At 42.3% G+C, this 62,319-nt stretch overlaps 2 protein-coding genes across 3 annotated transcripts; one reads left to right on the top strand and one right to left on the bottom strand.

Moving 5' to 3' along the window:
• The first annotated feature begins 5,849 nt into the window (after positions 1–5,849).
• phactr3b (phosphatase and actin regulator 3b) lies at positions 5,850–52,805 on the top strand. Of its 2 annotated transcripts, none has more exons than XM_070959527.1 (13): positions 5,850–6,063; positions 25,653–25,811; positions 25,963–26,037; positions 26,163–26,303; positions 27,303–27,533; positions 27,612–27,819; positions 28,493–28,683; positions 29,384–29,537; positions 48,704–48,759; positions 50,595–50,656; positions 50,851–50,991; positions 51,714–51,790; positions 52,256–52,805. In XM_070959527.1, the coding sequence occupies exons 1-13, from the start codon at positions 5,955–5,957 to the stop codon at positions 52,269–52,271; spliced, it is 1,620 nt and encodes a 539-aa protein (XP_070815628.1). In that variant the 5' UTR covers positions 5,850–5,954; the 3' UTR covers positions 52,272–52,805. The 2 variants fall into 2 exon arrangements, with proteins under 2 accessions (XP_070815628.1, XP_070815629.1); XM_070959528.1 differs by lacking the exon at positions 5,850–6,063 and adding an exon at positions 21,880–22,162.
• Positions 52,806–56,991: 4,186 nt separating this feature from the next.
• On the bottom strand, positions 56,992–57,915 carry ppp1r3db (protein phosphatase 1, regulatory subunit 3Db). Its single transcript, XM_070959756.1, has one exon. The coding sequence runs from the start codon at positions 57,910–57,912 to the stop codon at positions 56,992–56,994; it is 921 nt and encodes a 306-aa protein (XP_070815857.1). The 5' UTR covers positions 57,913–57,915.
• Between the last annotated feature and the right edge of the window lie 4,404 nt (positions 57,916–62,319).

Raw genomic sequence — 62,319 nt, 5'->3', positions numbered from 1 at the left:
GTTACACAATTTCTCATTTGTAGCCTTTTCCACATTTTTCCTCACCTTTAACACAGAATTGACAGATTAAATCTCCAAGGGACATCAATACATACAGAGCTCCAGTCTGTACGCTGTTAGAATGCCAATGCGTCCAGCATGCAGTTGTATCACAGCTTATACATTTTGTGGATTTTGGGCCGTACCTCCCTAGAATAAGTAAGAATGGGATTTTGTGTCACCTGACATTGAGATAATCTCTCACTTAAGAACTAAGATGAGTCACTCCATAGAAACTGTGTGACTGTGACAAAAATGTAGTATCACACCGAAGAAATACAGTATTTTGCAAGCTCATAGATGGATTTTTGTCTTTATTTTGTATCCCCTCCATCTGGTGTTTCGGTGTTCTGTGATTTGACTTTTAGTATTTTATAGATAGATAGATAAAGTTTATTAATCCCCCATCCTGACCCTGGATGGTGGAGCAAGGCCCTCAGTCCTCTGATGCATTTTTTCCATTTTACTAGCAACTCATCATTTTTGGCAGTGTCATGACAGAGGGCCACTGATTTTTTCAGAGTATCTGCATGCCTTACCAGGACCACCAGGTCCAGTGTATTCAGACCGGCTACAGCGTTAAAATACTTTTTGTAGGTTAGGATTCACAGAAGATGCAATTTTCTCCCACTCAAAATCATTCAAGGTGAATGTCACAGAGACTGCTCAGCTGGGGGAAGGAGCACTTTGTACTACGCAGTCAAAATTTTATACTGTGAAAGGACAGTTAGTACTTTGAAATCCTGTATTCCTGCAAACAATACTATACTTTTACTTAATGAAATTAAATAAGATTTACCTCTGATGGAACATTATTCTGTTGTGACTTTGACACTTCAGGTCCTTGCACTAAACTACAGTATATCTAGGTTAAACACATTGACGTTCCTTTCTTCACGCTGGTGGGTGTAAGAGCAGATGAACAGGAAAGTCTTGTTGTCCTTTGTAAACCACATTCATTGTACAAATAGCAGTGAAGAGTATTTGACCTTTACATTTTAGACAGGCAAATTTAGACAAATACCTAAACTAGTATTTTAGGTGGCGATTTGATGTGAGAAAGAAGCAGTTTCTCAAAACAAAAGCTCCTTTTCATAGTGTTTATCCACCATGCTGAAGTGAAGTTACACCACATTGGATAGGTTGAGACTAGATGGGTCGTGACAGTGTTCAGGTGACAGCTGGTATCTTCCAGAAATGGCTGATTTGCTGTTGATGATGCCACCTTCCCTGTTGCATCTCTATGTTAATTCACACACAAAGTTGCATCTTGTTGCACCTTTCCACTGACTTTCTCTGCAATTATGCCACCTCTACAATTCACTTTGGGGTGTGTCTTAAAACACAGTAGGTGTTAAGCAAAGATGGTTACATGTAACACCACAGATGTGATCATTACATTTATATTTGTTTAACAAAACTACAGAGTATTTGTTTTTGATTGCTTTATTCTACTGTATTAATTTTTCCTGCTGTTTTTATGACTCTACAATCCACAGGGGCAGTTTCTTTATAGCTGCAGAATAACTGCAGGTTTTGATTGGGAAATCATTGAGAAATGTCAACCATGATAAGACCTAATCAAATTATCCTTTCCCATCATGGACAAGGATAAATGGAGACTGATTTTTTTCAGAATCTGTCCCTGAGGCATTAAAGTAAGGTTTCCGAATCTCCTAGTCACATGCCGGTTTGTAAACTCAAGATGACTTGATTATATTCCACCCTCCGAGTTACAGTTCCTGTGCCTACCCCTTGGAAACCAACACCAGCCTGAAAGCTGTAATCAGACCACAAATGATATGAATCATTCATTATGACTAAACACTTAATAGAAGTACATTACTGTCACTCTTGACATCTATGAAGTGACCTCAAGGGGTCAGGTACCAAAGCCACAGTCTGTATGCATCTTTTCTATCCAGCTGTGCACACAGCTGCCCAGAGGGCTGAGTCAGCCTGCATGTAGGAGTGTTTGTGGCTGAGAGTGATCCAAGCTCTGCAGTTGTTCTGGTAGACTGCTATACCAAACCCCTTACTTACTCCAGACAATCAATTAGTAATCAATGCTTTGTAGTCAAACACTGGATATAGGTCTCATCATTCCACCCTCTCTTACTTCAGCTTTGCAGAGGAGGGCACATCGCTCTTTAGAGATGATTTCTTCTGGAAGCATACTGACGGTAAAGGACTTCAGAGAGCACAAAACTAATTCTGACACTACTCAGTGTGCAAGTCAACATATGAGAGCGAGCAGGTACAGATTCTGCATTCATCTCATTCTACGTTGATTTTCTCCAGTTGTTTTGGCAGCTGCTTAACACGAGGTCGCAAGGTCGCAAAAGGTTGCATGCCAACCATTTTTGACAAGAAAGCTGCAGCAGGACACACTCACATCTGAACATCGGGTACATGTCTCTTTCATAGGAAAAAGGTGAAAAAAAGTCAGATTTTGTATAGATTGTTCTTTTTAATTACTGATTGGCAACCAAGACTATTTCGGACAACATGAGATCTACATGTTTTATGCCTATACATCTTACCATTTAGCTTACAGTTTTAATTATTGTGGGCAAAATTCTGGAAATCCATCTAATCTGCTTATAGTCACCTTGTTTATCCATATCAGTATGTCGAATTTGTGCCACACTTATTCTGAAAATGCTGTCATTCTAAATGTAGCCACATTAATTTAAATCACTCATGGAGTCAGATCAGATCAAAGTAAACCCAACCACCCCAGATCATATTCTGAGGGCAGCATTTTATTCAGTGACAATGAACCTCATTCATAAATGTTTTTTTAATAATGCTCTCAGAAATTTATTGAAATTATTCTTAAAAGCAGAATAAGAGGGGAAAAACCTACATCTATGCCTTCAGGGGATTCAGACTGCCAAAAGTGAGCACAAGCAGCTTTGATCATTACCATGAGAATCCCTGTTACTGGCTCAAATGTAGTTACACAATCACTCTTGCATGCTCAAATCATCTGTTAGGCTCCTGAGTCTGTCCTTACTCGTGCACAAATCTAATTCTGTCCTTACAAATCCATGCCTGTGCACTCTCACTTCCATGATGTCTCAGCACTACGAACTGTATTGAAATTACAGTATAACAATGTTTCATTTTCCATCCATCTCGATCTTTGGGGCAGAGGTGACATGTTCATGAAGTGAGCTGGTTAACAACGGTGAGTGATTTAAATTAAATGGGATCAGCCTTTCCTGCCACTACATTTATCAGACATGTGTCACGGACAAACAAGGGATTGAACCCAAATGCAAACCAAGAGGCAGAGCTGGTGCAGTTCAATAAATGTATTAAGATGATCAATAACAAAAAAAACAGGCTTACAGGCAGGTCGAGAATCAAAACCACAGACAAAGTCCAACAAAATCCAAACCAAGGAAACAGAAGTCCAAAAGTCACAGAATCACTGGAAAAAGATTCAAGGTGGAAACACTTGACACAAGACGAACAAAGACGAAAACTAAGAGAAACATACAGACTTCGGCTATGTTTACACTTAGGGAAAATGCATATGTTTTCATGCGGTTTGGCCTCTCGTTTACAAGCAAACAGAGTTTTTTTCACAGAAAACGATCACTTTTAAAAACTCCAGCCAAAGTGGAGATTTCTGAAATTGCCAGCTATGTGTTGGCGTTTAAACAGGGTTAAAGGCCGTTTTGGTGGTGGTGCACATTATGATACAGTGGCTATGCGCTCTGTTATCCCTCTAAGGTGGACCATCTGTGACAGAGCAAAAGAAAGAAAATCAGATCATATACAGTGCTGACAGGTCCGTCACAGAAGACTGGAAGCTGATGAGTCGAGTGATTTCCACTTCAGAGTTTGATGCCACAATTAACTGCCACGAACAAATCATCAAGGAAGTTTTAGAGGTGACAGCTGTTGACGGGTCTATTAGCTGAAGGCACAACAGAAGTTGTTTGTAAGTGATGAGGGTCTCAGTATCAAAGCTGCTCTATTTACTGTGTGCAGTGCACGCCATCAATACGGCAGACTTCATGTGGGAGGTGACTGACCAAATAGTTAAGTGCAAAAACCTGGTCGGATGCAACATACTTGTAGAAGTCTGTTAGCACATTCAGCCTTCCACATGCTGCTTTACAAGAAAGCGAAACTAGATGGAACAGCAAGGCAGCAATGCTGAGCTCGTATGCCAAGCATCATAGGAAGATCCTGGATAAAGGTCAGTGCATGGAGGGCATCCAGGTGGAGGTCCTTAACACAGCTGCAGAGTTCCTGTTCCCCCTGCATCAGAAGGTATGGAGGGTGTCTGCTACCCAACAATCAACACAGTCCTGTTGTTGCACCATAGGCTAAAAAGACATTGTGAGCCCCGGTACGGAGATCCAGGCTACGTGCAACACATCTGCAGCCATGCAGGACTGTTCTTCAATGAGACGTTTATGATCACCTTTCCCATAAAATTGCCACTGTCCTCTCTCCATATTTCAAGACACTGACAATGCGTCCCCCAAATGAAAGGTTGGCAGTCCGAGCCAAAGCTCAAAGAGTGAAAGAAGACCCCATCTCTCACTTTTTCTATGGTGGCTTGCACATACTTTTCCTGTTTCACTGCATGATTTAGTTTCCTTAGGTCTGCACAGCATCTGACCTCTTTTCTGTTAAGCTTGAGGAGCGGGACCACAGCGGCACACCACTCTGTGGGCTGTGTCATCTTGTTCATGAGGCCTTCCTCTTCCAGCTCCTTCCTTACTCAAGGCATAGATGGCAGTGGTACGCATGTAGCAGCAAAGCAAAATACTGCTGTTTCCTTTAATCACATACACAGGAAATGCACGTTCTCTGTAGACAGTCCTTTTTAGTCTCTTCCACACCAACATCTCATACCCTGATGTAAAACGAAATGAATTACAAATTGCAAAATGTGTCCTGATGCCTTCAAAGTGCCATGTCTATAGGAAGTCTCAGTTATCACACCACACTTAGCATGCAGGTAAATGAAAAAAACATGTTTTATAGTAATACATTTTAGAAATGTTTTTTAAAAAGTCTTTTTTTTCCTTTTCGTTTTTGTAGTTATATTCCGATATGTTATGCTTGGCAGAGGACTTCTTGAAAGAAATATGTACTAAAAGATCTCACAAAGTAAATCATGCCATTTGATTGACACCTTTCCCACAAGGGCGATGTGTCCATGCCTCTAAAAAGCACAAGATGCATTTAGCTTAATCAGTGTTATCTCACACAAGAATGGGAGAAATGGTCAGAATGGACACGAGATAGTGACTATAGTTTAACAGAAAACAGTTCAAAATATGGCCTTGTGGTTTTATTATGCAGTGGGAAAATGTCATTAACAAAGTCTTCATTTTCTGCCTATCCCAAGTGGTCATGAATCCTGCGCTGCCTTCATGTGCTGTAGGACTTCTCGCCTTTAAAATTTGGCCTAATATATGAGCCACTAGAAAGCGAAATTGCACATCTAGCTTACACGGAAAAAACACGAGCTGTGCAGTTCAGTAAAAAGCAGATTGCTTTAGCCCGAACATTGTTGTCTTTACGTCGAAGTAAATCACTATTGCGTCCAGTTTTCTGTAGACAGAGTACCTTTAATAAATGTATCTTTGTAATTATTCTAAATTATTTTTATCTTTATTTGTTTCGCAGACTTGAAGAATCCATGCAATATCTTTTTAAACTAAAAGAAACCGTCAAGTCGAATTCGGATGTGTAAAAGTAGTGATTTACGAGCACCACCTGAAGGAGGCATGATGCTGCGCGCGTAATGGATTTCCCCAGCACTGCTCCTTATCGGGGACCAGGAGCTGCAGCTGCAGCAGACCAACCACATTAAATCTGCTCCACCGGTGACCTTGGCTGACGGTGGTTACGCCTTTCAGTCTTGCGCTTCTCTGTGCACCATGGCATCATCGGACGGGCTGGATGAGGATTGCGTGCTACAGCGGGGGAGATCTCAGAGTGACCCGAGCAGCATCACCGAGGTCCGCTTGGGTGAAGCGCACAGAGCAGGTAAGAGGGGAAGGGGGCCTTAACCCATGTTGGACATCTGTCATCTGCTCATTGGTTTGTGCATTTGGCAGGTGGCTGACAGCAAACACATCACGGTGTCGGGGCTCGCCCGCAGCCGATCATGTCCGCGGTGATCCCATTGAATTTGTATGCAACAAGCGTAGGTTGTGTTGTAAACGTGCGTCATTTACTATCCCCTACATGTAGTCACTGCTGTGCTGTAGGCCTTATATGTGAAATTGCTCTAATAATGTCATTCTCAATGACATCATGAATCAGGAACATTTGTGTCATGCAACATACGAGACCAACTGGTGTCATAGTTTGGTTTATTTCAGCTCTATATGCATTTTGGGTTAATAATATCGTTCATTGATTTTCTGATTTTGGTCATTTGCATATCCATATGCTTACTGGGAGATTGCCACCCACTCATTGCCCAGAAACCTAGGCAATGAGTGGGTGGCAGTGATTGACATCCCTAAACAAACATTATTGTTGTTGATTACTTGCAGGTGATGCCATTAGTGCAGTGAGACTCAGCACGTCAAACCTGAATGCCGTCTCTGTATTTATGGTCCTTTTTTTTGTATTTGTGAAATATGTTTATTTTGTTATTTTATTATTATTTATTTTGCAGCATTGGAAGACAGAATGTACAACTTGCCATTACACATGGACTGCAGCAGGCTATGCTGAGTCGAAGCTGATGAGAGTGCTGGTTGTGTATTTGGCTGTTTCCATGGTGATCCAAATGGCAGAAGGCAGCGCTTGGCTCTCCAACTGTGAGCCGACATGGTGTTTGTCTGCTCCACTTACTGGTCGTTTTTTTGCCCAACACACTCGGTGATGTACAGCAGCCAGCCACATAAAGTGAAATGCCACTTAGACTGTGAATCGTGTTTATCCGTGAGGTGGGATTCACATTTCCACTGGGAATGGCTGGGCAGGCATTCACTGTTGCTCAACAGCTACCAAGCAGCAGTTGTGAGATACAGCGTTTTGAAAGGTGTTGATTTGTGGATTGATATGAAAACATGATAAATCACTCATTGTAAGTCGCAGGCCCTCGACGACGCTGTTCGCCAGCCGTCATCGCCCACGCACTGTAGATTCAACTGGTTTCATGACAGAGTGGCAGCAGAGAAAGTGACGAGTTGAACAGAGAAGTTGATACTCTACAGCTGTTGTATCTGTACAGATGAGGGGCTCAGTTACTGGATCATAGTCAGATGTGCATGGGGGCTGCAGTGGAATATATGATACAAGATCCCTGGCTTGGCCCTGCAATCGGCTGGCGACCGGCTCAGGGTGTACCCCGCCTCTCGCCCATTGTAGCTGGGATAGGCTTCAGCCCCCCGCAACCCCGAAAGGGATAGGCGGTATAGATAATGGATGGATGGATGGATCCCTGGCTTCATATTATAGCACACACACTGCACTATACTTTCATTTTCACTTGTATGTGATGTTCCATTCTGTTTGAGCATCAGATCATTTCACAGGTCCTGTTCTCTTTAGATATGAGAGCCACAGCAATACTACAGACAGGATCTTCAAGTTGTCTTGCCGACAGCTGATATCGTTGCATTCATGCCCTCTGTTTCGAATCCAGTGCTTGTCACGTTGTCGTGGTTGTTATGGTTACGTAACAGCGTTGGTGTGAGTGCAACTCCGAGACAACACTGGCAGGATTGTCCTGTGATGTGCCGTTCTTTACCGTTTTAAACTCCACGTCAGATTCACCCAGATCCTCCTAAAGCGCGGTGGCAGATTTCATCCAAAGCTGACGTTTGCCGTGCAGCATCAGGCAGGCAGGCCTCGGGCAATGCAGCAGCAAAAACCCGCCTGCCCTCCCCCACCCCTCCATCCCCTCCGCTTGGCGCTAACCCTTTCGTAGCTCTGGCACCCCTACTGCGGCTTTGATCCTGGCACTTGAAGAACCATCTCCATTAAAGAGGAGAAACGAGGGATTGACAGATTTCTGATGGTGGCATTATCATGGCACCCAGCTGGACAATGTCACAGTTAATCAGCTGCACAATGCACTCAATTTACAGAGGACGTCTTCGTCCATCGTCATGTTTTGATAAGGATGTTGGAACAAGTAGAAGTATTTTCGGTGCAGCACGTGGCCAGAACCAAAACAGTAAAATTGTCATTTGTGCTGAGGACTGAGCACTTGCTGACTGCTTTCAAATCAGATTCTCGTGCTGCTCATTTTGATGCCATATAAAGCACACAGTGCACAGAGGACTCTGATTTAACCTGAATACATGTTTCACAGAACTTACCACCTGACAGCCTGGTCGACAGTGGTTTGCTCTACCAGCTAGGGACGGCAGAGTGAGAGCAAAACACTGCTGTGGATTAAAATCTCTTTCATTTGGTGCTGGTGGGAAGCAGCCACCTTGTACAGCACATGCAGGTTACATTACTGGCTCTGTTAGAGATGATGCTGAACAGTAAGTGCAGCCAAAATGTTGTAGCCCAAAGGTGGAACTCATGCTGCACTCAAATGTTGGCATATGCAGTTGCCGGCAAACCGGATATTTTTTACTTTCATCAGGAGAAGGATGGCTCAGGTGCACTGTGACACTTAACGTGCTTGCAAACAGAACTTGGCAGAATGACTCCAAGTCTTCCAACCGTTACAGTCTGCTGGCAGTGAAGACAAAGTGTGATTTTTAAAAATGAAGCCAAATGAGTATATCCACGTTAGTTCTTTAATCAAGCAGTAACTACAGCATGTAATATAATAACCATACAACAAACACCCAATTAATGGGAAACACTGTTTCAGTGTCTTTCAGCTCATTGTTTTGATTTTATAGCCTCTCTCTTTAGCATTGTTTCCAACTGCAGCAAGCAGCTGTTTTTAATGAAAAAGCTCTGATAAACCTGCCACGCTACATGCTCCAACAAACAGCAGACAAACAAAAAGCACAGCTATAGCTGGTGGAGACCAAAATGAGGATTAAAGGATTGTGAATGTTGGGCTCATATTTTCAATGCAGAGAGAAACATGAATCCAAGTGGTCCGTATCTGCAGCAAATAGGCAACTGTTTGCTAGCAAAGTAAACCGTAACATCAGGGTTGTCAGGGTTGTGTTTACAGCTTGTTGCATTCCACCCAAGTGGCAAAATATAATACATTAATACAGGCATAAAGGCCAACTATGGTTTATTGCAAGAGCTTATGATAATATTGTACTCACAAGTTAATTTCTAACATCAGGGAGTGCATCGACATTGCAAGAAGAAGTCCAATGGGGCAAGAGTGGCAGTAAGCCAATTAGACAGGCTTATCTGGCAGTGATAACAAAGGTGAATGATAACGCTATCACCCAAACTTCTTAGTTCAGCCTATACTTACTGTACTCAAGTGCAAGTTCCTTATTGTCATATTCACAACAGTTACAGTGAAGTAGTTGTTGACAATTAACCTTTGAGATCTCAGGCTCCCTCCAACAATGCTCATACAAATACGTATGAAAAAGTCGTGTACATAAAATCTAATTAGAAAAATTAGACAACTAATAACGCTGCAGCTAAAATAAAGGAATACACATGAAATAAATTAGAAAATAAAATGGAATATAATACTGTGGCACATTGTGTATGTGTCAGTGTCCTGAAACACGTGCCAGTCTGTAGTGCTAAAGCTGTTAAATAGGGCTGACCCTGATTGGTCGGACCAGCACTGTCATCAGTCTGTCTTACTTGAATGTCTGCCCATAGGCATAGGAAGTAGAAGTGATACATGATCTGATTTGCTGGAGGGGAGTGTTAACATGGTCAAGAGTGTTACCACCTTACCACCTGATGCGTTGGTGGTATGTCAGGACTTTCCTCAGATCAGCGCTGTTAAAATCCCAGGCCACAACAGCAAACTCTGGCAATGAGGTCTACGTCCTGTTGATAACTCCATACAGCTTCTCCAGGGCTTCAGAACAACTGACGCGGGAGATGATGAGGTCATGGATCAAGACATGGATGTTCCTTGTTGTTTGTTGATTGTGATCACAGTGTTGTCCAAGAACAGTCTTTTTTACCAAAAAACAACAAAATCAATAATGAAAATGAAACAAGGAACATTTACAGCGGTTGTGTGGACACAGTTTTCTTGTGCAATGGGAGATTATTAGCAGCATTTCAGGTGCACTCGCTTTTACAGCACATCCAAAACAAGTGGTTTCGATAAACTGACTTACCTGTTATAACTTGGTGTAATTGTCTGACTGCCAACGTGTTTTGCACCGTCTGACTTGGTTGTCGAGTCGTTTGTTGTTATTAACCTGAATTTTCCTTCTGCATTGCCTTTATGAGAGCATGTTTGTCTAAGGTGCTTGAATTGCGAAGCTGACTGACATCCTGATGGTACTGAAGCGTTGTGGCCTCAGTTGAGGCTGCAGCTTGAACGCAACATCAAACTGTGGGTATCTTTTTTGATGCATCAATAGAAGTGATGGAGGTGTCTTGTCAGTCCCTGGTGTTGCCTCGAGCCCCTCATCTTCCTATTTGAGCAGGTGCCCCCCCCCCCCAGTCAGAGGGGGCCTGATGAGGATATTAGTATTCCTTTTATTTGAATCAGGGTGCGTCATCTTTTATTAATCAGGAAGCCTATACATAAGCCTGTTTGTCTCATTCCATATTCAGAGCTGTGATTGAACGGCGAGAATAGCTAAGCTGGCACCTGGCAGCTCACTCCTACATGCATGTTCATCTTAGCGTGGAACATGTGCTAAATCTCCTAACAGCCACGAGTCATTTCACAGCAACTGCAGTTAGAGATGAGATGGGAGGAAAGGTGGGCATAGCTGGCAATAGAATAATTGTATAGAGTCTCTATGGAAATGTCAGCTTTAATTGTTGTGTCATGGCACATAGTAAATCCATGCCGTGGACTGGGAGCAAAACACAACACAGTGCAGCTGAGGCTGATCAGCTGTCAGTAGCTTTACATGTATTTGATCATGAAGCACAAATTAAAAATTTGATCTGACGGTCAAGAGGAGAACCTCTATAGAAATCCATTTTATAAGAAAGCCACACAGAAATGTAAGATATAACTTTATCCTCAGCCCCTTATGAAGACTGTGTGAAAAAAACATAGGATTCAACTTAATGCTGACATTACATGTTGGCTATTATGCGGTTAGCTTGTTATATATGGTGATATTGTTTGTCACTGGAGTTATGGTACCATTAACGTATTATCCTGAGTGGAAAAGAGTTAAAGATTCTGGAAAATATGTTTATAATTTTGTAATTTAACTGTATGTTCTGAAGGCAGTTTGAGTGTAAGAACACAGTATTTCACTAAAATTAACACCTGATATTAAAAACACGAGAGAAGTTGTGTTTTACCTGGTTGTTCAATTGCAGAGGAACTACTAGAATCAGTTTCACATGGTTTTATAGGACTAACAGAAATGTTAGATGTGAGGTCTGCAGTTGAACCCTCTTGAAAACACCAAGCAAGCGAGAATTGAGAATTGTTGAGAGGCATTTTTAACGTCTGTGTGGTGGGAGAGGTCCAAAAATGCTGTTAAGTGGGGTCAAGAGCAGTTGAAAGTGAATCAGTAGGTGAAAGTGCCACAAGAGGGCTCTATGTGGCAGATGGATAAATGTTGCATAAATGAGGTAAGCTGTCACTGTCACAAGGAGTCCAGCACTGCAGTCACAAGGAATAGGGACAAACGGTTTGTCCAAGGTCATGCTGCATATAGAGCAGGAATAGACAGACACTTACCTTGGATTACCCAGCACTATACTGCAATGATCAGATGAGTTGGAATTGTGCTTGAAATGAACATTCACTTTATGCCAAATCAACTCTCAGCCTGTGAGACAGGGATGAACACTGTGCAGGCAGCATGAGAAGGAATCTTTTGAAATTCAATCATAGGACATTAAAACAGAACAGTCCACTTAGAAAACCGAACTTTGCTTCACTTCATGCCCCTCTGTGGGTATTTTTAGAGCTGGTGCAACTCCTCAGTGTTTTTTGGATCTCATGTCTATTTCAAAAGTGGAACATCTGAAAGCAGCGACCAAGGATTTAGCATGTACAGCATGGTGATGATTAATGTGGAGCATTGCAGAAGTGATGTGATGCTAATCTAGGACTACAAATGAAAATGTGACTTTGCTGAGATGGTAATAGGTTGTTCCATGGCTGAGTTTACCCTTGAGTCTTTGGTGCAACAATGATTCTTTTTTATTAGTCGGCCAAGACACAGTGGGACAGTGGCTAATTCAAAAGCACCTCTTTTTTTGTGCCAACTCATCTCTCATGCCATTATGCACTATGCAGAGCCGTCCCTGGGTCCCACTGACTACAGGGCCCCGCGGAGCAGCGCAGAGGCAGTACAAAACATGACATCACCCTCCACCAACATAATGAAAGGACAGAAGCGCAACTCTGTAGGTGACTTTCAGACTGTAGATACAGAGCTGCCGCAAGAATTTTAGAAATATTGAGGTCCTGACTCCAAATTATCTCAGCAGAGCCCCACTGAATGACAGATATTTTAAGAACCGTCAAACTCTGCAGGGCACTGATTGTCTCTTCGAAACGTGTTTTCTGATCTGGGGGGGTACTACAGCAAGCGTGAAAGAAGGTTTATAAAGCCTTTTGTGGCGCTGTGACAATTGCTCAGTGCTGATCAGTGGTGTAATTCCATTACTTTGTCAGTAACTTGAAATGTAACTAATTACTTTTCCAAATTAAACAGTGACTGGAATGTTTCTAATATCACCTGAAGAAAGTTGGGTTCATCAAATGGATTAATTACTGTAGTAAAACTCGGTTAATGAACAGTACATGCGGCATCATTTCAGTGTTCTTCTATTAAATCCTACGGTCTAATCAAGATGATACAAATGTAGCTTGTTGCCCTCTGGTGGTCAGGAGTGTAAGTAACTCCTACCGCTGCAGTGATCAAATTTAACAGTTGTCCCACACTGTGCAACAGCGAAACTAAAATGATATCGCTAAGTGTATTAATAAGAAGAGAATTGACGCAGGCATTTAAAAGTAAATCTAAAGGCACCAAATACTTAATTATGCAGAAATTGGTAATGTAATTCAATTACTTTTGAGAGAAGTAACTAGCAATTGTAAGTAATTAATTTTCATCAACTTGCAAAATGCTGCTGCTGACCTCAACCTTAAACTTACATTAATTGATTTTTGCACACCTGGTTGTGATTTGTAGTTTGAAATTGAAATCATGAGATTTGGATTACTTGGATGGTGGCAGAGCGTCCTGAAAATGCTCGCAGTGATTTGACCATCTGCATGAATCGGGAGTGAGCTGTCTGATATCACAGGATGTAATTAACATCAAAGCAGTAACATGTAATAATGTGCTAATTCTGTTCCAAGGCGGGTTTGCCCTTTCGGAGAATAGAGAAAAAAATGAATATAGATAGTCTTTGTCTGCCTGCACTGACTTGATTGAATGGCATCACAAACAAACAAAAACAGTGAACTGTACTAACCCCTCCCCCACTACACACAAACACATGCATGCAGTACACACACCCCTCCCCCAACAACTAAACATGGGATCTCTAAACAACAAGGATGTCACACTTAGAGTAGGACTTAAAAAATGCAGCTCTGGTGTGTTCAAGTTCCCAATAATCCTGGCAAAATTAAAAAGAGAGTGGTGTTGAAGCCGTGGCCAAAGAGATGAACGGCCTGTGGTCTGCACTGCATGTTATCCACAGCCAACTTACTGTTTTCTCTCCCAGCAGAGCTTTGCTTTCATGCTCCATTGCTCTATGTCTGTGATTTGTATTGGGCCACGCAGCCTTTATGGGTTTGAATGGATGCATGTGTACCCTTTTGCGTCCTTATGGGGTTTAATATGCTGAATTTGTAGTCACATGTTTGTAGTTACAGTGTGTGCTCCTGTGGATGCGCACATACCATAATATGATTTGTTTTAAGAAAGGAAGACTGTGTGCAGCGGAGGCAGAGATCAACCCACTGACTGGGTTAGGCATGTTGGGGGGGGGGGCTACGTGACTTAAGCTGTCAGCCATTTACACATAATGTATCTTTTATGAATGTTTCATGTGCTGACCTAATTCCTTTCAGAGCCAAGTAAAAGCAATATGTTGCACATGAGAACACAACAGAGCATCCAGCTGATCCCTTTGACATCCTCATCCCACAACAAGGGGATAGGAAGGGCCAAGAGCCGTGATATGACCACTTGGAAGCGCTGAGAAGGCGAGAATAAAAGCTCTAGACCACCCTGGTCATTTGTGTTTACAAAAAGCTTTATTAAAAAGGAAATACTTTGCTCTCTGCGGCAGCTGAAATTAAAGGAAACACTTAAGCCCAGAGTAGGAGTGGAGACACTGATCAGATTTGAATCCATCAGCAGTGTAAACAAAGCAAGAGGAGGAGGGTTGGTGGCAGCAGCTGCAAAAATCTGTCTGCTGAAACTGGTTGCTGGATTTGAAGCCCTAAAAAGTAAAAATGAATGTTGCTACGCTGGACTGATGTTCTGATGTGACTCAGGCTAACCTCATGAAGTGCATGCCCTTAAAAAGTATGGCCGATCGAAGGGAGCCACAAGATTCTGGTGTGCACTTTGGAGGAAAATTGATTCCTATCCCTTCCCATCAATGAATCCTTTTTAAATCATTTAAATAAATTGCTGGTTTGAGCCTTTCAGATGTGAGGATTTGCTGCTGTTCTCTGGTTTATACGATTGCACACTGATTGTCTTTGGGTATTTGATTGCTGGTTAGACAAAACAAGAAATCCGAGGATGTCACCTTGGGCTATGGGAAATAGTGATTTTTCACAGTTTTCTGACATAAACAGAATGATGAAATGATCAATGAAAAAGCATCCAGGGAGCAACAAGTCCAACCCGAGGAACCTGGCCTCCTCCCAACCTTGAACTGTCCCCTTCAGTGGAATCCCAGAGACTGTTCTGTTTGCAGCTCACACAGTCAGTGGAGGCTGTGTCTTCCCCACTGCTACAGTCTGTGTCACTGTGACGCTGCATGGGCTCGCAGGCTGCACAGGCTGTGGCTGTACCTGATGAATGATTCAGCAGATTTAAAGGGAACAGCGCTGGAGCGGAGCAGCAGCTGGGTTTTATGAATGTAAGATTTATGCTTTTAAACTACCACAGTACAATGTCTGTGTAGGAGTTAAATTTGAAACATGTCATGAACACACAGTCACTCTCCCTCTTGCTGCCTGTTGAGTAGCTCTTAGCCTTACGTGACATCCTTGGGCTGGTTGAAGCAAAGTTGGTCGTAACCTGACGTTCTAAATCTGATCTCTGGTTGCTAATAGTTACACTGGCTGCACCATCCAGGCTGAAAGATTCTTCTTGCTACCATATGGGCATAATGTCTAATGTCAGGAGCACATGTAAAATGTCAAAATCTAGGCTGTGCGTTGCACTCATACATGTATGTGCAGCTAATCAGCTGTTAAAAAGGTTTGTCATTTATGCAGTCACAGAGCCGCGCACTGCAACTGTGGTTTTCTAAGGGAGTCTGTTATTACGTTGAATTGCTTGGCAGTCAGTGTTTTCTTGAGCTGGCCTTTTCTTTGTCATTGATCCTCCATAACATTGCATAAAAAATTAGAAATGATTAGCAACACATTAACAAGACAGCAGGAGATTGTTAACGATGCATGCTGGCAACGCAAGCTGCTGGGCAAGAGCCACATTTGCGTGGTCATTAACATGTGTCTGCACTGCAGAGACAGAGCGTAGTTAAGACTTACCTTATGTTCAGCTGGTGCAGCCCACGTGAAGTCCATTCTAAAGACTAGTCTTAACAAAGATTGACCTATCAGTTAGGACCAAGCTTAGTAGAGACCAGTTGGTGCAGCCAATCCCTGTGATCCCAGCTTTAATACTCTTTTCAATGTCACCAGTTACACATTTTGCTGTTGTGTCCTGAGGCACAAATTTATTGATAGAACACAGCAGACATTCAGCGCATTCATGCTGTACATATTTTGATGATGCAACATCTGCTGTCTAGCACATGGGTTCTTAAACAGAACAATGGTTGGTAGCATGAACAGTGGTCATCACCATGATGGATGAACAGCTACAGAGAGTGCCACCCTACAGTTCATCACGGAGCAGACACGGTACCATTGATGACAGAACATAATTGCTGCAATACTTGCAAGGTGCCACTAGTTGCCATGCAGCAGTAACATCATACCAACATTGAATATGAATCCGACATCACAGACAGTAAAGCAACATGGATGACAATATGCTGTGGCAGCAAAGGCAAACAGACACAGAGGACAAGCAAGCGAATGCAGATTTAAACACACAGTAACTTGGAGACAACATGATGAAACAAAGGCAAGATCTTGCAATCAGACACAGAACAGCAATCGTGTGTGTGTGTGTGTGTGTGTGTGTGTGTGTGTGTGTGTGTGTGTGTGTGTGTGTGTGTTACAAGGGAACATAAAGAGATATACTGCAATTTTAGCCACCACTGCAGAGCTACTGAGTTCCAGTATGCCTTATATTAATGAACCATTGCTTGTCAATTCAGAACTTTATGTCAGGATATCAGCAATTCTCCTGTGATTCAGCTACTTCGAGGCTAATCTGAGCCACACAGCCGGGCTCTGCGCCATCACTGAGAATGCGAATGACTGCTTTGTGATTGAGTTTCGCAATCAATTGTAAAATGCTTTGGAACAAATTTTTCCACAAATGGACTCTCTGTAACTGCAGGTTTGAGCTGCTGATGCGGAGCATTTTCTGTCCTCTCCCTTGTGACTGCACAACACTTAAATGAATAAAGCTTCAGCTGCCTCACTTAATCAAATGAACTGTCTAATTTCAAGAGTTGCAGAACTCAGTTTTACTCATTTCAAATCATCCATACAGAACTACACAAAGCTGCCAAGAGATAGGTAGCTGGTGTGCTCTTTGAGGATGTCTCGCTGAACTGATTTTGTTGTGTTAAAATGGGATTTGATTAAGCTGCCAGCGATGGTCTCTTTGCAGCCATGTTGCCAGCGGTTTGTTGACACCTCTTGTTTTTTTTTTTGTGTGTGGGAGATGTTGTAGCTGTCTGAAAGACGGCGCATCTTTGATTCAGAGATGCAAGGGGCTGCTCATAATTATGGTCTAAATGATATGAGGTGAACAAGTCAATAGCAGGGAAAGCAGAGGAGTAACTAATAACATTACTGACTGAGTTCCAGAGTCATTTAGATTAGTGTCCCGCTGATCCATGGCAGTGAGCCAGCACGCAGGTTCTGACTCAACCTACGTGGGACGCAGCCATCATTAATGTTATGGACTACAGCTGTGTTTCTCATGCTAGAAGAAGTGTTTGCAAAGAAAACGGTGCCTTTGGTTGATGTGAATACCAAAGACTTCGCCTGTGTGGCTCTAGCCACTGAGGCTCTGCCTGCTTACATTAACCATTAACGTGAACCATGCATGACTGCAGCCACATTTCTTCATCTTGGAGTTGGCAAGCTTCAGGTCATGTGTGATTTTTTAATGAACTAATCATAGCTTGTGCGCACACCCTTTTGGCACGCCCTCCATCGTCTGCCTTTTAAATACTGAATGAGATTCATGTCCACTCAGTGGCCTATACCATTGTTTATATTCTTTGCTTACTGCTTGTGTCCCTGAGGAGATATCCAGCCATTGACTTTCATCATCTCTCATGCAGCTCAGCCCTTCCTGCTGTTAATGTATGAGTGGCCCTCCAGAAAATCGATCTGAAACCACAAAGGCTTTGTTTACACACTCAGTGATGTTGTCTGAATAATTGATAATTAGTCTCCTGTGGCCATGAAGTGTATGCAAGCAGAGGAAAAAAGAGATTTAAAATAGTTTTAAACAAGTGCATTTTTGGTTGAAATAATGATAACATTGCACCAAATTAAAAACAGAAAGCAGCATTCCTGTATTATTGTAATAGTGTCTGTGGTATATGTGGAATAGTGAGTAGGAAGTTTGCACTGACCTCAGTGTGTGAGTGTACTTCTTCTTGTATCACCTGTGGTATTTTCTGTGGTATAATTTTCTGACCTTAAGTAGCAGTCTGTCTGCCCACTTTGGTCCAGACTGAGAAATCGAGCCAAGCCTATTGATGGATATACCTTAAGGTATCCAGTTATCAAAGAATTATGATCAGATATGTACTGAGTGGAACATTTCAGAGTGGAAAAATAAACTGGCCAGTGTGGACAAACTGTGTAATATATGGTAATGGTCATATATCTGCGATAAGCTTATATTGGCCTATATACTGCCCCCGATAATTTGTCTGTATGTAATGCTGATCCACAAACCCACATGTGCCTTTGTGAAAGCTTTAGTGTCCAGTTTGATTGAGGCATCATGCGAGTAAGAGCTTGAAGAGGACATAAAACAACATGTCCTATAATATATGGAAATCTTTGTGGAATTTTTATCCCTGCTACATATCTGACATTATTCATTTCTTATCTAGCACTCAATAGACTGTTTCATAAAGAATATATCCACATATGCTAAGAAATATAGAGATATTTTTTAAGTGGACTGGATTAAAATGACAAGATTTTAGCTCAAGATAATTTTTTGTCTATATTAAAATGATGATTCTTATCTATGCAGTTGATCTTACTTTCCAAGTATATTCATATATACACTTGGCAGTTTATTAGGTACACCAAGCTAAAACTGAAGCAGATTAATACAGCTGAGTTCATGTTCCAGTCGGTCATTTTCGGAGGCTGTATGTTGTGGTTTGTTGTGCCTTTGAGATGAAAGGATTAGTTCATTAATCCATTGGACAATCAGCAAAAAATAACAACAACAACAAAAAAAAAATTTACAACAACAAACAAACTAGCAACCATTTAATTTGTTTATTTATTTGGGTCATTTTTCAAGGAATGCCAGACATGGTTTGGTTACATCAATTGGAATCCAAGCCTTGAATGGCTTGGATTCCACTCTCTGTCCTGATAACTTTCTTTCCTTCTTCCACTCCACTTGCACTGGGATTCTGGACTCCATTGCCCCTTTCAGGGAAAAATCTGCCAAGCTAAGAACGGATCCCTGGTTGAACGACACCACTCGCACTATTAGGCAACGCTGCAGGCAGGCCGAACGTAGATGGAAGAAGGACAAACTGCATGTGTCACTGGAAATGTTAAGGAGTTCCCTTACTGACTATCAGAGGGCTGTACAGGAAGCAAAATCCCAGTACCCCTCTAATATTATTTCTAGCAGCAATCATTGTCCCAGGGTTTTATTCAATACTATTAATGCTGTTGTTAATCCATCCATTTCTGCTGTGACTGATGTCTCAACCGCCACTTGCGAGATATTTCTGCGTTATTTTGTTGACAAAGTGGACTCTGTCAGACAAGACACTAGTAAAAGTTTTAACATGAGTGTTAATAAGGACTTGCTTGTTGCCCCAACTCACTCTGTTGTACTCGACCAGTTTGAGTTGGTTTCTCTTTCTTCTTTAGGTGACGTAGTGAAATCCTTAAAACCCACAAATTGCCCATTGGATATTGTCCCTCCCAAAGTGCTAAAATCTGTTTTTAATACTGTGGGGCCAAGCCTTCTGGTTCTTATTAACACCTGCCTTAAGTTGGGAACCTTCCCGGCTGCTTTTAAACATGCTGTGGTCAGGCCCCTTCTTAAAAAGCCTAATCTTGACCCCTCAGTTTTATCAAATTTTAGACCTGTTTCTCATCTGCCCTTCCTTTCTAAGGTCCTAGAAAAGGTTGTTTTTAAACAATTACAGTCCTTTCTGGAAAACAATGCTGTGCTTGAAAAGTTTCAATCTGGGTTCAGGTCTCGACACAGCACTGAGTCTGCACTGTTAAAGGTGCACAACGATATTGCGCTGTCTGTGGATGCCAAATGCCCTGTTGTCCTAGTACTGCTTGACCTTACGACAGCCTTCGACACGGTGGACCACTCAGTCCTCCTGTCACGCCTGAGCAATTATGTTGGTATCCACGGCACTGCTCTGCAGTGGTTCATATCGTATCTATCCAGCAGAACCTACTCTGTTATGGTTGGTGACTTGTCCTCTTCCAGTGCTTCCCTCTCCTGCGGGGTCCCACAAGGCTCTATTCTTGGCCCTATTCTCTTTTCCCTATACATGTTACCACTTGGGTCAATTATTGCAAGGCACAACCTTTCTTTTCACTGTTATGCAGATGATCTACAAATCTATCTGCCCATGAAGCCTAACAGTCACATTGCAAAGAATTGCTTGTGAATTGTTTGCTTGTGTCGCTGATATTAAGCACTGGCTAGCACAAAACTTTCTTCACTTAAACGATGATAAGACAGAATGCATTGTGTTTGGGGATATCGTGACGGCTGGCTTTGGCACCTTGTCTTCAAAACTCAGTCCAACCGTCAGAAATCTAGGAGTGGTTTTCGACAGTCTTCTGAAGTTCGACAAACAAATTGACAATGTTGTCAGGACTAGTTTCTTCCAGCTACGTCTACTGGCCAAAGTTAAAATGTTTTTAAGCCGCCACGACTTAGAGAAAGCCATCCATGCACTAATCAGTTCAAGATTAGACTATTGCAATGCACTTTATGTCGGCGTCTCCCAGTCTTCTCTCAGTCGCCTTCAACTTGTGCAAAATGCTGCGGCCCGTCTTTTAACCAACACAAACAGACGAGAGCATATCACTCCTGTTCTTAAATCCCTTCATTGGCTTCCTGTCCAATACAGAATTGATTTTAAACTTTTAATGTTTGTTTTTAAAGCTCTTAATGGCCCCCACCACCTTATTTATCTGAGCTTTTAACTGTTCGTGAGCCTGGTTGAGCCTTGAGGTCATCCAACCAACTCTTGCTGGAAGTGCCCAGGTCAAAATACAAACACTGGGGTGACCGAGCCTTCTCCATTGCTGCTCCCAGGCTCTGGAATAAGCTCCCCGCTGAAATACGTCTGGCTTCTGATCTGGGCCTCTTCAAATCTAGATTAAAAACCTATTTATTCAGGATGGCTTTCACAACCCAATAAGCATGATGACATTAACTTTGTTTTATTGTATGTTATTTATTGTATTTCATTCTGTTTGGTTTTATTGTTTTATTGTCTCTCATTGTTTTTACTCATTTTATTGTAAAGCACTTTGGTTCACCGAAAGGTTGTTGTAAAGGGCTGTATAAATAAAGCACATTTACATTTACATCGGCTTCTCAAATGTGGATTTTTGCTGCTCTTCTTTGTCTTATATGATAATACATTTCACATGTTTGGGTTTGGGAATGTTGATCGGACAAAATAAACGATTTAAAGATGTCAAATTGGCCATTCCTGATTGTGATGGACATTTTTCACCACTTGCTAAAATTTTATAGAAGAAGTGATACATTAAATAATTGTGAAAATAACATTCAGAATGAAAACAATGGTTAACAGCAGCCCTAAATTATATTGCATTATGTTGAGAGGTCTAGAAACCCTTTTCCGTATATGTATATGGGCCTACAATTCAACTATACTGTGAGGCAAAATGCACAGCCCCAGAAATGGCCAACAATTCGAATCATCCTCTCTAATCCTTCATGGAGGGAGGATGTTGCTGTAGACGGCACTAACACCTAATAAACTGCTTTAGATGTGCATGTTTTTATATGATATGATATTTATGTAAAATACTACAGCAATAAGAGCGTGCGTGCGTGAATAGTAACCTACGGCAGGCAGCTGTAATACTATGTTTTGCAGCGGAGGATGAGTGTGTGTGCCAGTTTATTTGCCCTCCTCCTACCGTCCAGAGGGGCGGGGTCCACATGGCACATCAACACTAGCAGCTATCCGCAGATGGAGCCCGGCCGCCCACACTTTGTTTGCGCTCGCTCGGGCCGCTCCCGCCGTCGATAAACTCACATTTGACAGCTTTTTCTACTCGCTAATTGTTAGCCAGAGTGTCTGATTCGTGTGTTTGTTTCGGAAAGTGCGCCGCGGCTGGGACTCGTCAGTCTCCGCTCAGCGCGAGCCCGTCGGCGTTGCTTGGAACATATGATGTGAACACGCAGAGCTGGAGGAGGAGCGGAGAGCGCCGAGTCTATGATATGTGAGTGTTATCCTGACACGTTAGCTTTGGCCTCAGCACGGCGCTGATTTTAGAGTCCATTTGCGGCGAAGCATCCCAAATATTTACCCTCAACATTATATTGTTGACGTTATGTGTCTGTTGGGACTTGTAGTGTTTGACTTTATGAGCGTGGACTAGGCCTACTTAGCGGTGCTTTTTCCATCAAGGATAGCACTATAATATTCCTTTAATATTCCCACAGTGACTTGTGGTGTTCAGCAGAGAGTTTGTTGAGAGGAATATTTCTTCTTAGTGGTGATATAAACCTATAATGTTCCCTTGGGGGCTTCAATCATGGATATTTTATCAGATCCTTTAAACTTTCTCCTTATGATATAAACGTCTTTTATTTTATTCCAAAAACACTCAAGAGCAGTGAAGTCCTGAGAGCAGGCTATGGGAAATGTGAGTGATGAGGATGTTGGGACATTTCCAGGTGCTGTGTTTGCCATGCTCAGCTGCCTCATGATGTGCAGTATTAGACCTCTGCCTCAGGCCACAGCACACTGTTTAGTATCCGACTTGGACTTTTTTGTTCCTGCTTCAAAAGATAACTCTTTCACCTGCAAACCAGACATCTTAATGCTCACCCACACCCTAACACGCCAATAAATATTTCAGCATAACTTGCAAATTAAAAATACAGCAGCTCCCTGACTTGCATTATGCATCGTTACATGCTTGGCCGCGATTGGCTGCAGATCTCCGTCTCTCTGTGTGGCAACAGTCTTCCCATCCACCCAGCAACTCCCTATTCCTCATGCCGTGGTGGTTCTCTCGCCTCTGAGGGCCTTTTCTGCAGCATCCAGCGTGGTAACCATGGCAACGGCGGCCTGACCCTGGGTATGCTGCTGCAGCTGCTACAGGCTTGACCTGAATTCCTCGCTGCATCCAAGGCAGGCACACATGACTTGGGCAACTGACCTGCTTCTCATTGTTGCCGTTCAACAAGCTTTGGGTGTCAGTGAAAGCCAAGGTGCTGATGCCCTACTGTGCATGTGCCAGTAAACTCTGTTCTGATTGGTTCAGGGGTTTAAGCGAAGGCTATGTGTTTATTATGTAAATTCTTGAGCATCACTCAAGGGTCTGCTCACATGCATTTGTACATGCAGTGAAAATGTTTGGTGAAAATACGCTGCAGGCAGACGAGGCAGCTGGAACTGGGTCTCTGGATTGCTTCTATGAAAAGTAGAGCTTTTCAAGCCAAAATACCCAGAATTCTCTGGTTTTAGCCTCTCCAGTGTGAAGATTTGCTGCTTTTCTTTGTCTTTGGTGCTGTTACATTGAATATCTTTTGGTTTTAGACTTTTGAAGACATCACTTGAGCATTTTGATGGCTATTTTTCACTGTCTTCTAACATTTTATTGACTAAACAAATAATTGATTAATCAACTTATAAATAAATAAATCTGCAGATTAATTGATAAAGGAAATCCTCCCTGTGAACTTCTTGACAGTATGGTTTGTATCTGTGCTGAAAGTCTACTTGAAAGTTTAGATCTCTGGCTGCACCCTGCATCACTTTGTGGAACTGGACAATAGTTTTCTGAGATTTTGACCTTGTTTTTAATGTCACTCTGTGAATATGTTGCCTTTTTGCTTGGGTTGCTATTAACTCGGCCACCTTCCGCATGCCAACACCATCACCATCAAATCCCTGCCAAATCCTTCCTCACCTGTGGAGTATCTCACCATGAATCACAATCCACTTCCTGCTGTATTCTCGTTATGTGACTGGGGCAGGAAGTAAGTGTATCCAGTTAGTTTCTTGAGGGACATAAATGAGCAGATGTTGTGGATTTAGACGCTGCTGACAGAAAATGAAAGCGTTGATGGAATGATCCCTGCACAGCCCACGGCTCAGCTGTAGGCTCCCTGAGGTGTCAGCTTGTTGTTGGAGCCAGACTGTGTGGGAGTGTCTATTTCTGTCCTTTCTCCAAGGAATGCCCCCCCCCCCCCCCCCCGCTCCATGCAGATGTCAGCCTCTGTGGTTCTTCTGCCTGCCTGTCTGTCATTGTGCCTCCTTTACAGCTTAGCCTGCAGCTTAGCGATTTGACTGACAGTATTTGAGAAAAGCTTCTGCACACGATTAGTTGAGTAGTCGATAAACACTGAAAGACCAGTGTGTGGGATTTAGTGGCATCTAGTGGTGAGGTTGCAGATTGCAACCAACTGAATACCTCTCGCCTCACCAGCCAGTGTTTGACTTGTGTGCTCTGGGCTACTCCACTGAAGAGGACGTGCACAGAATTAGCACCTGAATCTGCAGCTCCCCTGGCTTTAACAAGCTTTGTAGTGAGTTTCAGCTCAGTGTTCACTCTCACTGCTCTCATAGCATCATTTTAGACCTCAACAGGCAGCAGTGTTCAAGTGGCCAAAAAATCACTTACTGCACATTTAAAGTTGAAACTTTCTGCCACGTGAAACATACACAAAAGAGCCATAACTAATGATTATTTTTAGCATTGATTATTTTATTGATTATTCTTTTGATTAATTAATTGTTTAGTGTATAAAATCTGTGAGTTAAATGCTGTTTTTTTCTGCAGAGTTCAAGGTGACATCTTTGAATTCTTTCCTTTGTCTGAGTCACAGTCTAATCTAGTGTTATGAAAGGGGGACAGCAGTAATCCTGATGGAACCAGAGACTGTTTTGCATGTTTTCTTTTGAAAAATCCTGATAATTTATGCTGTCAACTGATTAATGTTGTGCTTTGACAGTAAGTTGATTCATTTTTGTCTCAGAAAGAAAAAAAATGTTTGTGTAAATGATCTGAAAACACTTTTTAATATTTCTTTTAAAAAAATATTGTCAAGCGAGATGTGAAAATGCTAAAATGTTAACCTCAAGACACCTTCCCCCCAATAAATAGCCCTTCCAAAACATTGGAATAAATTCATTTCAGTACTCAAAAGTAATGACGAACACGAGACAACAAAAACAACCAGTCTGTCAGTAGCATCGTGTAAGATTCTGTCTCTGCTGTGTGATGTCAGACAGTGCTGTAGATTCCTTCATAGAGAAATCAGTGGTGATTGCAGTCTGCAGATGTCTGCACCGACCTTTGAAAAGGCAGTTGTGCTGAAGCTGATGTTATTTATTCTCTGTGTGTCTTTGAAGAGGTCTTTTAAAAGCCCTCTATTGTCTGTGTGTTTGGGGCCAGGGAGGTCTGGCTGCCCTGAAACCATGTGAGTCACCCACAAACAATGCAATTCTCTGTCTTCTCCCCACCGCTCGCTTCTCCTCAGAAATGAGACTGGAATCAATAAGGCATTTACAGCAAGTGACCCACATTTGCTCCTCTCACATGATGATGTGGGGTGTTAGTAGTATTCAGCCAGTTGTGTTAGAACTTCCCTCTGTCCTCACGCCGCTGGAGCACTGATTGATGGCACTGCCGCCCATGTTCAGGGTGGATGTTGTTGCCTGCAGCCTGTTTTAAGACATCTGTTTGTTTTGTGCTGTAGATGTGATGGACCAGCAGAGGGTGCTGCATTCAGGTTACTTGGTCTCAGGGGTCCGTACGCCCCCCGTCCGCCGCAACAGCAAGCTGGCCAGCCTGGGGCGCATCTTCAAGCCCTGGAAATGGAGGAAAAAGAAAAACGAGAAGCTGAAGCCCTCGACAAGTGAGTGTGACGTGAGACTCGAGCTCCCATCGGTGGCGGTAAACACCGGCTGGTGTGGGAGTAGACACGTGGAGGCTGTATTTGCAAATAGATTCATGTTTCATGGTTTCATTTTGAGTGAATGGGATTCATAGATGTTTGTGTTGTTTAGCTGTGGAGAAGAAGGCGGCTGTACGGCAGAAGAAAGATGACCTCGTCAGGAGGAACCTCGGGGAGGCGGAGACAGGTGCGAAACGAGAGATGAACACACACACACACGCACGCACAGATATGACTCCAGGCTGATCTCAGTTGTTCAGCCAATGCTATGCAGACTCACTCCTGCCCCCGTCCTGTGTGCACTGTATGCAGAGTCAGATCTTGCCTGTGGGGGTAACAGTGAAGATCCCGACACCCCGACTCACTCTGATGGTGAGGACAGAGACGAGGAGCCCGTGGCACCTCTGGCCAGCACCAGTGAAGACCTGGGCAGTGATTTAGAAGCCTCAACAGGTAGAGTGCAGAACTGTGGTGTGAGAAAAGATGCTCACTTTTTAAGGGTTGAAGCTGCCTTGTGAATTTGACAGTATAAAGAAATAGTAAAGGAACCTGCTTGACTTAAAGCTGCTCTCATCAATATTTACAGTGTATATGAGCAGCAGATTACTGTGTTTGTTCAAAAAGAATTATCATGTGACTCAGCTACTGTTTTGGTTCACTCTCTCAACTCTCACCAACCTCGTTTCCGGCTGCAACAAGCAACTGTCATCAGAGAAAAGGCTCTAAAACCCACTGTTCACTGCCTGCTCAGCACCAAATGGGGGACAGACGAAGTTAGTGACTAGCTCCTCAACATAGTGGAACATTTAGCAGCTAAAACGTTAGATGTGTAAATAAGCAACTCTTTCCTAAAATGCTCAAGCAAGCGTTGAGCTAGGCCATTAAATCAATACTTTTTATTCTACCATCTCACACACTGTCAAGGCCTAGTGTGTGGTGAATGGTGAAGGAATAAATCATTTTAGACGGAGCCTTGTCTGTCGCTGGAAACGCCTCTTCTCTATGTCTAGAAGTGACAGGTTTTTTGGTTCTGTTTATGGATGTGCATTAAATATTGTATGCATACACAATGAACACAATCAAAGGAGCAAATTAAATTAGAAAAATAATGAAAGTATGTTAAATAAATCTCTGAGCACTCATATTTAATAAATTTGTTTTTTAAAAGCCTGTTTTATTTGTTGTATATCAAGATGAAATACTCTTTATTTACTTATTTTGTTTAATTTTATAAAAGTTCCTGTTTGTGGTTTAAGCTGATATAATGATTGATTACTAATAATAAAATGAGTGATTGTGGTCAATTAAACTGGTCAAACTTTTACATAAAAATCTTTTACTGCTGCAGCTATAATGGTGCAGGTCGTTCGAGGTGCCATGTCTCGGATTGTCCACTAGGTGGAGACAGAGACTTCCAACTCAAACCAAACCGTTGCTGATGTTTCATTTCAGTGCAAGATATGACTGAAGATTCAAAGACAGTGGGAGATCCCAGCCATAGTGAAGATGGAGAAGATGAAAACACCTCACTAAGCGACCCCAGTGACGAGCAGTCGATGGGGAAGCCGGAGGCTGTTGAAGGGAAACAGGAGGTGACGGTGGCCCAGCCTCCGAGACGAGCCAGCACCTCTTCTCCACCCAAACTGCCCGTCAAACTGCTCACCAGACTGGGCAGCCTAGATGGTGAGTTAACCAGGAGATCCCTGATGTAAAGCTGCACCACTTTGCAGCAGTGTCTCACCTTGATGATTCTCCTTCCAGCTGCTCCTCCAGTGCCCGTTAAGAAGTCCCCAGCCACCTTACCCAGGAACTTCACTCTCCCCAAAGACCCCCATGGCTCCCTGCTAAGAGGCAGGATCTCCACACCTACTGGGTCCCCCCACCTTGGGGCACTACACCCACAGCTGCCCCCTAGCTGCATCATTGAGGAATTGCACCGTGCCCTGGCCACCAAACATAGACAGGACAGGTCAGACACAAGATGTGCAGCGTCTCTAATACGTGTACTGAGTTGTCTTTGTTGTATCGATTCTATATTGTCGATATCATCACATGAGATATATGAAATAAAAACAATTAATAATAATAAATACATGATATACCATTAGCCCTGTTGGACTATTAAAAGACCATTTTAGCAGAATGTAAACACCCACTCCAAAGACCAACATTTGGTCAATGGACAGTGTGCACCAAAAGCAGTTTGTTGTCCTCAAACAGCAGCACAAGTGTAAAAAGACGACTGTTGCCCATTGGCTTTTGTATTAATCCATGAATTGTTCTAACAAATGTCAACAAATAATGAAAAATGGCTTTCAAACATTTTCATTTACATTTCAGATTCCTTGTTTTGTCTGAGTAACAGGCCAGAACTCACAGAAATTCACTTTAAAACTATATGAAACATAGAAAAGCAGCAAACTTCCAATTTGAGAGGCTTGAACCTCAGAATATTTACCATTATTACGGTGACTAATTAACTAATCGATTAATTGTTTACATCTGGTAATTTCTACCTTTATTGATAACAAAAGCACTGCAATAGGACTGTTCATGTAGAAGTTGTATTGCTGTTGAGGACCAAAGAGAAGCAGCCACGGTTTAATAAACTGACAGGTTTGTTTCGTGATGTCTGATCTCAGTTTCCAGGCGAAGGAGACACGCTCATCTCTGAAGCGCCGGCTGGACGGCCGTCTGTCACGCACATCCAGCACAGAGAAGGAGCCTGCCGGCGAGTCAGAGAGCAAGAAGGAGTCTGATGAGAACAAAGAGAACTGGCGTCTGGATGAATACTTGAGCGACCAGGACAGCTGGAACGAGTCTGTGATCTCTGGTAGGTCTGCTGACAGTAGGCACGTGGTGCAATATTTGCTTTACTGTTATCTGCCTCTTAATGTACAAAGCCAACAAAATCTGGGCACCCTGTCAGTGGATAATGAAGCAGCATAATCTCTGCTCATATTTGTTTACAGTCAGAGCATGACAGGGAGATTTACAGCTATGACGAATAGCAGACTTACTGGTGTTAAGTTTGAGCGGCCCGTCAACATCTGCTCTGGTGGCCTAATTCTTGGCCATTCATGTGGGTCAGTGGTGCACACTCATCTACAGTTGACATGTCTGGGATTCTGGGGAAAAAGCGACTAAAAGGTAGACTGTGATGACGGACATGACAGACGTGCACGCCACTGGCACGAGGGTGACGTCATGCATATATCTGATGGCTGTAAATGAGAGGCGGCAGGAAAAAAAAGCAGATTTACCAAACAGTTCCAAACTGAATTCAGCCAAAACTGAACCAGAATCCAGAAGAAAATTGATTTGAGCTGCTTCCATCTGCTGTTAGCTGTTAGCATCTAATGGAATTTTAAGCTTGGTGATTGGATTCTTCTGGCCAAAATGCACCCTAGGAGTCCAAGTTAACTTCTCGCAAGAAACATTTATGTACAGAAGCTTGTACCTTTGTGATCAAAGAACCATATATTTACTAATGTAGTTGTTATTGTGTCTTGATTTGTGCTCAACAACCACAGGGACCCTCCCTCGCAGGATGAGGAAGGAGCTGCTAGCCGTGAAGCTCCGGAACCGGCCCAGCAAGCAGGAGCTGGAGGACCGCAATATCTTCCCCGTCCGCAGCGACCAGGAGCGGCAGGAAATCCGCCAGCAGATCGAGATGAAGCTCGCCAAGTGAGTCGCTCTGTGTGGACCACCATTAGCCAATGTTCCGCATCCCCCGGTCTATAGCCCGCCATGCAGTGCAGTGATTCACCTCACAAAATCTGAGTTGACTCAGGGTCTTCTCACCTGACGTTGTCTTGGGGTTAGCCCTCGGACGTGGGAAGCTTCCCATCAGCCACTGTGACCACCTTTTTGACCAAATATTATTCAAGCACAAAACTGCCCATAAAGCAAATTGTTTCCTTTATGTTTCTGTTCATTAGTGGGTTAAACAGACAAGCACATGGCATGTCAGTCACTTTGGTGCTCAGCATGTAGCGCACAAGTGGTTTATCAGAGCCTTTTCACTGAGACACTGCTGCTGCTCGAAAAGGAGCATTTGCAGAGAGTGAATCTAAATATTAAAGCTGCAGCAATAAAAGCAAAATAATGAGCTGAGGGATGCTGAAATGACCTGAGGTGAACTGCAGCGTTGGCAATAATCACATGTGGGTTTGTGACTGGAAGCAGCCTCTTTCACATCACACACAGGCATTTAATTCATTGTCGATATTAAGGTATAGATTAAAGCAGCTTTAAACTATTCTTTTACATTTTAAAAGCTCATTTGATTTTCATTTCTCCCCTTTAAAAGTCCTGTCTACGTAGAACTTCCATCACATTGACACTTTTTTGACCTCCAGTTGTTCTGTGGATGGAGTGGGTCCCTGTTTCGTTTGACTCATTTAGGCGCACTAGGATGCACATGGGTGAAACAGTACACATTCCTGCCAATCTTGTTAGGTTATTCCACTGATCGACAGATGGTGGTAACACAGCAAGATTCAGTATTCTGCAATGCATCAACAGGGCAGAAAAGAATGAGAAAGAATTGAAATACTTCTGCAAATGTGTCATGAGGAAGGAAATGCATTCAACGCGTTTGGTGGACGAGTCGAGTAACGTTGACTGTAAAAACATAACTTTTGTTTGTTGACAAGAAACCTCCACAGGAGACCTTTAGTCCGTACTTTATTTTTCAGTTTTGGTTGAGCCTTGAAGCGTTGTGGATTCAGCCTGTAGTCTGTGGCACTGAAATGTATTTGCTTTATATTGATGCAGGCTGTGTGTTAGCACACCTATTGATACACAGCACAGTTAGTGCACTGCATGATGGGAAGTTATGCCAGCATAAGAAAGGTGCCACAAAGCATCTGTAGGTCTTACACCTGTCATGTCAGTGGATCATTCTCTGTCTCACTGAACGTCATGCTTGATGTAAACCCTCCATGCACGACATGTTGCATTGTCTCTTACTCTCTAACTCAGATTTTGACGCACACTGTCAGAGAAACAAAATCACGTGTTGACAACAGCCTCGAGTAATAAGCGAGAAACCGCAGAAAATGCTATCATGAATCAGTTCGGCGAAAACAGTCACAACAAAGGGTTTTTTTAAACCGTTGTTCCTCTTCCTTGGATGTAGCTTTTCTGGGTCAAGCAGTCTGATTTGTGCAGTGTGGAACAGGATTTTCTGAAAGGCAGAGGAGGAATGCAACACAGAACATAATCGTATTTGTCTTGTTATGTAAAAGGCCATAGGCTGTTCTGGTGGTGACTTTAATAGGATTAAGAGTCAAATCAGGTTCCTTTTTTAGTGAATAATACAGTGGCACAGTGTGCTGGTAGGCTCATGCAAAGCTCAGAGTGGGAGGACGAGAATACAGACACAACACCAGACCTTGTTTGAATGTATAGTAACTTTATACTAAAGCAATGTGGCTGCCTTCAGGGGCATGTCAGGTGTGGCTGCTCTCTTGACTTTTTAGACTCACAGAGAGCTGAAACTGCTTTTGTTGCTTTTTCCTCCGTACTCTATTAACACATGGAGTTGTTTTTCATACCTTTGTGAAAACAGGCAGATGTGATAATAGCCTCTTAGTGAAACAGTCACACTTGACTGTGTGCTGAATGCTGCTGAGTGCTTTAACTGGAGCTCGACCCGCTTTCAGCTGCCAGTTTCCGTTCAAACGGGAGGTAGTCTTCTCAGTGAGTGACGAACAAATTGCAAACTTCTAATAAGCATTTTCAAATGCATCATTGCCCTCAGTGACTCATGGCTCCAAATAGCAGGTAAGCCTTGAGAATTAAGGCATCTTGAAGACAGAAGGCATCACACTTGCACCTGCTAACATCTGTTTATACACCAGTTTATATCATAAGAACGCATTGAGCACATTTTAACTGCATCAGGAAACATCATACTATTACACAACATTAATCATAACTGTGGCATGAGTGCATTATGATACATGTTTGTGCATTTGTATATGTATTATGTAATTGATAAACTAGTTTGACTGCTGAAATAAGATAAAGGATGCATTTGCTGAGCTCATGTAACACAGTAAATATTGCGCTTGTCAAATTCATGACGCATTACAGCGTGTCGTGACATTTCCTCGTATGATATCCTAGTGTTCGTACGTTGTACAGGTGATGTCTACTATTTTGCTATAACCACCACTTGTTATATTAATTTACCTGAACTTCATGCAGGTGGCACTGCTTTAAAGCTGCAGTTACTGCATATTTAAGTTGGCTGTAGAGTGAAAACAGTAAGCAGGCAGCCACAGAATATAACCTAATATTAGATGACGTAACTTTGCAAAGCAACTGCAGGATAGTACACTCAGTGGCTTGTCAGGAGTTTACATAAAACTTTCACTGTCAGGCTGCAGCATGTGATTCAGCATGAGGCTTGAAGTTTTTAAAGCGGCCCAAAAGAAACGTTGTGTTTGCTGCTTGCATGCTGTTCAGGTGATTTAGTCAAATTTTGCCAAGTCAATCTCAAATGTCAGATAAACAGAGTAGTGCATTCAGTGCCTCGTAAAGTGTTCGCTTCAGGATGTTGTCTTCCCTCGAGTCAAAGACAGATCCACGAAATGCTCACATAAGAGATGGATACAAGGGTGGGAATAGCCTCTCTTTGTTCCCATGTTTTTCTTTTCTCCTGGTAATGGGATGAAATGCTTTCTTCCTGCATGGACTGTGTTTACCATATTGTTTGTGTGTTTTTTACTATTTCTAATGAGACACAGATGAAGAGCCATCAGGCTAAATGTAGTATGGTATATAGAAAATGTGCAGCACTTCTTGTGAAAGCAAAACAGCACACTCATTTCTTTCTATTTAGAAAGCTTTATAAACATTGATGAATCTCCCCCGTCCGCTTTTAGAAACACTTGATGTTCCTTTTCCCAATGTTCCATGTTTTCATCCCATTTAATTGATCCCAGGCCCATTTTCTCTGCTCCAGGCTACCTACACATGCCATCCTCAGAGGGCATCCAGGGAAGACAGTGTGCTGATGTTTACAATAGAGTCTGTCTGTGAAGCCAGTGCACCCAGTGACAGTGAATAGGAGACTTTGCAGTGGATCCCTGTGTGTTTTTTCCCTGCAGTGTGCCATCGTGGGTGCTTTTGTGTCATCTGCAAAATCAAAGTAATTTGATTGTAAGAAGTCAAACAGGCTTAAGTCAGTGTGTCTTTCGTCATCCCTGGAGCAGCTCCAGAAAGTGACAGAACATCAATGATGGTTTCCTTCATCGGGTCCCTCCTGCTCACATATATCTATTTTACGCTCAATCAAATCTTAAACCGAGAGAGCCTGTAGAGTTAATGCCTGCAGTGTATTAAAAAGTAAAAGTAGCAATACCACAATATAAAAACTGTCTATTAGAAGTAAAAGGCTGGCATTTAAAATCTTACTTTAGTAAAATTAAAGAAGTATTGTCAGTTAGATTTGTTAAAATATCAAATTCCAAGGCTGTCAGGTAAATGCGCCTGAGTAAAAAGCAGAAGTATCAAGTTGCAGAAAATGGAACTACCTCAAATCTGTTAAGTACGGTACTACAGTACAGTTACTGCCACCACTGCATGTGTAAAGCTTGTTGAAATGATAGGGTAGTAATACATGATTCTTCAGTTAGACCACAAAAATACTTTGAAGTCCTTGTTCAAAGAAAAATATGGAAATTTAATGTTTTTAATATGAATATTAGTGTATCATTTAAATGCAAATGTAATTAATCACTTTTATTTATTTATTTATTATAATAAATCGCTATAAAACCATGTGTGCCATATTTGTGGGATAAAGGTCACCACTGAGTTGTCGAGCTGCAGGGAGGTTGGCCCCCTGTGCTGGGTCCTGGGTGTGGTCTCTGTACGCACCCAGAGCCATCACAGGTCAGAGCAGCTCATTAGAGAGATGAAGAGTTTGAGATGAGAGAGAAACAGAGCTGGTTTCCATGGCTGCCTGACCACACTGAGATTTTGATGAAGCCTAATTAATTTACAGCCAAGCCGTTTGCTTTGTAACTTAACTGTGAGAGATGACTAAGGCAGGCTGACATTCAGACAGGCTAAATAATACTGCTCATGAGCTTCTTTGGGCCTCGCGTCACGCTTCTCCATGTGTCTTTTCCCTGCGCCTTCACCCGAGGCATTTCACAGCTGCGTGTCAATCTGGGTAGGCGGGCTCTGCGTGCTTCTGATCTATGTGACGTTAGCATAAACCAAAGCTGTTCCAAACACACCTCGCTCCATGTGAGCTTCTCTATGTACACATGGACATATTCCAGCAGGTAAATGCAGACCAGCAAAGGGCATTATGCAGCATGAACTTAAAAACTGTGCATGCCGGAGAGGATGCAGAAAACACTTTGGCCTGTGGTCTGCAGGGGGCAGTCTTGCGAGACTGAACTCCGCCCCAAACACTCCAAATTGCTTATGTAAACTGAACTCCTGATTACTGTTGCATAATAAAAACAGGAAGTGATCAATTATGTGTCATAAGGGGTGTGTGTGACAGTGGGATGCTGGGGTATGAACAATATGTACGCAGTGCTTGTTAAGGACAGAGGTCAGAGCAGCAGGTCTGTTGTGAGCCAAGCTCCCCGCTGGTTGCACAGTTCACTGTGTGTTACATTAGTGCAGTCTCAATCTCTGAGCGTTTGGAACATCTGTGCCTACGCTGCATGTCAGTAATGAGAGGTCAGTGAGACATGAAGATCAAATATTCTTCTTAATGTCTACAGATCCCATGAGAAGACCAAAGCCAACAATGAAGTGACCCTCCGAACAAGATTTGTGTGTGTATCAAAGCCTGGTGTACTGTATCACATTCCTCTGTGCCATAGAGGTCCACTGTTGTACAAAGACTATAAAAAGACATCAGTGAGCCACACTGTTGCACTGGGTGACATGTCCCTTGATTCGCACGAACACACTCTGTAGTGTATTTTGAGTCAATCCCACATACACCATACTGCTGCTGAAAATACTCACGAGAGTGCCAAACGTATTAATCCACTGCTGAAAATAGTCCGCAACCAATGTGCTGAAAACTGCAGTGCCCAGCTGGTTTCGAAAATTACAGAGCCTGTTTTTAAGCGTTGATAGACAGACGAGCACGGTTTTGGTCTTTTCATGGGATTTGTTGACAATAAGAATGAACTAGCCTCAACCTTTAAACAATCCTTTTAAGCAATTTGTGATTATTGATAATCGGCCAGATGTGAAGACAGAAGTATTTGTGAATGAGAGAAAGTCTGACAGTGAGGGAAGGCACGTGTGACCGAGAACTGAAGGCAGGAGTGGGATAAGATATCAGTAATGCATTCATGGAGGAGTACAAACAAAACATTATGAGCTGTCAGAGCAGGAATTCACGACAGTGTGGCAGTGAGCACATCACACCTGAAACTGAAGCAGCAATATAGAATTCCACTATCATTGATTTCATTATTTACAGTGTGTTTCACCACTGTGACATGAAAACGTCTCACTGGCCTCCTGCTCTCTCGCTTCATGTAAATTGAATGATAGAGCTGTGTGCTTATTTTAGAGAGAAATCCTCACAAGTTTACAACAGTGCAACATAATTCTTCTGTACTTCTCACGGTCTGGAAGAGAGAGGATGAAAGAAATGCAGTGTGCTGATGACTGTCCGCTGAGACCGGGAAAGTTTTTACAGCAGCAGACCATCGTCCAGTTCAGACTATTCAATTTCAGGTGTCTGGTAGCGTCTTCTCAGGAAATGTCCCAGGACACACAGAAAGGGATGGGTTTTATGTTCTTAATAGCGAAAGACTAAGAAATAGATAGTTAGCATTAGCAGTGAGAGCCACCATGGGTGAACTGAAAAGAGAACCACCTACAGAAACTTAAACGTCCAAGTCCACGTAGGAGACATCACACCAGTGGACATAGTTTCCAGGGATCTGTGTGAAGTTTAACAAAACTGCAGCAATTAGCACTCAAGATGGAGACAAACAGCATGCTACATCCACACTGCAGATGAATTGTTTTCATGTAAAACATCTTGTGCTTGAATCAGACATTGAAAGGGAACACATAGACACAACAGATGTTTCCTGTTTACAGAAGCTTTTCCAAAGTGTTTGTAGCCCACAGAGGAATGGACAGTTGACGATCCCGTGCAACAAGTTAACAGTAAGAGCTGTGGCAGAGTTTTGTCACCCAGACGCTGTGTTTGCAGCCTGGCTCCGCTCTCTCAGGTGCCGCAGTGCTCAGCTCTGACTGTGACTGACGGCAGGACTGGCCGGTCTGCACGGACTGACTCAGAGCTGTGGACAGCTGAGACATGCCATTGTTCGGGATGACGGCACCATGTGCTCGTCTGCCAGCGTCTCTGTCTTGCTGACCACATGGTCTGCCACAGGGCATGACCGGCCCCTTCTGGCAGCTCGCACAGCAACAACAAAAGCTGAAGGGACCCTCTTTAAACTCTGCTCTCTAAACAGCCATCCTGCTCCAGCGATTGTGTGCACGCCGGATGAATCATACTGAATCTGTCGCATTGAAGGATTCCTGTTGAATGGAACAGAGCAGTGTTTGTGGAGGTGGCTAGCATGCTGCGTCCTGCCTGAAGCACTCGTGGCAGTGTTTGTGCTGTGAAGGGCCTTGGGTGGCGCAGCTGTTTGTACAACATCAGGAACAGGACAACCTCCATCACAAACTGAGAACAAGCAGTCATTTTCACCTTGACTCAACAGCAAACATGCCAGGCAACGTGATGCTGAGGCATTCACCTGAGTTACCCTGTGCAGCCAACACAAATACAGCCTTTATGTTGTCATGTTACTTTGACTGTTATGATTCCTTAGGCCACTGTATCGATAATTGCAATAAGTTTATAAAACCCTTGAAATTAATCTAGCGGAAAAATGACCCCAATGCCAATTTTTAAAAAAAATCTACGCACAAGTGCTGCAAAAGAAAAAGACATGGAACCGTTTGTACGTTGAATTAATAAAGCAAGGTACTGGAGCATTGTCAGGATATAGATTTTAATGTGAATGCAGTTGTGGAGCTCCTACAGACGAATCTGATGACTGATTTCTCTCTATGTGGAGCTGAACACATTTCCACTGACAGCGAGGCGAGAGATGTTTGGGTTTGTCACAGTCATTACTCGCCCCCTCCAACAAATGAATGCTGTCTGCGCTATTGTGGAAGTTATAAAGACTCTAAACACTAGTCTGAAATATAACGCAGGTTTTGGGAAGAAACATTAACCTACCGCCTCAGTCACATGATGCTGAAAAACTGGAATTTTGGCCTGGAAATGTTGAACCAAGAGATATGCAGGGTAGTTAGTGGCTCACCATTATCCTCAGGCAGGCAGATGGCTCTGACATTAGCTGCTGGTGGCTTTGAAGTAGATCACAATATGAGAATTTCATAAAAATTTCTTACAGTAAAATTGATTTCATGAAGCAGAGACATGTGGCTTTTACTTTCCATTTTTTGAGATATTGGAGCAGCTGATAAGAGCACAGAACAGAAAGGCTGCTTTGAAAATGCTTGTTTTGTAGATTATAGCATTATAAATCAGAATTACATGTGATAACTCTTGCCTGCTATTAAATTACCCTCGTTAAAACTTACAGTTTCTCCTCTTCAGAGCCATGTTAAGTGTAAATTTCTGCATTGCTGCACAGCAGCGGCATTGGACACAAAGATACAGAAAGCCACAGTGACCCTAACCTTGTAAAATCACCACTTTAATCATCACATGCTAAAAACACATTTTGTTTTCTCACAAACTCACATTTGAGTATTTTTAAAATACTTTTAAAAAATACTTTCAAAATAGGCCTTAATCATACATTTAATTCTCCCAAAACATCATTATGCCATGCTATTTTCATCCGTGCTGTGATGTAACACGTCCGCTGATTGAAGAGCACATGGCATGTTGCATTGATTTACGGTACTTTAGCGTGGCGCTCTGCAGCAGAATGCAGAGCAGTGGGCCGGCCCAGGATAGCAGAAGGGAACCCTCTCTTTCTAAATTTAGCTCTCACTGGTGAAATGCTGCAGCAGCAGCCATAATCAATGTCCTATCTACGTCACAGCCCAGCTTGCCCGCTCTCCTCCCCGGCCTCTGCTGATAGAGAGATTGCATTTTCCTCCCACATTCCCCTCTGATTGAACCGTCCCTGCTTCCCTGCAGGGCTCTTCTGAAGAGCTGGACGTTGTTTACTGCAATGATCTACATCTCCATCTTTGTCCTCTGTCCCATGCAGGCATCTTCAGCTCATGCCCTTAGCTGAGGACAGTGTTACATAAAAATGACCTAGTGAAGATCTTCCTTTATAGCCCTGCTGAGATTTCCCGCAGCCCGCCTGATCCTCTGGGAAGTTGTGAGAGTGATCATGTGTCTGGTGATTTCTTAAAAATCCCTGAAGCATCAACGCCTTGAATTCCCAGCAGAAATGTGTGGTTTGTGTTTGTAGAAAAGCAACTTTTTCAGTCCTTTGGTTGTTACCGTGGGCCTGTCGTGTGGTGGCTCTGTGGGAGACCACGCAGGGGAGCGAAGGAGGAGAGGAGCTCCTGAGTCACTTTTACCTAAGCGGTCTGACCAGATTGGACCAAGCAAGATTTCTCTAACACTTTGAACTAATTTCTTATGTTTTCATGACAGATCAGTTTGCAAAAAGGATTTTTCTTCTTTCAGCATTAGCTGCATAAATACATGGAAGCAGATGGTTCAACACAGCCAGTGAGCTCTGAAAATGTCCCCTATTTTTGACCCTCCAGGTTTCGGTTCCCTCAAAACATCAGCTTTGTCATGTGGCTTGCTATTGATGAACGCCATGAATTCACTTTCACGTGAAAAAATCACAGATTTACTTTGTGAGCAAATCCAGTAATCACAGCAGTTCCATTGGAATGGACTGATCTCAATGCAAAATGCTGTCATGTTAAATGCTGGACCGACCACGCCTTTAGACAGCAGGAGTTCCCATCACACAACTGGTTAAACTAACGAGTGGTAAAATAAGTTTTACGGTCCATCACTGGTGCAGTCTGTGAAAGAACTGAGAGTGACCTCTCTGTACTTTCTGTTCCCTCTGGTGCACCAGGTGCCAGATAGCGTGCAGGCATTGTGGATCTTCCTGTAAATGTCCTATCATGCCTGAATAAAGCCATAGCGAACATTATGACTACATTTAAAAAGCCATCTTTCAAAGAATACTCCAACAATTTAGCATTGCACTCTGTCTGTTTGTTACCTTGACTGACAATGGACAGTTTAAAAAAGTGTAAAAAGAGTTATCCTCTTCTTTATTCTGCACATTCTGCCTCCTTGTCATAACCTTGAGCCTACATTATCCACAATGCAATGTTTGGTCAGAGTTTTTGAGTGCTTTATGGTAGTAGCAGCTAATGCTGCATGGGAGATGTTGCCAAGAAGAGATGAGGAGCGGGCTACAGAGGTCTGGTAACCCTGCTTCTCTCTAACTCCACATTTCTTGAGGACATTTACACACAGCTCCCTCTATAAGCACAAAAGAGATGTGATGTGTAAAATTGGGAGAGTTCTCCTTTAACAGATAGATGAAGCCAATGATGGTTCCTATTCCATGTCTGATAAGGGCATATAAGCTTAAAGCTTTCAATCATGACAACCACTGGTGATATACTGACACGGATGTCCAAAGGTTCAAGAGGCAAAAAACACTATTTAACAGAAATAACTGAACCCAGCCGAGTTGGTGGTTCCTTTTGTGAAATAGGTTTAACTGGATTAGTTTGTCTGGCCTTCCGAGTTCAGTCTAGACATATAGCATACACCTACCAACATAAGCTATTTACAGTAGCTGACTGACACAACAAGATTATGAGAATCATGTTTGTGAATTCATGAATTCAACTTATATTATTGCTGCAATTATATTTTATTTAATTTTGTACTCGAACAGTAAAAAACCCGTTTGGCCATGCTCATGAAAGTGTAGCTCCTCTAACAACACTAACTGCTGCCAGGCCTGCCTCAGTGAAGCGTCTCTGTATGACCGAGGGACTAGATAGCGACAGGAGCTATGCTAAAGGAAGGGAGAGGCGCAGCAGTGACTGTGATGATGACAGGAGCCTGCTCAGTATTTGCCACCGTCTACTGAGTGATTGTGGAACCAATAATTGGATATTTGTGGCACAGAGACCAGTTTCTGCTGACACCACAACTTATGACGTGAAGCAGGACAAAGCAGCTCACCACAGCTGCTGTCCAGCACTGCTATAAATAACTCAACATTGTACTGACCACTCAGCATCTGACCAAAAGACAGCAATATTCTCATTTAGGAATCCCAATACTTTATTTAGATTTAGTGGAAAATAATTTGTGCTGAGACAGATTTTCCTCTTCCAGCCAATGAGCAACGAGCAAAGAAAGATATATAAAAAACTGAAAGAGGCTGAAGCTGTATTGATCATTTCACTGTCTCCCTGCGTGTTGTTGATGCATGATCTGTAATCCCCTTTTCATTCACTTCCTTTAAAATGATATTTCTGTGAATGCGATTCAACACAATAGCAGTTTCCAGGCAACCGAGGCTGTCAGATGGCAGCTGGCTGCTCTTCTTGTGGAGAATATTTTCAGTTTCATAATCCCTTTCACCCCAGATGAAATATTAATATATGCTCTGCACAGGCTTCCCTCCTTGTTTTTTTCCCTCCTGCAGGCAAGAAAACTCAGCTCAGCAAGTGATCGCTTTCAGAAAATCCAGAGATGCTGCGTCTGAGTGTCTGAGTGCTCGGCTCTCACAGCAGCGAAGAGCACAGTCATGTCTGTGACAACAAAGACTTGGCCTACATGGGCCAGAAAATGTCATTAACTAAAGAGGATACACTGTGTAATTGATGCAGAGAGCAGGTCCAGCAGTGCCAGACCAGCAGTCCAGACTGCGCCACCTATGGGCGAGAACAGTAACATCAGCATCTTAAAGAAGTTATAACTGCTGCTTTTTGGCCCTTTAGTGCTTTGTATCTTTTCTATAATGCTGCTTGCATGTTTGTGTGTGTTTGACCTGCAGAAGGTTGGGCTTCTGTTAACTGGAGCATATTTTCTGCTTAAGGGTGCGGAGAGTGTCCTCTGTCCACTTGGCTAGTTTGGAGAGAGATGGAAGCTGTTAAGAAATGCTTGGTTTCTTGTAACAGAAAAATGTTTAAACAAGATCTGTTTCACAACATAACAAGATATTTTTCAAGTTCTGACATATTTTTCTTGTTAATATTCTATATAAAATGAGTCACTTTGAATAAGAAACCACTTTATCTTGTCATACACAACATATTTAGTTAAAATAAGAAACATTTCTCATTATAATATCAGCTGGTATGTTGTTATAACATGAAACTTCCATATATTGTTTTGTTGAGAGGAGATCCAGTCAAAGCCTAAAAAGAGCACACTGTGGCCCAAGGTTCATGACATTTTTCACAATTTTTATATAACTCATTAGTTTAAATGATATATCATGTCAAAGTTACACATAATTAAGGGCATGGCCGCTTTGAGTGACAGCTAACCACTATGTTTCAGCAACCAGGCTTCATTTGGCTTGCCTCGGCTCCACCCACGCTCCACCTCTTTGCCCATTAGCTGGGAGTTTGGTGGAGTCAGGCACTGCCAAGATGAAAATGGCTGAAGCCACTGTCACTGAGCTTCACAATGGCTTGACACAGAGACTATGTTTATGTTTTATGCAGTTTTTGGCTCATGTCTGCATCTCTGGACTGCTACTGTTTCTTACTTCTCCTAGAGGTAGCTCAGTTTGGTGGGGACTGTTCTCACAATGACCAAAACAGAGAATCTGCTGCCTGCTAAATGAGAGTCAGTATTTCTGCTATTTATTTTATCATTTAGACATTTGTTTTTGTGCAACGAATATGTTGCCGCAACACTAACGATTGCCACAGTCGGGTGCTGCTCTTGGTTAGGAACTGAATTTATTGAAGTCCCTTTTTCGGGAGCAGTGCTCAGTATTGCTGAATGTTAGTGCTGTAGGTGAGAGCCCGTCTGTAGTCAGCTGAGGGTTCAAATAATGAAGACAGTGTGTAGTTTTTGTCTCTGTGGTTTCACACAAGGAACGTTCCTCTCAGGATGTGCCTCTCCGGTTTCTATTTGTGCCTTTATAGAGAGCAGCATCACAGCCGGGCATCAATCCAATTACAGGACTGGAGTTGGCAGATATTGTGAAGCAGTTGGAGAGACGTAAGCACCGGATGACACAGCCTGCACATATATGGCATGAAGCGAAATCGTCAAATTACATGTTGTCACCACTGTAGACCATCCCTGTCCTACATGCAGTAATTAACGTTATACAATGGCTTTTTTCGAGGGATCTAGCTGTGAGTACCCTCTAATTGAAATGTCAGAAGTCTCAAAGCCTCTGCACCCACTCACTGGCTGTTTGTCTCTCCTTTCTAACCTCATGCAGAATTAGGGTTAGATCTCCAGTGATCAGAGACATGACCTGTGACATGTGTGGCTAATTTTGCTTGCTTTTCTCCCACTGCTACATTTCTCAGGCTATAAATAAACAGACATGGTAGAGTGTACATTTGTTCTCCCCCTCTGGACATTGTCCATCTCCAGCATTGATTCTGGCTTCCCAGTTGAATGTAACAGTGTTCATTATGCAAACAGAATCAAATGGATTTTTAAATAGGTTACATCTGCCATGATGGCTAATGGATGTCCATTGTTTTCAGAAATCAATGTTTGTTCAGTTGTTTCAGTACACTTAGTGTACTTTGAAATGATCAAACACTCAGATTTTAAGCCATGCTGCCTGACTCAGGGGATGGCAATGTTGGTGTGTTGGTCCATTCATCCGTCTGTCTGTAGTCAGTCCATCGCTTTGGTCTAGACTTAAATATGTCTGTCGTATGAGTTACAGTTTCATTTTGATCAAACATTAAGATAAGATAAGATAAAATAGGACTTTATTGATCCCACACCGGCGAAATTTAGTCGTTACAGCCAGCAAGTTACAAAAAGCAAGCACAGTGGCATAAAGAGGTCAAAATAAAAAAATCTAAAAGTATTCATGTTTTTAGTGATATGTAATGACATATTTATTAACTATTTGATTATTTTATTATAGAGTGGCACAAAATTTGATTCATGACCTCAAATGATGAATGCTGATGACTTTTCCTCTCGTGCCATTATGATCAAGCATGCTAAAATGCTGAATATGGTAACATCATATGGTATGGTGACATCAGATTGTGCATTGTAAATATGAGCATGTTAGCGTGCTGACATTGACATTTACCTCAAAGCACCACTGTGCTAGAATACAGCCTCACAGAGCTGCGAGCATGGCTGTCATAATGGATATGTGCTTTAGCTTACAGAGCCACCTGAAGTTTGTTTAGTGTGAAAGTTTATGGCTTACGTAAAGTAGCCTATAGTATTTGAAGCGGGACCATGCTATTTGAAGTTGCCTCCTCCACACTGTGCTCCCAGCGGGGTTGTTCTAGAGCCAGACACGATCCCCCACATGATCTGTGGACCTGTGCTAAAGGGCAAAGCCTCGGAGACGAACAGCTGCCTGGATGAAGAATTGATTCTTGGTTTCATGTCTGAGTCTTTGAATGTGTCCCATTCATCTGTCATCAATAGCACAGTGAGCCTTTGAACAGAGGGACTTTTAAAAGGTAGTTGGAAGGCTCTTAAGTGATTTACTGGGCCTTTTCACAACTATATATCTAAATATATATGAATATATATCCAAGCAGCATTGTCCTCATAGCCACATTCTTTGATATTCATATGACCTAGTGACAGTAGGAGACATCCAGGTCGACACTTCAAGCCACAACTAAGTTACATAAACATCAAGCTTCTGGTAGGTAATGATTAAGAAGAGTTCCTTTAATTATTCCTGGCAAGTACCCCCCAACTGCCTCCCTGCACCCCTCGCCCCCCGGGCCGTCCTGGGCTCACTCAGACCTCCGCATCCGACTGTGGCACTCCTGTCCTCGGGCTCTGTCACTGAGGGGAAGGAGCCAGGAATTAGGACACACCTCCGTGGGCAGTAGCAGGCCGCCGCCCGGCCCGTGGCGCCTGACTCATCCCATTCTCCTCCACTTTTCATGGGCTGACATTCCCATCAGCCCCTGCTCTTACAGGCAGCTCATTGCTTTGACATGCTGGTGAGTTCTCCAACAAACGAGGAACTTTTACCTCTGACCAAGAAGAGTGGGTGAGTACTTGTGAAGAGCAAATCGCTGCAGGAGGCTGTGACTAAAGGCCCAATAGGATTGTTTGGCAAAATAGAAACAGGCTGACTCACTCTGGCTTTTATGGTATTTGGATTTTTGTTTTTGAGGTAAATCCACAGCACTTACATTTTCAAATGTAAAACACATCTGATGCAGCCCTGTTGGGTTTAAGAGTGTTGCTGCAGCAGATTTGATTCACTCTGTGAAGTGAGGCAAAGGCTATTGACCTGAAATGTTTTCCGCTGCAGACCACACACCCTACTATAGCTCTGCTCCATTTAGCACATCGACTCCCCTCAGCTTTCAATATTGCCAAGTCTGTGGTCCTGTTTTGTAAGTCCTCCGTGGGTCCCAGTTACAGCTGAAGCTGTCACAGGGCAGGAGGCTTATTTTAGATCTGCGCTCGAGGTGCCATCCACCCTGTCATTATTTTCAGGGCTGTGGACAAAATGTTGCAGCTTCTAAAAAGGCTTTCCAAGATTTTGTCTTTGTCATAGTCTGAGCTCAGCTGATTTGAAGTTCAGTACAAATTGGGTTATCATGTCTGTCAGCAAAATTATTTATCATGGCATATTATAAAATGTTTAAAACTCAGAGGGGTAATGAAAGCCAGAAAGGCATCTCTAAGAATCATGCTTTTGCTGGACATCCAGTGCTAATGTTCTGGATGCCAACACCTGACTTTCATGCAAGAGAGCAGAGCTCACCTCCTGTAACAGACCCGCAATTAAAGGTACTTTACAACTAGCAGTAAGGATGTCCCAATCAGTTTTTCTTTTCCTTTTGGTATTGAGCATCTGCTCATACAGAGTCTGACCTGATACTTTTTCTACCTAGAGGACACACAGAATACTACCTGAAAATGCGAGAACACCCTCAAACCTGACAACATTTGTTACCTGACCTTACTTTAGGAAGAGACACTGAGCTGTTACCTGAATGTTTCGTATGCTGCTCTTTGCTCATAAGACAGACTGATTTGTTAGCACCAGGGACTCCTTGTATTTTATCAATCCCAATGTCAGAACTCGGAGTCACTTGCCATGCTGACCCCAGATCATTTTTCACAGTCACATGCTTCAGCTTTCACTCACATACAGTATGTGGATGTAATGCTGGCACTGTACGCTGTCATTAAGGGGAGAAGCTGGCTGCGGTGGACAAAACACAATAGACAGGTTTTAAGCTGTCCTGCCATTCAGTAGATGAGGTTGGTAACATGCCAAGAAATGCAGCAGGTCTCCAGCAAAGGCAGCGAGAAAGACGACCACAAGCTGAAACATGAATGTTGAAGCTGCTCTGCAGTTTCTGTTTTTCAATGTTTCTCACCAAAACACACTGTGTGTATGCTTGAGCTCTGACAAATGTGTTGAACACATTTCTTTCCTCATAAAACATTTGAAAAGCTGATTTTTGGAATTTGACATTTTAAAACAGGTCTCAACACTTGATGTGTTTTTTGCTGAATTGTCCAATATACATTGTGACAATATAACGTTGTCTGTTATTGTCTGTAAGGCTGATGCAAATAAAAGTGATCGACCTAAATAAAGATTGTTCCAATAATACATAGAACATAGTCAAAATAAGTATCTGTGAGTGGTTTTTCAGGCTTTAAAGATTATATTTAATTACCTGTCCAGTGATCATTTCTGTCACATTTATTCTAACTAGACTTGTAAAGAGCAAATTCAGGGTACAGAAAGTACTTCAGGGATCATTTTGACAATCTAAAGTTGATGACATCTTGCCCTGCTGTGAACCCAGACTTAAAAACTGTGTGTTCACCTTAATAATTTGGAAGATGGGGGGCTGTCCTGCTCCTAAAAAGACACTGTGTTCCCAGTAAATGTAATGTCCCTTTCTCGGTCAGCACTTTAAGCTCCCGTGCTGGTCAGAACAACATCTGATCTCAATTTCTGCTCGCCCAGTCTGCCGTGCATCGTCCCTGCTGCTGCTGTGAATCATAGTTTCAGCTCCCAACAGTTAGTGTGAATACATTGTGGTCTGACCCCTTTCTGGTTGATTATAAAAGTGTTTTTATTATAAGCTAGCATCTTTTTCCTCAAGTGAGTCGTGACTAATTATCTTTATTCAACCTATTCAGAGAAAGGTTGTTCCGCGCACTCACACTGTGATCAGCAACACTTTGCATCACTGTAGTGAATGTGGTTTCATCAGGGAGATGCCCAGTAAGGCTACGTGTTTTTGTCTTTGGGCAACTGGACAGTTTATGATTAATTCTGCCCTCCAAAGACAAACAGCAGTAGTTGAGAAAAATATAGTTTAAAGCTTTCAGGCTGGCTGGCAACCTACATAACAGTTAGAGAGGTTGCGATGCCTTATTTTCGTGGCTTTTTGAAATTTTACCACAAAAATCATTGTAATAAAAACCCACATAATAATCAAAAACTGCCGACACTGCACTCTGACCGTGGATAATCTTGATAGAATACTCTTAGAAACTGCAGTAGGAGCCATTTTAATTAATTCCAATTATTTCATGTCCAGAGCTGAATTCAATGTCCCTAATTAGCTATATAGACTCAAAAGCTACAGTGGCTGCTACTGAGATCTGCTGAGCTAATTATCTTTACCAGTAGTTGTTCTGTCTTCATCATCATTGAATGTACAGTAGCCACTGTCTCATTAAACTTTGTAGCATAACTGACTATCACTAAGATGTTGGTTCATCAAAATGATATTGTTACCAGATAACAACTTAAAAAACAGTAGTTTAGTGTTTAGAAAGCTAGCAGTGCTGTTTCTTTTCTTTCTTTTGGCTGGCAAATTCCTAGAAATGACACATTTTTGTGTCATAATATTTCTTACAGTAAAAAGTCAGACTCAGTAATATTACTGTGTTTTGCCTTTGTAGGGCAGAATTGTCACACGTCTTACTCAGTCTGACATCATTTTGCCTGGTTATGTTTTCCTACATAGTCCAGTGTCTTAAAGTAGAGATCTCCAACATACATTTGCCATTCTAAGTCAGCGCTATCAGTTTTGTCCATATCACACATATGATCTGAGAAACAAGAAAAGGGATATTTACTTTTTATGAAATACACGGGGCCTATGTTTGGGTACGATCTAAGCATGAAGCTCAAGATACGTTTCCTATGAGGCAATAGAAGAAGTTTCTTTTCGGAGTCCAGCGCTGTCTCGACAGGTGTGTGGCAAATTTAGTGGCAGTGGGTGTGTCGGGGGTGGGGTGGAGATTTATCTTTGAAAGTCATGTGAAGAATCCTAAAATTCAGGTGATGTGGAATGCTGAGAACTAACAGGCTAAATCTGGAGTTGCCAAACCTCTCTATCTTGTTAAACATGTAGGCTGCGTTCAATGAACATATAAATACAAATGCTAGTATCAGCAGCTGTGTCTCTGCTTTCATTTCATCTCCGCCCACATGACTGCATTTAGACCACGAGCACATTACAGTCCTTATCAGTGCGGAAATGATGAACTGATTAATCGATAAGTCATCGTAATTGATTAACCACTGGAGCCATTTATCCAACAAAAATGCCAGATGCTGGTTTGAGGTTCTCTTATGGGAGGATTATTTGTAAATTAAATTTCACTGGGTTTGGGACTGTTAGACACAGTTTTCTGACAGTTTTTTAAAGATGCTAACTTGTCTGGTCTGGGAAACTGTGATTGGTATTTTTTTTAACCTTTTTAAGACATTTATGCTGAGAACTTGGGAAAAGAAAATAACTAACTGACAGATGATAATAAGCTGTAATCCCACTCTATACAGAGCAGCCATTCAGTATTTAGGCTACCTGTCCTGCTGATGCCCAGCTCATCATCCTGTGATCAGCTAATCAATAACACAGATATTGTACTTACGTTTTACTTTTAAAGCATCATCCGTTCATCATAGCATATTACTACATCCCATTCCACACTGTGCCTGTGCTTTATGAATGAATGAAAAAGGTGAATTTAGATGGGTTTACTTTTCCTATAAGCCTGCTTCTACTCTCTGATATCAGTAGTATTACATAGAGGCAGCACAGCTCTCGGTGCTGCAGCCCGTTTGTGTGTGCACGCGTGAGTGTGCGCGCACGGGGAATCTCCTCCTCTGTCCCACCCCTTCACATTAGTAGTTTGCATGTGGTGAAAAGCTGTGCTGCACCTCTCACTGCACTCAGAGAACAGCTCAGAGCGCTCAGCATCCTCCACACCGCCGCCGCTCCGCCGGGACTCCAACCAGCGCGCCTCTCTCTCAACTTCCATCTCACCGCTTCTGGAGCAGTAAAACAACCAAGCCTGCCTTTGTTCCTTCACTGAACTGGCTCTGACGCGTGAGATTCAACGCGCAGCCTGACTTTTTTCCCGATGTGGAGCCTTACATGTTATAATACCAAAATCAGCCGCTTTTTGGACTCGAGGTGGGACGCGGTGTTTGCGTTTTGGATGTGCGGATCTTGGCGCTCTGCGCACCGGCCCAAGCACCCAAAGTGCTAGTAGTGGTGAAAAGACTGAAAAGACTTTGTGCCGACGGGGTTGAGGAGAGAAACCCCAGCGCAGGAAATATGGTCCAGAACGTAATTCTGGTGTTTTTCCGCAGGAGACTGAGCCAGAGGCCGGCCGTGGAGGAGCTGGAGAGCCGGAACATCTTGAAGCGTGAGTAGATCAACCAGAGAGGCTGCATGACGTCCGGAATGATGTGGATCATCTCTCTAGCTTTGTTCTGTTTGCGCCGCTTTGCCGACATTTAGATGTCGATAAAAACTTGTAAAAGGCTTGATTTAAGTTTATTTTGACTTTCTAGTTCAGGCCTCTGGTTAAAAAAGTGGTTGTAGACTATTGTGATGTGGCCTGCGACGGTACTGCAAAATAAGACGCTCAAACGTTTTCATATTTTTATTTGAACTCAGGATTATTATGTCATTTTTAAATGTTTTACAGGTGAAATAATTAGAATCAAAATGGCCTTTTTGGCCAAGTATGTGTGCACATACAAGGAATTTGACTCTGGCTTAAACATTGCATTCAGTGTACTTGCACAGGAAATAAGGACATACAGCTGAACGAGGACAAGACAAGACAAGAAAGGGCTAAATAATGAGTTAATAGTGCAAAAATACAAATTAAACAATATATACCAAGAATGATGAGGCAATAAACAACATATACAGTTAAATTCACAATGTGCAGATGTGTATGCTCGTCAATAAATCAATCAGTGGATGACAGAAAATGATCAACCATTTGAATGTCAGTTAATTTGAGCCGACAAGCAAAAGCCCCCAAAATTCCTCCAGCTTCACAGATGTGAGGATGGACTTCTCTCTTTCTTTTACAGAATTGTAAAATGAATATCTTTGGAGTCAACTGCAGACGTCACTTTTGGCTGTGGAGTGTTTTCTGAAATTATGAATACATAAAGAAAATAATCCGCAAATTAATCAGCAATACAATTAATTGTTAGTCAGAGTCCTACATTTCATTTTTACATATTTGCAGAAGAATGTTCACACGAGTGGATTTGACCTCCTATTTGAATCCTTAATGACTTAAACTCCCTGTTGCAGCGGCGCCACTGTTTTATTCAGAGGAATAGCTTTGTGCCTGCGGGGAGAAGGTGTCAGATCGTAGCACTTCAGTCTGTGAAACTAGTCTGTGAAACTGCTCGAACTGTCCTGACAGTACAGAGCATTTATGAAAGAGTCACGTGAGGAATGAAGTCCCACATTTGTAGTGAACTGTGTCTCCCAGCGGAGACTGGCCACCTGTGAGCTCTGAGCAGCTGTCTGTTTCGTCACTGACCTCGTCTCTCTCAGCACAGGCACATGTGTTCACGCTAAACACACCCCTTTGCAACCAGGACAGCAGCTCCTGGACCACAACACACTCACCCCCCCCCGTCTCATAACCACTAACTTAAAGAAAATGCAAATAATCCAGTCATGTGCTCGTGCTGCAGTGCGTTCACCCAGAGAGTGAAATACACTCAGACTGTGACAGGTGCCAACCTCGTTTTTAGGCTGCCAGAAAAAAAAAAAAAAAAACTTGTCATGAAAAAAGGAGAGAGATTAAAAATAAATGAAGTGATCTCTCTGCTATATCTAATAAAGATAAATCCTGTTAGCGCTCTAATCTGCCCACGCCTTGCTCTCAAACTCACATTCAGCACTGATCCACAGTTACAGTCAGTCCATGAGTCCTGTCCTCAGCACAGTTGCACACCGGCTCATGTAGGAGTATTGATTGTGAGGAGGATCAGACGTATTTGCTCTGTTAATCACAGACTTCATCAACTGTCCAGTCCCATGATATAAACACTGACAGCGTGTTTACTTTCGTGCAATGACTGAGCGTTTCCGAAAAGCCTTGATAGTCCTGCTTCAAGTGATTCCCATTTGAGCTCCATCATCATGCAACTGTGGTCAGTGTAATTAAATGATTTGGACTTTGGCTTTTTGGTTACAATAGTTGTCTTTTTTTTGCTTCATCAGAAAGAAATGACCAGACAGAACAGGAGGAGAGGAGGGAAATCAAACAGCGGCTCAACAGAAAGGTAGGTGGCTGATCTGAGCAGTTTCCTTGGATTTCGTCCCTTTTAATATCATTTGGGCGACACACCAGCCCTGACAGGGACTGTCAACGAGCCAAAACAGAACCCTAATACCCAACCTGCTGTTGTTTTTAATATTTGCTTTCTATCTCTAGTCTCAGTAAGCTGATGCGCTGACAGCTATCTTTATTTTCCAGCTGAACCAGCGGCCGACAGTGGACGAGCTGCGGGACAGAAAGATCCTCATTCGTTTCAGTGACTATGTGGAAGTGGCCAAAGCTCAGGACTACGACAGGCGAGCTGACAAGCCCTGGACCAGGCTGTCAGCTGCAGACAAGGTAGCTATCTCAGATCAGCAACACTGGCTTTTCTATATTAAAATAGTGCAGTAGTTTGATTCTGTGGCCACACTGTGTTCTGACATTGACCTGTGTCAGCCTCTCTCCAGGGTTTCTGCAGGTTTTCAAAAGTCTTACATTCAGTTTCCTGTAAGGAGACGTTCCACTGTTATGAAACTAAAAGTGGGATTGTTGATTTTTCAGTCAGCACCATCTCACCTACATACTAGCTAGGAAGTTCCTCATCTCATAACGGGGAATTAAAGATTTTAGCCAGACTGTCAATGAACTTAATAAATTAGTCTTTTTTCATTGGTTATCATTCATCCATCTTCTGTTACTTATCTGAGTCCAGTTAGCAGTCATTCATATGATTACATCAGTAGGAATTATTGTTATCTACTGCTCAGAAGGACTGAAACTGTGATATCATTTCATCATACTCTAATGATCATGAAACAGGTATTCAATTTAATTCTATGTGATATTAAAAATGCCTTAAATGTAACTTGGGGAACCCTGCAGAAACCCTGTCTGTCACTCTGAACATTTCCCTGTGTCAACGCCGCCTTTTCTTTGACATTAAACCCAGCTAAGCTTACATAAACTGCACCTGAACGACAGATGTTTCTCCATTTTCAAAACGTCTGCCACCTGAGCGACTGCATCGATGTGTGAGGGGCACACGTGGGCTTACGCTTGTTGTTGCCTTTGTTCCGCAGGCAGCGATACGGAAGGAGCTGAACGAGTTCAAAAGCAATGAGATGGAAGTTCATTCTTCGAGCAAGCATCTGACAAGGTCAGTTTGAGCGTGAATTATTATCTCCTTTTTGCTCTTTTTGTCTGCTTTATTGTTTGCAGATGATGTCTAAAAGGTCAGTCTGACATTGTGCAAAGACTCAAAGGTGCACTATCCAACAGTCTCACACCAATGAGTGCACACCCTGCAGAGTAGGGCTTAAATTTAGCTGCAAGCAGGCCCCTTGAGATGAGAAAGGTGCACCCTTTTTCGCCACCTCCCCCCTATAATAAATGTCCGCATATATTTAGCTTACGTTTTACCTATGCTGAGACTGTCTTTAGCTATAAAAATCCCTGAATTAGCCAGGGTAGTGCTTACGCAAGACCCCGTTTTTGAGGCAAGGCCATTGGCTGCTTTTAAGAGCACTGTCCATTGAGCTAATAATAGGACTTTTGATTGATGAAACTAGTGTGCGGATATTTTAGCCCACGCTCACACTTTCCCCTCTTTCCCTCCTTGCAGGTTCCACCGGCCTTAGAAAGGTTTCTTCTGTGAAGAGTTGCTGATAATCTGGTTCTGTCAGTGAAGACCTTGCACGGAGTCTTCCAGCGCCCTGGCCCACAGTCAGTGGGTGTCCTGGTATTTGTGTCCAGCGAACCTTGGAGGCTATGTCTCTAGAAATGGAGCTGCCGGTAGATGGGGACGCATGCAGCAAGCTCCACTTCTGCTCAGAGGAACATGACCTTAACCCTCACTTCACCTTGTCAGAGGGGCAGGAAGAATCAAGGTCATGTATACGCCATAGACAAGCAGAGACTTTTTTTGTAAACAGACTCTTTTGAATGACGTACTTTTTGATGCCACAGAGGGGGAACGTGCATGTGACCGAGTCGACTAGTCCCACTCCAGTATCAGTAGTCACATCCCCAAGCTGTGTCTGAGTCTCTCTGATTCAGTTGATGATGTTTCATATCAACAGTGTAAACAGAAACCTTGTCTGTGTAAAAGACAAAAATCCCTTTGTAAGCACTATTTATTGTCTGCACAATACAGGTTTTCAATTTGTAACAAACTGTTTGCTTGTCTTGTGTACAGCGTGATGTTGATGTGTTCTTCAAATCCTATTTTGATATCATAGCGCAGCAGAAATGTGTGATATTTAAAAATGTCTCACACAGGTCAGAATTTAGCTGATGACACTCCTGAATAACAACACATAAATGGGTTGTAATCTGAGATTTCTCTCATCCTGTTTGTGCTTTAGATAATAAAGGTGCAGTGAAGCAGCAGTCAGTTTAACAAATACAAGCAGTGACCCGTTTCTTCTCATCACGCCGTGTTATTCTCCGACAAATGAGAACAGGCATCATTTTATGGTATTAAGAAGATTAGTTAATCCCATCATGAAAACAAGTTCACCTGACTGCATTTGTCCAATTTGGAGCCAGTTGCTGATCTGATCAGTGTTTGCGCTGCTGCGCCACGCTGGCAGAGGAACAAGAATGAGAGAAACAAGCCATTGTGTCTGACTTACTATGTCGCGTCAAACTTATCCCTGAGCTTGTTATACCTGCACAAACTCGTTAAAATGATAAGTACTGTAGGGGCACGTGAGGTCACTGCAAAGCCTCTTTCAGAGGGTAGAAACCTCTTACCTGATATTAAATTTGAAAAAATAAAAGCAGCCCTGGGGTGGTGACGTCTCTGCCGGGCACGTTGAGATTAGCAGAGCAGTTTTTAGCTTCTTTCCTGACATCAACATGCATGTTATGTGAGTCACAACGTCCGTCCTGGCATTAGTGGAGGAGCAGATGGCAGCTCCAGTTTAAATTGTACTAGACTGCAGGACCGCTTGCTGTCTATAGTAATGACACGAGCTGCTATTGGCTGAGAGCTAACAGTGGTCAGTCCGGTCCAGCACCATCCAGTAACCTGTGGCGCTGCGTAGGAGGAACAAGGGATGCTCTCATAGGTGTGAGGGGGATGTCCTGACTTCAGGGTATCCCTCAGATGGATGAAGGCCAACACACACGCTGAACATATGTTCAACAGTTTTTAGCCAACTGTAAGCGTGATGACCTTCTGGTTCAAAAATAGGCTTTGGATTATAAATCCTGTCATATTTTGGACCATTTTCTTTTTTCCATATATTCCTGAAAGACACTTTGCCAGTAATTTAGCACCATTGCATAAGAGCAATACACAACGTCACTGTTAGTCCCTGAGCACACAGCACTCTTATTTGGACCACATGTTAGCTTTATATGAACAAAATGTTGCTTCTACAAATAAATCCTCATTTGAGGAAATCAGTCACACCCTTGAGACTAACAATGAACAAATATCACAAGCGACACAGTTCTTTCATCCCAAAACACACAGGCCATAATGGTGTGTTAATGATGCAACTCATAATCGCTGGGACTCTTAATGTTGCATCAATTTTTGCATTTTACTCCCAGCCAGTCCCCAGAGCAAACGTCACTATTGAGCATCATGTTGACTCCTAATATGGTGGCTTCTTATATAACTACCGGCAAAAAGCACAAGATGACAGACCCAAATAAAGACACAGTGCTATGAGGCAGCATGGATGTGTGTCCCAACAACACACTGGCATGACAGCCAAGACTGCTGAAGAACATCCATACAAACGAGCACCATGTAAGAGCAGTGAAACCCCAGCAGCCCTGAAGAACAGAGGGGACGTTTGACCTTGTTTCTGGTGTAACTGTAAAAGGAGAAACAAGCACAGAGGACATACTAAAGACCAGTTTTGCAGTTTATTGTGATATACATGCTTTTATTTACTGCACCTCACAATAGGGACAAGTGCAAGTGACCACAACAAAGGGCTGCCAGGTTATGAAGAGCCCTCTGAGAGCCCTGAATACAACATACGTTTCTCTGAGGAGTGTGACTGTAGAACATAGTGTGTTACTTCTAAACAGATTGATTACAAATGTTTCTAAATGCAGATGGAGTTTTGCAGAACACTCAGTAATGTATTCATAAGCTCTGAAATAAGAGGAAAAATTGTGAAAACAAACCACATTTATATTGCATGGATCTCAAATAGCGGGAGTTTTAGACACAAAGAGCTGTAAGGTTACAAAGTACATTTGCTCAAGTACTGCAGTTTAAATATTTGAGGTACTTGTACTTCATTTAAGTGTTGCTATGACAGGTTGCTTCTCACTTTGTCTTAACTGTGCCAAAGTGACTGTTACTTTTTACTTCGCTACATTTATTTGACAGCTATAGTTATTAATTATGGAACTTTACACATTAAGATTTTACATGCAAAATATATTTTCATCTTATAGAATATGATGCATTGTTACAGATCAAACACCAACAATATTAAACTACTTTTTTACATGTTTATACATCAGTCCAATAACATAATAACCTGTCACAGGAGCTGTTCTATTGTGCATGTATTTTTACAGTGTTGCATGGCTACTTTATAGTATAGAATCTGAATACTTCTTCCATGTCTGGAAACAAGAATCAAATACACCTCGACATCTGCTGTATTTTGGATGGAACATGGAGGGTCTTAGATTTCAGCAATGGTGCCATCTACTGTCTTATCAGTGCAACATCTGACTGCTTCAAATAACGGACCTGTCAGCATACCTGGAGTGACTGGTAGATGAGTGTATGGTGCTGCAGCACAGTAACACTTCAGTCACATGCATGCATGGACATTTTATAGCATCTCATAGGATTCTTCAAACCCCAAACAATTTTCCCTAATTTATTAATTCTAAATATAGCCACATTCCTTTGTAAGGACAACGTGTTGTTTCTCATGAGATCATAATAGAAAATAGTTTGCAGGCCTGTGTTTATTACTGATTTAAGCAAATCATTAATAAGTCTGCAGAAAAGTTCATTTTAGTTGTATTTAAGGACCTTTTTTTTTTTTTTTTGCAGGTAAGGCCAACCTTTTGTTCATCACAGAGTGCGCCTTTAATCAGCAGCTTTCTTTCAGTTTCTCAGATGGATGCATGATGGATTAAGGTTTGACAAGCTCAGTAATGTTGTGGGTGGCCAGATAGCAGCTATCATGTTTAAAGCATCCAAACAGGTTCAGTGACTAAAGCAGATGGAAGAATGCCTTCCTATGAGCCAAACGTTGCAGCCTGCCAGAAAGTTCTGTGGAATCTGGCCTCTCATATCAGTGGAAAATTTTTTGCGAAAGGTCAGTGCTGTTGGTGATCTAAGGGAGCTGGTCACAGTGCAGCAGAAAGGGTCCCACAGCTCCCTGTAATCCCCCTGTAAAAACAAAACAAGCTCCAGAAGAATGAGGTCAAGCCCTGTTGATCATAGCAGAAAAGTACACAGTAACAGCAGCAGATCATTAAGTCGCCTCCATTTGTGTGAAATCAGCAAAGAATATGGATTTGTAATCATGTGTAAATCCTTTGTTAAGATACCACAATATTGTCTGAAACAGACTGTCAATCATTAAATGAGGTCACCAGACTTGCTGAAGTGCAAAGTGAGCAAATTCTTAGGTCTGTACAGAGGTGGCAGGGACTTAATCTAAATAAAAGCCCAGTAGGAATGCAGGAATCCTTCCAGGACTTGGAGCAGACTGGAGTATTTTAAAGGGGCGCTCCACCCATGCATTTTTAAGACAAGAAATACACAAAACTCTCAATTTTAGAAGTACAGTATCTCAGATTTAATAACGTCTCTGTGTGGCTGTCTGTAACTCCTCTTTGACAGCAGTTTTCATTTACTGACAACTAAATTCTAATGTTTCCCAAAGTATATACTAATCCAATGATTGGGAAGTATTCAAATCCCTTACTTAATTAATGACCACAATAATGCACAGTAATACTTTATTACAAGTAAAACCTGCATTCAAATTGTTACTTAATAAAAGTGTAGAAGTATGATAAACTAAATGCACTTACAGTAAATGTGCATTAACATTTTAACATTGGGTTGGTGAAGGTGCAGTTCATTTTAACTAGGTTATACATTTTGGGGTTGTTTACACTTAATAATACAAATTTTATAAACTGATCAGATATTTTGCATGTAAAATTTTAATCTGAACAGTAACGACAGACAAATGTAATGGAGTAGAAATACAGTATGATGTGGTAAAGTGCCCCAAAACTGTAGAAACATAGAAACTTTATGTATTTAGTTATGTTCCACCACTGCTAGCTGGTCAAGGGAAACTTAAGTATATTTCCGGTTGTGCAGGTGTTCCAGCTCCCCCATGTGGACACTCATGTAAAATGCAGCATACTGTCCTCACACTCCCTCGGCACAGTCACCTTGTAGCTGTGGCATGACAATTTGTAATTGTGTCCATTGTTGTTGTCCCAGTAATTAGATCCTTTTACGTGGTAGCAGATGGCAAATTCTAAAATGGCTCCTGGCTGCAGAATGAAGGGTGGGACAGGCAGACGAAATCTGAAGACATCTGTCTCTGGAGCTTCAGACTCGGCATGGCACCCCCTTGATACCCAGGATGCTGTTGTTTGTGTGAGTGTTCTCCAGTTGGTGAAAGAGTAGCGAACTATGACCTCTTTCTCATAAGCTAAATTAAGCACTTGTATCGTGCCTGTTATCCCCTGCTCTGAACACAGGACCTGCTCCAAACACACACTCTGAGTGCAGAGACGCGTCAGGAAGTCTGGCTGAGCTCCCACATTCTCAGGGAAACAAGGTTTGAAGTAAGGCATGGACAGCTCCAATGACTTCCCAAATGCCAGTTCAGAGCTCATCAGTAGTCTGAATAGAACATGCTGTGGTATCAGGGGGTGCTCTTGAACCCTGAAGACTTTAACTTCCTCTAACTCGAGGCCCAATGAGTCCACGAAGCGTACCTGCAGGCTCCTCAATTCCTTCTTCCTCTCTGTTGATGGAAGAGACTGAGCTCGTCTCCTCATGATCGCCTTGGTTGGAGGGTCACTTGGCAAGCTGTGCTTTAAATAAAGTTCCTTTACTGAGGGAGCTCTCGGACCTGGAGGGCGGATCCGGACTGGGGCTTTTGGGGGCTGAGGCTTGGGATCATAAATGTCCCGAAGGCGGATGGTGGTGTTTTTAGCGGTGGATGCATTACTGGAGCCACCGATGAACTGTGACTGGGTCCCACTCCCCTCGACAGAACCTTTCTGCTGCCTTTTCTCACAAGCCCCAGCCATGTTCATCACATTAAACACACCTTGAGAAACAGACCAACCAATGCATAATCTAATCAAACTGTACATGCAAATATCCTGTCACTAATTTTCAAAGCAAAACTGTACTCATTTAACAACACCATCAGTCAAACACTTCAAATTGAAAATGCAATCTTGCTGCATGCTAAACATATTGTAGGAGGTTCAAACCTTTTGTGTTCTGGCGTTGGGCTGGCCTCTTGCATTGATCTTGTTCGCTGTCTGTAAGCTGCTAAAAACCCAACTGCCACCAGATGACAGACAAGAGCCTGCCTTTGCCAACAAATGCCAGGAACACTCCACAGGAAACCAAACACAACATGTTGAGCAAAAACTAATTACAAGCCACCGACAGCAGATGATCTAGAATGAAGACTTAATAAATAACACATGAATCCATCAGTGACTGCAACGAAACCCAGATCCGGAGAGTAAACTGTAATCTGTGACTCCCACTGTCTGAGCTCAGTCCTTGACATATAACATGAGACCGTCAGTGGGGATGGGAGGTGTAGGGTGAATATTTATAGCAGGTAGTGGTGGGCAGTGTCTGTTCTCTGAAGATGCATTTCTCGCTGTTTCACAGTTACTGACATGAAACTGACATGCTGTCAGACCAGCTATTTAAATGATCAGATTCCTGTAAATTTACTTTGACTGAGAGCTATATGTTACAGGGAAGGGCTCACAGATTGATATGTACTGAGTTACAAAAGACTAAAAACATTTTGACTTAATACTGGATTTCAAAAAGGTCACGTTAACAGAATGTTTTATGTCAAGCTTAAAAACTAGTAAAATGTTCTTTGTTGTTGTTTGGTGTGAACGAGACACAATGCTACTTAAAAGTACCACAAGGTTGACATTACCTGCTGGACAAGCTAACATTTAGGTTCCATTAGCTCTATAAAACCATATGAAACAGACTGCATATAGAATAAACCTGAAAACATAAACCTCTCTTGTGTTGCTTAATATCCCAGAAGTATCTCGTATTCTATTATTTATTTAGTCAAAAATGTGGATTTAGTGTTTCATAATAATTTGGATTTTGTACCCGGTAATTTCACTTAAATTCTATTAATCTTGATTTATTATGTTGATTTTTGGACTTCTGAAATTGGAAATTGAATTCCAGCCTCATACCTTCCCAACTTAAACCAGAAAGTTAGCAACTAGCCAGTGAGGAAAGTGGGCTAAAAGGAGAGAAAAGTGTTGGACTTTCGGTTGTATTCATCGGATGAAAGTGGTGAATGATTATGACATTATACAACTTCTCTTACCTTCTGTCTTAATTTTGAACACTTGGTTTTATTCATGTTTGAACATTAGCATATAATTTCCATTATGATAGCATTAGCTCAGAGCTAACTTTAGAGCAACGTTATTTGTTACAGCAGAGTGGGTGCCCTTCACTGTCTGCTCCACTTGTATTGAGTAACTGCATCCTGCATGGAAGGAATATTGTAACCATAGAAGTGGAATGGAGTATGTGTATGTCTGTTGCTCCCAATTCATTTGTGCTTGATTACAGCTCATGTGTATCTGTGATAAAAGTGGAGTTTAAACTACATGCTCATTTAAATCAGCCAGATAGGCCTGCATAGGTCAGAGTCATTTTAAATCTATCTAAATGATTAAATAGGGTTTAGCTGGTGTTACAGGTCTTCTAACTTCCTGTTCATATCAAGGGAGTAGTATTTCTGTTTTTTGTGAAACTGAGGTGTACTTATGCCCTCTACTGGCTGACAAAGAGTCATTATTCATGTACCCACAGCAAAATTTTTCTTCATCTTATATTAATCAACACTGCAGTCATAGTGTTGCTACAGCTCTAAATGACTAAAGTGACCCCATTAAGTGCTGGAATAACCATTTATTTGGTCTTAATACTGATAAAATGTTGAATCAGTGGTGTAAAGTAGTTCATTCTGTTAAACAGTAAAAAAAGAGAAATATTTAAATTCATTCAATGGAGTCGTCCATCCATTTATTTTATATACTGACTATCCATTTTCGGGGTTGCGGGGGGGCTGGAGCCTATCCCAGCTGTCAACGGGAGGCGGGGTACACCCTGAACCAGTCGCCAGTCAATCGCAGGGCAACATATAGAGACAGACAACCATTCACGCTCACACTCACACCTAAGGACAATTTAGAATCACCAATTAACCTAATGAGCATGTTTTTGGTCTGTGGGAGGAAGCCGGAGTGCCCGGAGAGAACCCATGCATGCACGGGAAGAACATGCAAACTTGACACAGAAGGGCCCTGCCTGACCCGGGGATCAAACTGGCAACCTTCTTGCTGTGAGGCACGCAAACTACCGTGCCGCTCAATGGAGTCATGAACTGTCTAATCAAAATATATAAAAGAGGTAATAGCTTTTGTATGTGATGTTAAGTATGTGAGTGACCACGGAGGTAGATAGAACAGGGCAGGGCAGGCTGACAGGCTGACAGGCTGACAGGCTGAAAGACAAACAACAGTGGGCTCTCCTAGTTGGCAGCACTTTGCTTTGAATGAGCACAGAAAGTTGGCAGCTCTTCAGACCAGACATGAATCTCAGCGGCAGTAGTTGTGCTGACAGGATGGAGGAGAAGCTCCATACTTCCTCCTCCTCCAGAGAGTCATCCAGGGTGATCTGCCTCCAGGTGCTACCCTCATACCTGCTGGCTGGGCTGGGCATGGTGACAGCCGGCATGCTGCTGGACCAGGTGCAGGTCAGTGACAGTTGAATAATACAGCTCAGTGTGTAGTCTACAGTACTACAGGACTACAGTACGACAGGTCCAAGGTTATCTGCATTAAATGTCTCGTTCAAAGTCAAAAATATGGAAATTTTTGATTTAGTTATTTCGTTGCATTAATTTTAGTATATCTGATGCAGAGAGAAAGAGTTTCTGTTCAGTTATTTCCTAAGTGTCCAACTAGGAAAGAGCTCATGATCACAGAAATATGATCACATAATTATGCCACCTGGAAGTAAATCTGCCGACAACGTATATCTGTCCATCCGTGTCTTCTCTGACTCATGATGTCTCTCCACTCTGAGGTGAACAGACTGAGCTGTGAGCTGCTGTTGACAGTTGGGTCACAGTGACCTAATAGGGCTGTAAAGTGACTTTGACCCACAGGGAAAAAATGAACAGGTCTTGGCAATAAGGCACATTTACACATGAATTTACCAATCAATTTAGAAGAAGTATGTGAATATACATAAACTGGCCAACAAGGCCACATAAATATATTAATAATGAGTCACAACAGAAGTAATTGTGAATTTAGGCACAGTGAATAGAAGCAAGTACTTAACTTGTTATAGCAACCTTCAATTTTGTATCAGATTCTAGATTTCATATCAAACTCTGTCTGTTGAACCACTGTGGTCAATATTGAACAGGGCCTAAATAATCATATGAATAAACTGTGAAAAATGTAAGTGAAATGAGGAAATTGTTAAAACTCTACTCTCTAATATTATTTCTTCATTTGCGTTTTCATAATAGAACATTTTATCTCTTGACTAATTTAGCTAGTCAGCTCCCAACTGTTGGCCTCATGCTGATGGGGGGAGCAACACTCAGCCTACTTTTTATTTTACTGGATTTCAAAAAGGTCACGTTAACAGAATGTTTTACGTCAAGCTTAAAAACTAGTAAAATGTTCTTTGTTGTTGTTTGGTGTGAACGAGACACAATGCTACTTAAAAGTACCACAAGGTTGACATTACCTGCTGGACAAGCTACAGTAACATTTAGGTTCCATTAGCTCTATAAAACCATATGAAACAGACTGCATATAGAATAAACCTGAAAACATAAACCTCTTTTGTGTTGCTTAATATCCCAGAAGTATCTCGTATTCTATTATTTATTTAGTCAAAAATGTGGATTTAGTGTTTCATAATAATTTTGACTTTGTACCTGATAATTTCCCTTAATTTCTATTAATCATGATTTAGTATGTTGAGATATGTATGTAGAGATTAGATATGTTGTATGTCCCACTGGCTCTCAGACCTGGGTGCCCAGACCTGTGGAGCCACTAGCATGTGCAGCCTTGTTTAGCTAAATGAATGAACAGAAATGTTTGTGTCTGTGTATTGTGTTTATTTACAGCAGCAGCTTGATGGTTCAGGCTTTCAGACAGCGAACATTGTTGTTGCTCCAGCCAACAGAAGCTGACTGGCTCATGTTAAATCTAGTAGCAGTTGTTTAGCTTGATGGATTGACTCGCAGTTGGCCCTTTTTCACCAAAAACATTTGTTTCCACTGAAGTGTTATTGTTGGTATGGTGGTACATTAAATGTCCCATCAACAACTGGACTGTAACTTTACACAAACCTGGAGAGTGGAATAAGGTCATAATGTATGGGCTATTTGCTAG

The sequence above is a fragment of the Chaetodon trifascialis genome, chromosome 3 (genome assembly GCF_039877785.1).
Source record: "Chaetodon trifascialis isolate fChaTrf1 chromosome 3, fChaTrf1.hap1, whole genome shotgun sequence".
Taxonomy (NCBI): Eukaryota; Metazoa; Chordata; class Actinopteri; order Chaetodontiformes; family Chaetodontidae; genus Chaetodon; species Chaetodon trifascialis.
The sequence above is the reverse complement of the archived record's forward strand: the minus strand, read 5'-3'. Positions and strand labels throughout refer to the sequence as shown.

What these genes read in the sequence shown, in the direction of transcription:
- phactr3b (XM_070959527.1), top strand. Translation starts at nt 5,955, where the DNA reads ATGGCATCATCGGACGGGCTGGATGAGGATTGCGTGCTACAGCGGGGG. An exon ending in GAGCCGGAACATCTTGAAGC is followed by an intron (nt 48,760 to 50,594) that starts GTGAGTAGATCA and finishes TTGCTTCATCAG; the next exon opens with AAAGAAATGACCAGACAGAA. An exon ending in GGCTGTCAGCTGCAGACAAG is followed by an intron (nt 50,992 to 51,713) that starts GTAGCTATCTCA and finishes TTTGTTCCGCAG; the next exon opens with GCAGCGATACGGAAGGAGCT.
- ppp1r3db (XM_070959756.1), bottom strand. Translation starts at nt 57,912, where the DNA reads ATGGCTGGGGCTTGTGAGAAAAGGCAGCAGAAAGGTTCTGTCGAGGGG.